The 70733-nt window shown below is 33.9% G+C and overlaps 8 protein-coding genes and 1 pseudogene across 12 annotated transcripts in view; 5 read left to right on the forward strand and 4 right to left on the reverse strand.

Moving 5' to 3' along the window:
- LOC133306296 (uncharacterized) overlaps nt 1–996 on the forward strand; it is a 7486-nt gene extending 6490 nt beyond the window's left edge. For all 3 annotated transcript variants that reach the window (XM_061506597.1, XM_061506596.1, XM_061506598.1), the window contains one exon: nt 368–996. In XM_061506597.1, the coding sequence (XP_061362581.1) occupies nt 368–526 (159 nt within the window). In that variant the 3' untranslated portion in view covers nt 527–996. The remainder of the gene's footprint in view (nt 1–367) is intronic.
- Nucleotides 997–11230: 10234 nt separating this feature from the next.
- Nucleotides 11231–24994, reverse strand: LOC133306291 (pre-mRNA-processing factor 39-2). 3 transcript variants are annotated; one of them, XM_061506589.1, is made up of 14 exons: nt 24942–24994; nt 23627–23727; nt 22365–22594; nt 21630–21797; nt 19668–20040; nt 19401–19544; nt 18447–18599; nt 18231–18347; nt 16772–16852; nt 15641–15790; nt 15151–15189; nt 13594–15057; nt 11605–11655; nt 11231–11437 (listed from the first exon to the last, which is right to left on the reverse strand). In XM_061506589.1, the coding sequence occupies exons 1-14, from the start codon at nt 24970–24972 to the stop codon at nt 11339–11341; spliced, it is 3201 nt and encodes a 1066-aa protein (XP_061362573.1). In that variant the 5' UTR covers nt 24973–24994; the 3' UTR covers nt 11231–11338. The 3 variants fall into 3 exon arrangements, with proteins under 3 accessions (XP_061362573.1, XP_061362572.1, XP_061362574.1); XM_061506588.1 differs by having other exon boundaries at nt 13594–15189; XM_061506590.1 differs by lacking the exons at nt 22365–22594; nt 23627–23727; nt 24942–24994 and having other exon boundaries at nt 13594–15189; nt 19668–20014; nt 21630–21670.
- Nucleotides 24995–28468: 3474 nt separating this feature from the next.
- On the forward strand, nt 28469–32880 carry LOC133306294 (ribosome biogenesis protein NOP53-like). The gene is made up of 12 exons (XM_061506593.1): nt 28469–28882; nt 29654–29826; nt 30016–30064; nt 30159–30184; nt 30288–30368; nt 30467–30577; nt 30712–30803; nt 31310–31429; nt 31506–31628; nt 31856–31922; nt 32024–32103; nt 32693–32880. Exons 1-12 carry the CDS (start codon nt 28714–28716, stop codon nt 32697–32699), a joined length of 1098 nt encoding a protein of 365 aa, XP_061362577.1. The 5' UTR covers nt 28469–28713; the 3' UTR covers nt 32700–32880.
- Nucleotides 32881–37528: 4648 nt separating this feature from the next.
- LOC133306282 (uncharacterized) lies at nt 37529–44223 on the forward strand. Its single transcript, XM_061506579.1, has 10 exons — nt 37529–37756; nt 37841–38004; nt 38115–38249; nt 38785–38895; nt 39370–39654; nt 40147–40346; nt 41001–41295; nt 41692–41802; nt 42318–42509; nt 43635–44223. Exons 1-10 carry the CDS (start codon nt 37594–37596, stop codon nt 43980–43982), a joined length of 2004 nt encoding a protein of 667 aa, XP_061362563.1. The 5' UTR covers nt 37529–37593; the 3' UTR covers nt 43983–44223.
- A 920-nt stretch (nt 44224–45143) lies between these two features.
- On the forward strand, nt 45144–46282 carry LOC133306304 (uncharacterized). Its single transcript, XM_061506609.1, has 3 exons — nt 45144–45359; nt 45452–45663; nt 45762–46282. The coding sequence occupies exons 2-3, from the start codon at nt 45454–45456 to the stop codon at nt 45873–45875; spliced, it is 324 nt and encodes a 107-aa protein (XP_061362593.1). The 5' UTR covers nt 45144–45359; nt 45452–45453; the 3' UTR covers nt 45876–46282.
- A 1317-nt stretch (nt 46283–47599) lies between these two features.
- On the reverse strand, nt 47600–49483 carry LOC133306302 (uncharacterized). The gene is made up of 3 exons (XM_061506606.1): nt 49142–49483; nt 47968–48788; nt 47600–47857 (listed from the first exon to the last, which is right to left on the reverse strand). The coding sequence occupies exons 1-3, from the start codon at nt 49227–49229 to the stop codon at nt 47765–47767; spliced, it is 1002 nt and encodes a 333-aa protein (XP_061362590.1). The 5' UTR covers nt 49230–49483; the 3' UTR covers nt 47600–47764.
- Nucleotides 49484–50848: 1365 nt separating this feature from the next.
- On the forward strand, nt 50849–59022 carry LOC133306286 (SH3 domain-containing protein 3). The gene is made up of 10 exons (XM_061506582.1): nt 50849–51073; nt 51474–51602; nt 52184–52253; nt 52406–52551; nt 53633–53734; nt 56282–56479; nt 56577–56639; nt 56773–56862; nt 57780–57854; nt 58524–59022. Exons 1-10 carry the CDS (start codon nt 51014–51016, stop codon nt 58641–58643), a joined length of 1053 nt encoding a protein of 350 aa, XP_061362566.1. The 5' UTR covers nt 50849–51013; the 3' UTR covers nt 58644–59022.
- An 8088-nt stretch (nt 59023–67110) lies between these two features.
- On the reverse strand, nt 67111–68443 carry LOC133306290 (xyloglucan endotransglucosylase protein 1-like; annotated as a pseudogene).
- Nucleotides 68444–70432: 1989 nt separating this feature from the next.
- The window catches only part of LOC133306312 (transcription factor GTE11-like), a 1996-nt gene continuing 1695 nt past the window's right edge, over nt 70433–70733 (reverse strand). Inside the window, exon 7 of the mRNA XM_061506616.1 lies at nt 70433–70648. Within this exon, the coding sequence (XP_061362600.1) occupies nt 70433–70648 (216 nt within the window). The remainder of the gene's footprint in view (nt 70649–70733) is intronic.

Below are 70733 nucleotides of genomic sequence, written 5' to 3' on the forward strand. Positions count from 1 at the left end.
CAAAGTTACTTTTTTGTGTTTATCTATCCCCCTTCTCTGGGAATTTCGTTTATTTCTCTTTTCTTACTAACACTATATATGTTAGGGGATTCTCTGAAATACATGTATAAAACGAGTTTCATTAGAAGCTTCATAACATTTATTTGGGGAATCCAGCAGTGATTAGTAGATGAGCACTAGCATTGACTTTCACCAAGGCAGAATAGGGAAAAAAAGAAGGAAGAAACATATGAGCTTCTTTGTATTTAGTCAGTAATAACCTGAAGACCACATTTATTTGTGTGTGTGGGGAAGGGTGGGGGAAGATTTTGTTCATTGAAAATATGTTGATATTAATTAATCCTTGCAATTTTATTGTACATTTCAGGTTTTCCGGTTGCAAGTGAATAATGGTATTCCTATAAAGAGTTGGTTTGATGATCCATTGGATTGTGCCCTGATGTCATTGCTTCCCTTTCTAGAGATCCTGGCTGATGCGGATGATGTCCGTCCTATCATTGCGCAGAGATTTGGTAACAAAGAATAAGTTTCTCATTAGACAAAAGATAGCAGATCTTCCTATTTTTTTTTCTAGATTTAAGAAAATTTGGCCTCTAATTAGATTTAAGTCTCCTTTCCATTTGAGTTCTTGAGATGAATTAACCTTTACAATAAATTATTGATTGTCTTGTTGTTGAGTCAACAATTAGTTCCCTTATCCAGTCTCAGTTGACATCTCCAGAGTGCTCTGTTTCTCTTGAAAGGTAGTATCGCAACCATATCTCTTTTTCTTGTCTCCCTTTCTTGCTCTGGTCTTTGTACAGTTGAGGTTGGTATTATTCTGCGGGGTTGCACATAAAATGTTATCATATTATGGAATATAGTTCTTAAAGTTAAATATTTTCATTTATTATGTTCCAGGTAAAGGGCCAATCAATTGTCATGCGTGCTAATTGAAATGAAAACTACTATCTAGTTAATTTTTGCTTGTTCTTTTTTATTTATACTGATTCAGGTTTCCATTATTTTCTTGTTGTATATTCTCCTCTAGGTTTGTGATTCAAGTATTATCTCAAGGATCATTTATGCAATGTGTAGTATATTGAGGCAAATCTTTAATTCACCAAAAACTTTATGAATTGATAACATTTCTTTTAAGAAAGCAAAACAAATTGAACCGAGGCTAGGATAAGTTTATAACTGACATTATAATCATCGTGCTGCCAAACTCAAGGATAAGATTGAATAGAAATGTGTATATTTGTTTTTCAAACAATAATTTACGTGTATAGTCAGACGTGTACCCGAACAATGCTCAGAATACATGACCAATTGACCATAGTTATGATTATGAACATCAAGTATGTGAGAGTAAGTGAATAATATATCATCATTATTACAACATTCTTTCACCTGAAGTTTCAACTACATTTGAAACAATTAACAGGTAGATGAATGTCAAATTAGTCAGATTCTTCATCTAAATTTGCCCGCCGAAATATATCTACATAAATAAATATTTAGTTCTTTATCTTTGTTTTGTTTTTATTATGTGAGATAAAGGTGTTAACATATCCATCTTTTCTAGCTTCTAGCAATAAAACTACTTTCATTTTAGCTGGAAAAACTACATGTAGTCATTAAATTGAACGTCTATACCATTTTATCTTTTCAAATAGATTTCAGGTTGTTAAACATTCATATGCTCCTAGTACTTCACAAAACATATTCAAATCATGATCAATCTGTGTTTGGACTGTGTCAAGTTCTGGCCTGGATTTTCTTTCTTTGCCTTATTTCGATGCGCATAGACATGTAGATGATTAATGTCATGGGCCCGTGTCCTATACATCTCTGTTTTGGAGGACAATAATAATTTCATTTTAGGTTTCAGAGGATAACCCAACTCAATTACTAACTTTTTGAGCCACAATAATTCAAACACTCTATGCCACTCTTCTGAATTTGACTTCAGCACTAGGCAATGACATCACTTTTTTGCTTTTTGCTTCTTCACGCGACAAGATTCTCTCCTACTTGTGAGATGCCTTGATGCAGATATCCTATCAATAACCTTTCCTGTCCTGTTTGCATCCAAATACCCATCATCATAAGCCTTTCCTTGTGGAAAACTGTTAAGACTGGATCAGATTGCCAACAAAAGAAATGAAAACACAGGGGAATTTGGCCCAGAACTTACTGGATTTTTTATATTGATAATGAAAACTGAATACATCTAAGAAAGAAGGAAAATAGTTTGTCTAACAATTACAATAACAAGAAGAAAATGCAGAACAGCTACAGCTATGAATTGCATAAAGGAATAACGCAATGAACAGTCACGAATGCAACACTTTCGAGAGGTGTGCTCTCTCCCAAGTTCATTCCAAATCCAGCCTGCCTTTCTCCTTCCATGCCACACCCTCCTTATAACCATTTACTCGCTTAAGGCAGCCACGTCAGCCCTCACATCATGTGCCTCTCCTTCCCTTCTAACTGAATTCCTTCCATCTAAAATATTCCCTGCCACCTCAGCTGACCCCCCTTGAGCTGATCCTCTGTGACGTCTTCTACTATACACCCTCAGAGGTGTCTTATCAATACTTCCCCCCATGACTTTCACCTTGTCCTCAAGGTGGAAATTGGGAAATTGGGAATTAAGCTGGGCGAAATCCTCCCATGAATTCTCAAAATCAGGCAAGTGTAGCCACTTGATCAAGACCTCCGTTCGACCAAGTGCAGTTTTTTTCCATTGCAGGACAGATTCAGGCTCAACTCTCAGTTCCCAATCATCTGTTAGTATGGAAGGCAAAGGTTGCACAGTAGTAGAGGGGGAGATAGCTTTCTTCAATAAGGATACATGAAACACATTATGAACTCGACAGTCATCCGGAAGAGCTAATTTATAGGCAGTGGCACCAATGCGCTCAACAATCTGGTAAGGCCCATAAAAACGCGGGCTGAGTTTCTCGTTCACTCTTCTAGCTATGCTTTTAAGCCTATAAGGCTGCAGTTTGAGATACACCCAGTCACCCACAACAAATTCCAAATCACGTCGATGTTGGTCAGCCTGAACCTTCATACGATTTTGAGCATTTGACAATTGCTGTTGGAGTTCAATCAAAATAGAGTCTCGGTCCTGCAGCAGCTGTGAAACTTCATCCACAGGGGAAGCCATGAAACTGGATCTAAACAAGGTGGGGGGTTCACATCCATACAGAACTTTGAATGGAGTTGTACCCGTAGAGCTTTTATAGGATGTGTTATACCAAAACTCGGCCCAAGGGAGCCAAGTTGGCCAAGTTTTTGGTTTTGGGCTGCAAAAACATCGCAAATAATTTTCCAAACAACGGTTAACCACCTCTGTTTGACCATTAGATTGAGGGTGATAAGCCGTGCTATATTTTAATTTCGTGCCACTGCATCGAAATAATTCTGACCAGAAAGAGCTGATAAAAACACGATCTCTGTCACTTACAATGGAAGAGGGAAACCCATGCAAGCGAACAATTTCTTTGATAAACAGGAAAGCCACCTCCTTAGCTGTATATGGATGAGCCAAGGGAATAAAATGGGCATATTTGGACAGCCTATCTACCACCACAAAGATTGTGTCCAGCCCATGAGCTTTAGGCAGCCCGCCTACAAAATCCATGGAGATATCCGTCCAAAGCTGAGAGGGGATAGGCAAAGGCTGCAATAAACCCGCTGGAGACAGAGTTTGGGCCTTGCTTTGCTGACATACAGCACAGGCAGCCACATAATTCTTGATATTTTTTCTCATGCCTTCCCAATAGACTACACCAGCAACCCTTTTATAAGTCCGTAAGAACCCTGAATGGCCTCCAATGCAAGAATCATGGAACTCCAACAGAATTTTAGGAACCAGTGCAGATTGTTTAGCCAGCACCATTTTCCCTTTATAAAACAGCCGCCCTCCTTGCAAACAGAATCCTTGATGAGCTTGGGGGTCAAGAAGTAAATCCTGAATAATAATCCCCATTCTTGAGTCCCTGTGCAACTCACTTTCAACTTGGTCATAAGCTGTAACATCAACACAAGACAAGGAAAATAAGTCTAAGTTCCTAGAAAGTGCATCAGCAACAACGTTCTCCTTTCCGGGTTGATATAGGATCTCAAAATCATACCCAAGCAGCTTTGATATCCACTTCTGTTGGTCCTCTCCCAACAACTTCTGCTCAGTTAGGAACTTGAGACTTTTCTGATCAGTTTTAATGATAAAGTGACGGCCCAGCAAGTAAGGCCTCCACTTTTGCACCGCAAAGACAATAGCCATTAATTCTTTTTCGTAAATAGACTTTTCTTGAGCTCTAGGTGAGAACCCTTGGCTAATAAAACTTATGGGTCGATTCCCTTGCATCAAAACAGCACCTATCCCTCGTCCCGAAGCATCTGTCACCACCATAAAAGGCTTGGTAAAATCAGGGAGTGCCAAGACAGGGACGGAACACATAGCTGTCTTCAGTTGTTCAAAAGCTTGTTGTGCCTCTGCTGACCAAACAAAGCTGTCCTTCTTTAACAAGTCTGTCAATGGTTTAGCCACCTTTCCATACCCCTGCACAAATTTCCTATAGTAGCCGGTCAATCCAAGAAATCCTCTAAGTGCCTTCACATTCTTAGGGGGAAGCCACTTGGTCATGGCTTCAATTTTCTTAGGGTCAGCACGTACTCCCTCTTTGGAAATTATGTGACCCAAGTACTCAATGTATTCCTGCCCAAAGCTACATTTTTTTCTGTTTGCAAATAAACAGTGTTGCCTCAACACCCCAAACACCAATTTAAGATGTTCCAAATGATCAGTTTGGTCCTTGCTGAAAATTAGAATATCATCAAAAAAAACAAGAACAAACTTGCGTAAAAATGGTTTGAGGACCTCATTCATAAGAGATTGAAAGGTGGAAGGAGCATTGGTGAGCCCAAACGGCATCACCAAGTACTCGTAATGGCCCTCATGTGTTCTAAAAGCCGTTTTAGGAATGTCCTCCTCACGCATCCTAATCTGATGGTACCCCGATTTCAGATCCAGTTTAGAAAAAATGTTAGAGCCTCCTAACTCATCGAGTAATTCTTCTATGACCGGAATAGGGAATTTATCAGGAATAATCAGCTTATTTAAGGCTCGATAGTCAACACACACTCTCCAACTACCATCTTTTTTCCGAATCAGAATTACTGGGCTGGAGTAAGGGCTTACACTCGGTCTGATCATCCCCGATTGTAACAACTCAGCAACCAAATTTTCAATTAAATTTTTCTGATAATGGGGATACCTGTAGGGTCGAACATTTGGCACCTGACTTCCTGGTTTGAGGATTATAGCATGATCTTGTCTTCGGGCTGGAGGGAGATCATTTGGAACTTGAAAAATGTCCTCATACTCTGCGAGCAACTCATCTAATTCTCTCCAATCTCCAGTGTTCTTCTTCTGCTCCACAGAAGACCACATCGAAGCTATCACATACCCTTGTCCGTCCTCAGCCAACGCCTTAATTGCTGAACGAAAAGAAGCTGTCGTTTTCTTGCAGGTTATAGATGAATCTCCCTTCAACACCACTTCACGGTCACCGTCAAGGAACTTCAAGGTGAGTTTGTTGAAATCAGCACGAATCTCTCCCAAACTTTTCAGCCAGTCGAGACCCAAAATGACTTCGGCCCCACCAAGCTCGAAGATGCGTAGATCCTGACGCGTGGATGTGCCCTGTATTAGAATTTCCACCTGACGGCAGATCCCGTGGCTAGTAACCTTGTAACCGTCCCCCATTTCCACCTTAAAAGTGAGGGTCTCTTCAACAACCAGACACAAACGGTCCGCCACTGCCTTACTCACAAAATTATGAGTCGCTCCGCAGTCCACTAGCATCGTGACACGCTCCCCTCGGATGGAGCCCCATAGCTGCATACTTTGGTTCGAAGAGAGCCCTAGGACGCTGTACATAGAAAGCTGCAACGCTTCCTCTTTCTCCGTCTCGTTCTCCTCTTCTACTTGGATGTTCTCCCCTTCTGGACGGTCGGCTTCTTCGTCGTCGTTCACCAACAAGAGCTGCAGCTGTGCACTTTTGCAACGATGTTCCAGATTCCATTTTTCATTGCACTTGAAACACGCTCCCCTACGCATGCGATCTTGAAGCTCCGTTTGGGAAAGTCTCCGTCCCACAAATTTCTGATTATTACTGGTCGAATCTGCTAGGGTTCGTGCAATGCCAGCAGATTCCCCCAAATTGGCAATTCCAGAGACACGCGTGTTATTCTCAGCCACATTATTAGGGGCAGAAGCGTCATTTCTCGACGTCTGATTGAGCTGGGTTGCGTGATTGGGCCCTTGTTTGTTACTCGTTGAGCTTGGCCCAATTCGATTTGGCTGATTTGTCCTACCTAGTCCAGCCCATCTTACTCCTCCGTTAATTCCAAACCCATCTCCAATCCACGCAGCGTTCCGTTTCTCCATCAGCATCGTCTCTCTCATCATCTCAGCCAAACTTGTGACGTTTCTCTACAACAACTCAATACGGAAGCTGTCACAAATGCCATGGAGCCATATTTCCCTTAACATATGCTCATCAGCATAATGGAGGGGGCCAATGATCCGTTCAAATTCAGCCCTGTAAACTGCCACACTTCCAGTTTGTCTCAGATTCATTAATTCCTGGTAGGGACTTCCACTCACCTCCAATTGAAATCGCTCCATTGCGTCTGCTCTGAAGTCTGCCCACGACGCATTAGGGTTGTCGCGCTCCCACACCTGATACCAATTCAGAGCAGGACCTTCCAATACCACCATCACAGATTCCACCTTGTCTCTGTCTGGGATTCTATTAATTAAGAAGAATCTCTCCACCTTGTTCAGCCAGGAGTACACATCATCTCCTGAGAATCTTGGTAGATCTAGTCTTGGGCTTTGCCATCCCGTTCTACGCATGTCCGCCTCCGTCTCGAATCTATTGTCAGATTCTGTGGATTCAAGGCTCACCCTCCGTGAGCGACCACGACGACGATTTCCCTCATGATTACGGTGCCCTCTGCGATGACGGTCGTCTTGCAATAGCTGCAGTATTTCATTGAGTCTTTGTTCATTTTGCCGGAAGCGTTCCTCCACCAACGCCTCGTTGCTTCTTAGCCTCTCTTCTAAAATCTCAAATCGGTTGTCCATGTTGCGCGTCAGAACCATTCAAAGCACCCCAGATCGGAGTGCTCTGATACCAGTTGTTAAGACTGGATCAGATTGCCAACAAAAGAAATGAAAACACAGGGGAATTTGGCCCAGAACTTACTGGATTTTTTATATTGATAATGAAAACTGAATACATCTAAGAAAGAAGGAAAATAGTTTGTCTAACAATTACAATAACAAGAAGAAAATGCAGAACAGCTACAGCTATGAATTGCATAAAGGAATAACGCAATGAACAGTCACGAATGCAACACTTTCGAGAGGTGTGCTCTCTCCCAAGTTCATTCCAAATCCAGCCTGCCTTTCTCCTTCCATGCCACACCCTCCTTATAACCATTTACTCGCTTAAGGCAGCCACGTCAGCCCTCACATCATGTGCCTCTCCTTCCCTTCTAACTGAATTCCTTCCATCTAAAATATTCCCTGCCACCTCAGCTGACCCCCCTTGAGCTGATCCTCTGTGACGTCTTCTACTATACACCCTCAGAGGTGTCTTATCAAAAACTCTAAACACTTCATTCATATGATGCTTCCATGGAGCATAAGTGAACTGACTCAACACTCATTACATGGGCAATGTAAGGACGTGTGTGGGATAGATAAATCAATCTTCCTACTAAACTTTGATATCTTTCTTTAGTGGTTGCTACTTGTTCTGAATCCTCTCCAAGCTTGTGATTTTGAATGATAGGACTGTCAGCTAGCTTGCATGCTAACATTTGATATCCTTTTGCAACTGCATGTGCTTTTGTTACTTTCTATCATGCCATCCGACCGACACTTTATAGTGAAAACCCACTTACATCCCAATGCTTTTTTCACCTAGTAATTAACGAGATTCCACATGTGATTTCTGTCCAAAGTTTGCACTCCTTTGTAGCTTGCACCCATTTAGGATCCTTTAGAACTTCTTCTACCCCACCCGGAACTCTACTGACCAAGATATTCAGGAAGTTTATACTTGGTGTACATATTAGTCTTATCTCAAGAGATATAGAGTAGTAGAACTCACCTCAGGAGCATGCACAGGAGATTGGTCGGGTACTTAAGATGGAATATTTTGAGACAGTGGAGTCTGTTTATCTTAATTGGAAGTGATCTGTTGAGCATATCCTTTCCGCAGAAGATTCTAATTTTGGAATGGGATCAGGAAGTGGTGCCACATCATTCTCTTCATTTGCATCCCAAACACCAGGAAAGAGTTTTTCCCACCAATTCTTATTTGAATCTTGATTCTCTTCACGAATAGGGGTGGGATGAGAGAAGAACTCAGACCCCATGAACATGATATCCATGATGACATGGGTCTTCTTAGTTATTGGATTGTAGCAGTGGTCCTTCTGGTGTGGGCTATAAACAATGAGTACACATTGCTCAGCTCAAGGGTCTCCGTTGATTTTTGTGGAGATGAACAATGCCACATACCCGAAAACCTTAGGTGGTATGGTCAAGATGGAAGGGAGTTCCACATGTTCAGCCAAGCATTGTATCAGTGTTTTGAGGTTCACCCGAGAAGACATCTAATTCATCAAATGTTACATCTCAGAACCACCTATAAGGAGAGCCCTTGCGATTCAAGAATATGGTGCTTATTATGTTTGTGAGAGTACAACACATACAAGACAGTCTACTGATTGACAAAATATTAAAATTGATTCTATTCAATCCCTAAGATTAAGGGATTTGATATCTCTCCTAAAATACAGGATTTTATATGATGCATGCACATAAGATATAATAAATGGGTTTTGCCTGAGATGAAAACATAATAAATCATGCTTGAGCTCACGCCATCAACTAATACAGTGGAAATTGAACTGAAATGGATGCAGCTATATGTGAACAAATGGAAGGGTGGCGATGATGTGGTTCCTTCTGAAGGGCAGGGAGCAGGCTTGTGGCAAAAGTTATTTGAGCTGACCAACCTCAAGTTTTGCTTTTTTATTTTATTTTATTTTTTAAAGTATTCAAGCCATTAAGTTCTGATTTGAAGTAGATGGATTTTGGCCTGTGTAAAGCTGACTATCAGTTCTTTGATGATTGTCTGCTATTTCTTGAAATCTACATAGCATTCATAATTTTGGATCCATTATCTGCAGGTTCGTGAAGAAAACATAATAGATTATCCCCTTAATGGCAGTCTAATAGGTATGTAAATTTGGATTACACAATTATTGTCCAGGAGTTTTGCAAGTATTTGTAATTGACTGCAGAAGTTTTGGAATACACATTTTTGTCTAGGGAGTTTTGCAATAATATTTTACTGATGCTTCACCTTCATTACCTGAAGCACAGTGATGCAGCAGTTGTAAAATTCCACTTGAAATGTTAAATCATTATTGTTAGTTCATCTCTTTCCTCTCTCTCTCTCTCTCTCTATTTGTCTATCTATCTATCTATTTAGCTTTCTTTTCTTTATTTGTTGCACCGGGCCATTTCTTACTTTGCCTTGAATGATTGACCTTGATTGTGATGAAAAATATTAATGATTCACTGCTTCACTTTGCTCTTGTTGCCTGTACAACACACATTTTGGCTGGGATGAATGCCTAACATTCTAACCAGAACTGTTGGATTTATTGTATAGTGTATACTAATACAAAATGTTGGAAAGTGAATAAAAAATGGAAGTTGAAGTAAATGAACTTTTTTTATACATTTTGTTTATACCTTTAGTTGAATATGATCATGTGATGTGATTGAATGCACTGTTTGAGTTTTCTGGGTCACCATGAAAAGTATTACGAACTCATACAACCGTTTAGTTTAGTCTAGCTTACTGTTTGGTGATTATACTTATTTGAACTGCAACTAGTGATGATTTTGATCGAAATAAATTATCAAGGCATGTTCAGTATACCTAAAGTTCTAATCCCTTGTTATTTTAGATATTCTGCTTGACCATATTTCCAATACAGGCTAAATTAATTAAGAGTCGTTTGGAATCTTCAAATAGGAGTTTGTTATGTGGTTAACCATTCTTTCTTTCTTTCTTTTGATTTATCGTAAACTAAAAATATGATCGCTAAGATTTCCTAAACTGTTTTCTTAATGAACACTAATTTCAATTTTCGATATGATTCATTTTAATATAGCTCAAAATTATAATTTGGTCAGTTTTTTTGTTGCATCAACTAATAATAATTTTTAGGCTTGAGAAGTGTTTGAAACTTAGCAATTAGAAGTAACAGACAGCTTGCTTTCACTCGTGATTTTATATAGCTGGGATCGTTGATACAGATGTTTGTTCCGAAATTCAATTCAACAAAAACATAGAAGTGATGAATTCATGATGCCTATAAACTAATGCAGCTCGAAAGGTCTATTAATGGAAAATAATAAGACTGTTGCTATTAAAAATAGCAGACGAAAGTATGAGGTGAGTCCTTGTACTTGAAAAGACTAAATACTAATTTTAGTTCAAATATACGATTGATTTCCGAATGGTTTTTGAAATTGTTGAGCTTGAAGTTAAATAGATAAGTGATTTACAAATGGTTTTTAAAATTGTAGAGGTCGCAGTTAAACATACAAGTGATTTGCAAAGATTCTTAAAATCGTAGGGCTAAAGTTATTAAAGACATCGATAATGAAAGGGTGAGGCGGTCCAATGGTGAAGGATAATGATTTACACACCTAGTTAGATGTAATAATAGGTATTAGTTAGATGTAATAATAGGTATTATATATATATATATATATATAACGCTCCACAAAATTGAAATTCATATATCCGAATTTAATTAGCTAATTTAGCAAATTTCATTCCTTTAAAAGCTTGGATCGCATTGCATAGTCAACTGCCATTAAAAAGCAAAGGAGATCGGGGAAGTGATGATTGGGAAAAGATGTGTTTAAGAGGCTATTTAGGCAAGAACAAATATCAAAATTTACATTATAACCAAACACCTCAATCATAAAATCAACCCTAACTTCAACGAGACCTGGAAATCTGATTTTCAGGAGTTGCAAGACACCTTAAATTTAAGAGCCTTTTCACCTCAAACATACTCTTCCACTATAAATGCAAATTAATATAAACATTTTTGTTTTTAGTAGGAAATTGCTAAAAATTTCATGTTTAGATCAAGTGAGTGTCTTTGGACCAAGTCCTTGCAGAGTAAATTCCGAATTTTACAAGTTGAAACCGGTCAAAACTACAAGGAAATGTCACTCTTCTTGGGTAGATTTCTCTTGGGGATGAGGCAGAACAGGAGAAGAAACCAAACCAGGTTCACTTGATTGTTGCGATAATATTGTTCCGTGGCCCTACATGGCCAAAATACAAAATCAGAGATAGGTTATGTTTAAAAAAAACCAGAAAAAGCCATTTATGCAGTAAATTAAGACCAGTACGGAATTCACCAACATAAAAACAACTCATTCCCAATGCAAGGTACCAAATTTTTTTATATTAAGAATTTGATTTAACTCACCTGCGATGTCACTATTGCTTGCCCTTGGTCTGCTACGGGATGGCTGCTGCTCTGCCATTGCAAAGAAGAATTATAAGTTCAAAAGGAGTTCAAAGAAAGATGAACCACAGACAATCCCACTGATTAAAAGATGGTCATCGAGAATCTGTCTCACCCACTCAGTTTAAGCTGAAAATCAGCTAGAACGTTTGACAAATGCCATTTACTTTTAAGACAGTATATATACACGAAAATAAATTTGCCTACAAGAAAATGGTCATTTTTCCTTATATACAACCAAATCATATTACAGTACAAGAGCCGCATGATAATTTCCAGCTTCCGTTAACGTGAGCAACGCTAGCAGTTATTTGGTCCATTTAACTTGAGAAAAGCATACATATCTTTTAGCAAATTTACCTATTTATTTCATTGTGTAAAAATTACAAGATTTTAGGTAAGGAAAGAGGAAAAGAGGGCATTGGGACTGAATAATCTGAAATTAATATAGATTTGATGTGATATAAAATATAAAGTATTAACCCCTATTTATAATAATATTAGACTCCTAATTTTAATTAGTTAAGGAAACAAATCATGAAAATATAATATATGGAAACCACTTCTAAGAGATCATCTAAGATACCTTAGAATACTATAACATGAAAAAAAAGATATTATGAAATATTTTCTAGATATTCTATCACTCTTTCTTAAGTTAAAGCTTACTTAGGAAGTTAAAGCTTACTTAGGTTGTTAAAGAGTAATGCCTCAAAAAGAAAATAACAAAAATAAAGTAGGCTTCATAAAATTTGTTTGGAGAGGCAACTCAGGGATGTTAGAGGTGCCAGATAGAACATTGTTGGAGAGATAACTCTACATGATGACTGGAATGATCAGTAGGTTGAAGTGCAAGGTGGAATATTGCATGGCTAAGGAAGAAGGAACTTCGCTAAAACGATCATGAAAAGAAATTTCTTGGCAAGAAACCATAAGTAGCAAGAACTAAAACTTCTCCAAATTCATCAAAAATAACATTTGGAAGCTTTGAACAGTGGAAAAAACTTTGACATAAAATCTGGGACAAAGACAAGCCAGACTGCATCTAGGAAGAAGATAGGGCCAGATTATATCTAGGGCAAAGATGGGAATTTGGGACAAAGATGGATTGGTGTCATGTCAATCATAACCACCGTAAGTCACCATCAAAACAATCATCAACGGGAAAAGATATTGCCACTAGTGTGATTCATCCGTGGAGAATGATCTATTTGTAGGAAAAGAAGGGTATGATAAACATTTTCCGACTTTCTGCACCTCAATGCTATGCTAGAGTTGGAAAAGAGCCAAAGAGTAACCAAAATAATGACAAAACCATATATAATAACCACAAAGTTCAGAGTTGCTGAGGATGGGACTGTAGAAGTGTTGATTAAGTGGCTGCACTGCATCTTCATGTTTTTGAGAGTACTAGGAATCATCAGCAGAAATTAATCAGCAATTTCCTGAGTTCCACGTTGAGGACAAGGTGCGAGTCTTAGGGGGAATACTTTAAGGAAACTGCCTATCCTGTGGATGTACAGTAGGAAGGGCAGTAAGGGGTCACATCCCAATTAATAGGATGTAGGGGATTAGGCAGTTAGGGGATCACAAACCAACGTAGTTAGGATGGTTGTAGGTGTGTGATGTAGGCAGTAACTGCTGTAGTTGATAGCCTCAGTAACTGCTTGGTAACTATCAGCACTCAGCAGTGTTAAATAGGTTATGGAGGATAAGAAGGGATTAAGATAGAAGTTGGGAGAGAACCCAGACCTCTAGAAATGTTCTCGGAAGTCTATCATATTCTTCTTGTATTTATTCACCCATGCCTCTGATATCTTATTGATATCAGCATAATATACAGAGTTACCAGTTTTTATTTCCAATATCAGTCTCTGTATGTCTGGTACCTTACATATTCATATTCTCTTTTCCTACTACAAAAACCCATAATTACAACACTTACAGTACCTGAATTGATGGCTGCATCTGCTGAAGGGAAACAGGATGCTCTTGCTGCTGAGGTTGCAGCTGTTGAAAGTACTGCTGCTGCTGCAGAACCAGTTGTTGCAACTGCATTTGTTGCAGCTGTTGTGGTTGAAGACATTCTAGCTGACTTTGTTCTTGAACTTGTAGTGACTGTTCTTGCTGCAATGATTGTTGTTGCAATTGAATATAATGTTGTTGTAGCTGCAACTGCTGTTGCTGTTGGTAGTAATAGTATTGCCATATCTGATTATATTCTTGGCCATTCTGCATATACCCATATTGCCCATTGCCTTGCATTGCTTGTTGCAATACCTGTGATGTGGTATTGGCTGGTGATTGAGACTGAGATAGAGAGTTTTGTATCTGAATGTTTTGTATAGGCCAACTATTAGCTGCCATAAAATCAGTAGGAGTAGCTGCAACTTGAAACTGATTTTGTCCTTGACTGCATTGCTGAACTTGCAATACAGATTGGGAAGAAAAACCTGGAGTTGCAGGCATTTGTACTCCCACTTCAGCTGGATGGATCTGTTGTGGAGACGGATGCTGCCGTTGGTGCTGTTTTCTCTGTGTATATCCGCGATAACCATATTTGGGACCTCTACGAAATTTACCAGCATTCCTCATTTGATGCCAGTTTCCACCACTATTTCTAGAAAACCGGGGTGGAACAAGTGGTCCTTTTGTTCTATGATCTCGATGGCATGCTGAATATGGACTGTTTATTTCAACGTGAATTTGGGCAGACTCTGAATCTTGAGTGCTTGCAGAGTTGTCTTGATTCGCAGTATGACCACCCACTACTGCTCTACTATTTGACTTGCTGCTTTCTGGAATTGTGCCGCGCTCCTCCTGAGACGTCATTGGTCCTGAATCAGGGCATGGGCATGTTCTTTCATGGGGGTTCAATGACATACTTCTCAGAGAAGGTGGCTCCAATTCTTCAGGCTCAAGCTCACACTTTCCCTCAGAAAAAGCAGCATTTTCATTTTTAGATGCTTGCAAAGCTTGTGAGACTTGACTTCCACTGGCAGTTTGAAGTAATAAATTTTCTGATGAAAATTCAGATTCAGAATGATTTTTTTTTAAATTCTTAACAACTTTGATAGATTCCTCTTTCACTTGCACTAAATCTGAAGATGGCACATTATTTTCAGGATCATTATCTCTTGGCTCCTCAGAAACTGGGAGAGGTAATTCTCTTCCTTTATCTTTTGCGTTGTCATCTGATTCCCTGATTTGAAGCCTGTAAGTACCTGTATCATCTGACTGAGTAATATGATTTTCCATCAACATTAATCCATCATTAGTAGCATCAGACTGGGTATCACAATATTTCATCAATGACCCTTTCTTGTCTTGTTGAGGTAAATGAGCATGCGAGTCAGAGCTAGAATCTCTAGATGCTTGATTAGGCATGGCAACAAAAATCACTTCTCTCTTGTCCTTAATCGAACATAGTGATCTACATTTAGCTGATTGCTGATGTAAATCTATCCTGGCAGAGTCTGGAAATAATTTTAGGTGCCGATTCCATACCTTCCGTACATCATGTATGGTTCCACAATAGTCAACAAACTGTTATCAACATTGAAATGCTAGTATCAAAATTTCTAGGTGGGCTTAGCTCAAGCGGCAAAAATTTACAATAAAAATGTTAGTATAAATAGGATCAATCCCTAGTAAACCAAACAAACAATAAAAAGTTCAAAATACTTTATTTTCTTTCTTTTCAATAAAATGAATACATGTTAATGAGCATTTTCTGAGATGAAAGAAAAAAACTTGTTGGAAAGAGTAAAAGCCATCAGTTTATTTTTACGAAGTCAACAACACTATATTGTGCATAATTAAAGAGTAATTACCTGCACAAGCACAGGGTTATAAATTTAGCTAATATGAACGGGTCCAAATCCAATCTTAAGAAAAATGACTAATAAATAAAAAGAACGGATCAACCTTATATTACTTTAATCCTAAATCATAATGATGGACTCAAGTATAATTGAGTTCATATTAAAAATATAACCTCCAGGTATGAGTTCGATATATCCTCTGCATCTTCTGCACTCAGACTTTGAGATCCATCAGACCTTGGAGATATTGCATCTGCAATAATTGAATCTATCACAGCCATGTGCTTTGGCCCTCCATGCACCATTAAGAGCTTTATCAACTCCTGAAAAAGAACACCAAAACAATTGAAGAAATTTTATCATTATTTAATTTTAAATATGATGATTTTATCCCAAAAAACAAAATTGATGGTTGTTAGAATAAAATCATTCCTAAGCCAACGCCTAACAGCTCAAGCTTGATAGAAATGAAACCATTCTCGAGTGGCCAAAACTTTGATCTTGCCAATTTAAGCAGTAAGCACTAGTTATTGGTGAGCCTAAGCTTTATTCATGTCAGGAACAACTCTCCCAAAAGCTTAAGTTGTTAGATGAAGACACATAAATCGTTTTATATAACATCTCTAACACGCCCACGCCCCCTCATGCAAGATGCAAGAGTCCTTTGGGCTTGACGCGTGAACAATGCACAAGTACACCTACCTCGTACTGAAATTTAACTTTTTATTTGGAAGAATGGGGACGACAAAGATTGAATTCTAAGACCACTTTGTAATAAAGACTCTAATACCATGTTATGAACCAACTCTCCTAAAAGTTTTAAACTATTATGTGAAGACAAGTAAATGGTTTTGAATTACATCTCTAACAGTTCACACCAGCTCAAAAGAGGTTTTGCCTGATGGGGTAAGGTGAATTGGTTTTGATAATGCTGCAATCTGGAGAGAATATGAACTTCCCTTTTCTAGTTCCACATTTTAGTTTAGTGGGTAATTCAAACACCTAAAGCCTTTAACCCATAATTGAGGGAGGGTGTTGGAAGAAGTCCCACAATCCATGTAGGTCAGAAGCAACTAGATAGTTTGACTTATTCTGCCAGTATGAATTGGCCTCTCCGTGTATATCTAACAGCAAGTAATGAAAAGCTTTCTTATCTGGTGTTTCAATAGGTCTTCTATAAAGCAGTTGATAACTCAGCCCAGACGAGTGTATATACATGCATGCTTACTGGGAACAGTTCGAGCTTAGGTCTATCTATTTTCACAAAAGTTATATTAGTAATATATTAGAAAAGACAAACATACCTCCAGAAGCAATTTATTTTGAGGCAAAGTTCTGATCCCATCAACTAAGACATCTCTAGCAGCATCCACGTTGTTTGTACTCTTAACGCCAAGAGAGGAACAAGAGGGGGAAAAAATATTATTAGTTAACTACATCTGACATCAGCATGCAATAAAGAAATGACAGGTTTTTTTTTTTTCTTTCTTGTTTTCCATTTTGAAGAATTCCTCCTAGTATAATTTTGATAAGCTTGCTTCAACCCTTTGTCAGTCACTAATTGTAATGAGTAATGATAGCCTAAAGGTACCCCGACCAATTCTCTAACTCAAACGAAAGTTATTCCCTTTGACTTTCCATCAACAGAGCCAAATGTATTGCTGGTATGAAAAGAAAGAAACAATAAACAAAGGAGGGAAAACAGTGATAGGAAGAAACCTTTCCAGACAATCCAATGGATTATGCTAGTGACAAGAAAAAGAAAATCTCAGAATTTGAAGAATGTATTTCTATTATTGATGATATTACTGATAGTAGATAGGCTGAATTTATACACAGTCAGCCTTGACAAAAAAGGAAAATATTTTAACGTTAGAATCTCAGATTTTGGGGATTTCCTAATTGAATAAAAGGTAGAATTAAATGTGTATAGTTCTATGAATGAAATCTATTACAGAAAATTTCCTAATGTAGATGATATAATGAGATAATTTACAGCATAGTATTTTACAGTTTTCTCACAGCAAAGAAAAAGTATACAACAATAAGGATACTAATAAACTGACATGGTACAGTAACTACATGTGTACTTTCCAACAAGGAAAAAGTTCAAGATCTCTACCTAGGAAGTGCAAGCATGCACTTACATATACTTTTAAGATATAATACAAATATTCTTCAATTGTACAAAATGTAAGCAAGGGTTAAAGGAAGCAGAGACACATACACACAATGAGCCAATGAACTAAGTGTGTTTGAGATAATAAAACAATTTAAATATAATTACAACTCCTGTTTGTGAGAAATTTCTTTGACCCTCAAATTTTGAATTATTTCAATTACATACTCCTAGTTTCTAATTGGTGCATCAAACTGTATACAATTATAAATTGGGAATCGAAGAAATAAAATATTTTATAAGGAAAAAGAATTTTCTCATTAAATTAAGGAACTAAAAGATGTACTATATAGTATATACTTCAAGCTCAACTTTATGAGAAAGTATAATTTATTCCCTCCAATTGAATTCTTTTATGGTACTTGGATTATCATTAGTAGTGATATCCAAAGATCTGAATTTCTTCCAGTAGAATCTAGAAGGAGCCAATCAAAAGAAAAAATGAAAATTATAGAGGAAAATGAATGTTCTCAAAATCTTGACTGAATGATTTTTATCATAATAATTAGAGAATCATCAATCACATCAATAAAAAAAAATTTGTTAAGACCCGAATACTCCAAGCAGATGAGCTTACTACCTACCATATATTTTAGCCGAGAAAAATGAACATATAAAATGGGGAGAGCATGTAACTTTTCCTGTGCTGCAGCCATTTGTAGTGCTTCTTTGTATATACTGAAAGCTGATTCCATATTTCCCTGCAACAAATATAAAAAGCAGCACATGCAGTCACTTTTCTGTATCCGGGCATTGCAGAGTTAATTATTCTTCAATTGTAGTAAAGGCTAATTGCATACCAAACGTTTTTCCATATTAGCTTTTGATATAACATTCTCCACAAAGTCTGAATCTGTCTCTTTCCCACTCTGAATATATGCAGCACGAGCAGCTAAAACATCTCCTATTTGTTCCTTAAACCTGGCATTGAATAAATGGATTGCTGGCACTCTCTGCAATGAACATATGATGGAGCTATAAACATCGCCAAGTCATGCATAAAGCTATGAAGTCAAAGCCTAAAGGAGAAAGGAATTAAACAAGTTTCAGTAGGACATAAAATTTAAACAAGTCAAAGCTTATGCGATCAAGTCAAGAGTTTGATCATTCCGCCCCCCGTTCTTCTCAATAAAATTTAAATTCCACCTCAAGAGAGGATGGGTCTGTGCATTGTCCATGCTTATAGCCCAAAGGTCTCTTGTGTGAAGGGCTTTATTAAAAATATAAAATCATTGATGTGCCTTTACCTAATAGAGATTAATGTGTTAACCGCATATAGATTTAATGAACCACTTGAAAATGGTTAATTTGGAAATTTTGTTGACAAGTTCCTAAATCATAATTCTTCCTCTCTTTCTTTTTGGTTAAAAAAGGGACAACTTTTTAGGGAGATGAATAAAAAACAGTTAGGAAGTGCTACTTTGCATCCCAATCTATCTGCATATCAGAACTGGAGACTCCTTGAAATCAATAACGAGCAGAGCAGCAAATAGAAGCCAATGCCATAACCATTACATTTTACTTCTTCCTTTTCCCTTATAAAGTGATATTATGCATTAGTCTCTGTATCTTGGACACCCTTTTCCATATAACAATGATTTTAATGCTTCATACTTGCATTATTTAAAACCCCTTATCTTTTGCAATTGTTTGTCAGACCACTTTAGAGAAACTCTCAGGTGAAAAATAAGTAAATGCAGAAGCTTACCATTTACATGAAAGTCAATCAACACAATAGATAATTAGAAAGATACCTTCAAATAAATTTCAGTTGCTCGGTCTAGAGAATAGTTTGCTATTTCTCTTCCTCCCTTGGCTTCCATGAAGTCCACATAACGCATCCAGTATTCAGGATAGTTGGCACACACAATCAAGCATCTCTCATAAAGTTTCACAGCCTGTACTCAATGGGGAAATGGAAGATTTTAGCCAACAATGTTAATAAAGGGCAAACCCTGGTTCATCTAAAAATAAATTAAGCAATGGTCAAATTTTATTGAGAGTACTGTGCGGAAAAGTACCCAGTCAAAATCCTTTTGAAGTTCAATGAAATCCAGATAATCGTGCCAATTCTGCAACTGATTTGCATCAAGTGGCCGGACATGAAAGTAATATCTCTGAATATTAGCCTCAAAAGAACTAATCTTTGAATACAACTCACAAGCATTATGATAAAGCTGTTCTCCAATGATCTTGTACTTTTTTAGGGCTATTGAACTGGTCAATCCAACAGATGAGTCCATCATATCTTTGATAATGCAATCAATCTTGTCATCCTCGCAACACATAGTCATAGGCATTTCACCATCAAAACATGGTTCAGATTGCAATTCCTTCGGAGAATTGTCCAGGCTTCCCATGCCCTCTTCTAAAAAGGATAGCAACTTTTTAAAACTGAAGAAATATAGAACTAATATCTGGTAAGTGCATCACTCAAATATATGTATATATAAATAAAAATACACACCAGACACCACACACCCATTCACATGTTAAGCAATCACTCTTTATACGGTTCCACAAGCAGAACAATTATTCACGTCCACAAGTTGTGTCAGAAGTAATATCTAAGAAAATATTTAAAAAAATGAATAAATGACATGAATTACAGACTCCAAAAAAATGGCTGGTCTGCAGTATAAGCTAAAAAGTAGTAAAAATTGCAAAAGCAATAGCGAAGAATGACTAAAATTTGACTGAGGTGAGAGGCAGATTAATTGAGATTTCAGTTATTTAACATCTCTGGAAGCTCCGAAATCAAGAATCAAACAGAAACTGACTTTAAAAATCAGGTTTTCCAAAAGAGTTGCCAAAACCCACAACCCTAACCCCCTAATATTAGTCAAGCCAATCCTTTCACCAGCTATTTGAGCTTGACTTATTAAATGCTGAGATCATTGTAATTAATATCGCACGATACAATTTGATACAGAACAAAAACGATACAAATCAAACGTTTGTTGGACCAGGCCATGGATCGTTCCTTGAATCGCAGAATTGCACTATTTCGTTCCGTATCGCGAATCGTATCAAAGGATATGCGATTCAAAATCCAAAACGATTTTGGAAAGAGAAATGACCAAGAAGCGATGATTCAAATTATGGAGAATCTGGAAAGTCATTTAACGGAAGATTGTGGATTTCGCAAAATTCAAATTCCCAACTAAATCCAAATTAAGAAGATCCCAAATCGATTTCTTATTCTTTCTCGTCTTGACCAAGGAACATTTGTTCTTGATTTTTCTTTCGTCCAAGCCAGAAACACATAAGAACAGAAAATAGAGACACTCATACTCAAAAACTGGTTTTAAGTTTGGTTACTCATCTAATTTTCTATTTGAATTTTTTTGGAATTTGGATTTATATGATATTATATATTTTCAAGTCATTAATCATTATGTTTCTAACTCTTACGATTCACGATATAAAATAGCAGCCAAACAATTCACAGGTGGTTTGTTTACCAATTTAAAAAAAACAGAAATTAGCATATATTTTGATTTACTATAATATTTATAGAAAATAATAAATAATTTAGTATAGCTGTTTTGAGTATATGTATAGTTTTAAGAATCTATAATTCCAATTACTTTAAAATCCGTTTATTGAGTAATTTTTATTTTGTTTTTCTATTTACAATTTTAATCATATATTTGCACTTCATAATTTCAATATATACTTACTAATATTGCCTATAAAACCAGAAAATGTTGTCGTAACTCCCCCAACCTGCTCTCCCTCTCTCTCCCTACCTCACAGGGAAAAAAGAAAAACAGAAATACCGAATATATAAGTTGTCCTCAAATTTGTAAACATAAAACTTACAGGAGAATGCTAAAAAAAGGAGCACAAGGCAATGCATATAAAAATTATTACAAATATGACTGCATAGCCTTGTAAAAAAGCATCGTTTTAACATCAAATTTACATCAGCTTCTAAAAGCCGCTTTAAAGACTCAGAAGTTTCACAATAGAAGACATACCTATCATAATACTGATGCAACTTTTTGGTTGGGAACTTAAGAGTTTGGATATAAATGTCAGCCAGAGAAATCCACTGCTGCTGGGAAAACTCAAAATGAATATACTTGTCCCACAGGGTATGACATAAGAAGTCCTTCCCAACAAAGGAAATGGCTCTCTTGAACAATCTAGCAAAAATATATCAAGAAAATCATCTCGTTGCCTTTCAGAATAATCAATAGGAAAAGCTTTCAGAGAGTACAAATAGGTTAGAGTGTGGAAACAAATATATAATGGAAGTACTCCACCTAAATCATTCATCCAAACAAATATGTGTGTGTGTGTGTGTGTGTGGAAACAAATATATAATGGAAGAACTCCACCTAAATCATTCATCCAAACAAATATATGTGTGTGTGTATAATGGAAGAGTGGAAACAAATATATAATGGAAGAACTCCACCTAAATCATTCATCCAAACAAATATATATATGTGTGTGTGTGTATTTAATGGAAGAACTCCACCTAAATCATTCATCCAAACAAATATATGTGTGTGGATGTGCGCGCGCGCGCTTTTTATATATGTGTGTGTGGAAACAAATATATAATGGAAGAACTCCACCTAAATCATTCATCCAAACAAATATGTGTGTGTGTGTGTGTATATAATGGAAGAACTCCACCTAAATCATTCATCCAGACAAATATGTGTGAGTGAGCATGCGCGCGCGCGCGCTTTAACTATATTTACCTCCGAATATCAGATGGGTCCTCAAAAGCCGACATACCAAAGCTACAATAGTCAACCCACATGCCTACTGAATACGTTGCTGCTAACACAGCTTGCTCAAAGACTTCAACAACCTTTTCCGCTGTACACAAGCATGCCATGTGGGCAGCATACTTCCTCCAATACCCATAACACAAGGGGAATTTGGACAAGAAATTATCATAAACTAGACAAATTTTCTCCACGTCATCCTGCAAAAATAGGCTCAATTAGACTCATTATACCAATAAATCCAATAAGCTTCATTCTGTTAGACTCCTCCTCCCTTTCCCTCTTAATAAACTTCTCCAAACACAATTCCATTCCTGCCTTCTTTTTCTGGTGTGTGTGTGTGTGCATGCACGCATAATTATTACTGTGTTTGCGACCATATCTCATAATTTATTATTACATTCATGACTGGTGAAATAGTTTCAAAAGAGGCCTATGCAGAGTGAGATTTAAATTAAACAAAAACACTTATAGCTTTTCCATATATAAGGTGGTTCTGCCTACTAAGTACGAAATAAAATGTTCAGCACTAAAGAGTTGAATTTTTCATTGTATTCCATAACAGATGATGGCATAATTTAATAAGCATAATCTAACAACTACTTCAACTCTCCTTTCTTTTTTGTTTTTGGACTACATAATCCATCATTTAACTTACTAGTTACTTTAATAATGACAGTAATATCACCAGTATTACATCTGCAACACCTATAAAATTTGAATATGAAGAAACTTCAGCTTCAGTAATGTGGAAAATTCCATTGTTGTATATGAAGAGGTATTGAAAGGTTCTTATAACGAATTTCCTTCATCTAGTTGGTTCCCCTCAGTATTTTGGCTACTTCAGGAGGACTTCCTCTGATTCTGTACTTATCTTTTCAGTTAATAAAGATTTTATCAAACAAAATTAAAAAAGAAAAATTCCGAGAAAGAGAATAAAAACTATCTAACTTCTAACCTACCTTAATGAAATCATCTAACAGACTACTGCAATAGTTCAAAGAAGAGAGAGGAATCATCCAACTATAGACTAACAACAAAGGCAATAGTTTAATTAAAATCCTAGATTTCTCAATTAATTCAATTAAGCTAAATTAAATGAGATTCAAATGAAATTATGATATAGTCATACATTGTAAATCAAGCATAAACTTGTTATGCTGATCTAATAAATAACTGAAAAAATAAAAGAAAGTCAATTACCCACTTTGAATTATTGGAATCAAACTTACAGAATATATTTTCTCAATCTCTGATATCAGTAAAGTCCATTCATCAAAATCCAATGAGCCCTTAGAAATAACTTCTTGAAGTTCAAGATTGTCATAGCTAGCTGCAAAAATAAAATAAAATGGACAGCAAGCAACTCAGTATTCTTGCTATGTTGCAGACATTGGTTGGATGAGGAAATAACCTTTACAAAGAGGAGAGATAATTACTTCGCAATAAGCTTATATCCAATAAATAACTATTGAAAATACATACCTTAATTAATGATTAATCTCCAAAAAATTGAAAAGGAGAAACAAAAATGATACAAGAAGGCGCCCAAAAAATGACACAGAGAGAATGCAGTACAAAAAAAAAAGTCATTTTTACACAATATTTACACTACAGAGACAAACAGGCATAGAGTGGTAGAACAATTTGCCAATCAGCTACGATGAAGTATGAATAACTTTCAGAAAAATGAAGTCAAAATTTTCTGTTTTCTTAAAAGCTTCCGTGTACTGTGTACATATAATTATGCTGCCAATACATGCTGGAGAAAGCCATCATTTCATTTCATTTCATTTCTTCTGTACGCAATGCAAACCACTTAGAGAGCTTAATTTTGTTAAACACTAACCCTAAGGGTTTGTTTGATTTAATAACAATATAACCAAAAGTTAAAGTTCAGCAAATGACAAAATGCTTAAATTTTTTGTATGTTGACTGCAACCTATTAAACATAAACCACTGGACTGAACGGCAAACACAGTCAGTCACGTAGCTTACTGAAATATTCTAATGCACCATATGAAATGTATTTAATTCACAAAATAGTGACAGCTTCTCTAAATCTATCAAGTAATTTGTTCTGAAATCACTGTCAACAAAGCTTTATCAATGAGAAAATACCAAGTTCTTTCTTTCCCTTCTTTCTATGTAAGTTTTCATGGTGCAGAGAAATATATGTTGGAATTCTTAGTACCTTTTAAGTACATTTGAATGTTTTTCAGCTTTTCCTTCAATCAACTTATTAATTATCAGTTCCATTTAATACATTTGTAATGCCACACCATTTAAAGAGTTTGAAAATGATAACAATTACATTTATAGTATTTAGCAGTTGCGTTTCCCAGTACTCAAATTTCATACAGTAGCTATATAAAAAACCTAATTTATAAGTACGGATTCATGGGCGTTCAAAAACTCGATCTCTACAAAGAGGGAAAGGCACGGATATATGATACTGTGGAGACAGAAAGCATAATAATAATGATAATAATAATAATAATAATGAAAAAATAGATTTTTTTAAGAACGAAGAAGAAGCAAATTTACCGGAAAATTGTGTATGGCACAGCGCCGCCATTAGAGGGCGATGAGAGAGAATACCGTCACGGCACCGGTACTGAGTAACGTTCGACTCGTTTGCCTTCTTTTCTTATATTTATTTTTATTTTTATTATTATTATTATTAGAAAAAATTATTTATCATTTTAAACGACATAAAATTATGTCATTTTAAGAGAGAAATAGACAAAAAAAAATATTTTTTTATTTAAGATTTAAATTAAAAAAAATCACTCAGCTTTTCTCCCATAATTTTTATTACTTGTGTCTATCTCTCTTAAAATGATATAACTTATATTATTTAAAATGACAAACACGATACCCTTATTATTATTACTACTACTATATTTTACCATTAATTGTATCATTAATTAAAACTTTATCATATATCAGTAAATATGTTAATTGGTTACTATCACACAATATTAAAGATATAATCGAAACAATTAAGGGGAAAACTTTTCTGAAATAAAAATCTTATCTCCTATTGAAACAAAATGGTAGGAACATTGTTTTTAAAAAATAATAAAAAATAAAAATAAATTTGACACATAGTTCCATGTATCTGTAGAAAAAAGCTCTTATCACATGTGGCTGAACTGAAGACAATCATTGTCCAACAATTAAACATATAAAAGTAAGGTAATAATTTAAAACATTATTAAAACTGAGGAGTTAAATTATATTTTAATCTGAAAATTAGATCATGACCACTTAATAAGGAAAACAATTTCTTTGAATGAAAAATTTATTTTATTTTTCCTTCTTTTCTCTCGAAACTTTTTCATCTAAATAAACACTTAAGACTTGGACATAGACTAAACCCCAAATTAGCTCCCTGAATACTCATAAAATATAAATTTAATTTTGACATCAAGTTAATTCAAACGATACAGTATGTAAATATATCCAATAACCTTGTGTTTTGCCTTGACAATTAACAAGGTCAATCTTTTTCTTATGATTGATATGAATATATTTACCAAAGCTTGTCTTTACTCACAAAGAGCTTTTTATTGTAGTTTTTAGAGTTAAAATCCATTAATGATTTGAAAATTTTGATACGTGACGAAAAGAAGACTCATGTCATACAACAAAAGGATAAATGTTTCAAAAAGATATGAAAATAAGATAATCTCAATTTGTACATTTGTTTTATGTTATTTTTAAGTTGTAATAATGTGTATATTCTTTACCTTCAGGTTTTGCAAAAGTTGGAGTGACATGTATTACAGGAAAAAGTTGGACATTTTATAGATTGGGCTGTATTAAATATTTTATATAGGGGAAGTGATACTAAACTTTTTAATCTTAAATATTTCGTGAATTTAATGATTATAATTTATTGAGTCGTATTTAATAATTAATTTTTAATTTTTAATAAATTATAACTATAAGATTGACAAAAATTAACGGTTATGGTTTTTAGTTTGACACTGGTATCAAAAGATACTATTCTTTTTATATATTATTTTCTAATGCAGTTGGTGAATTAAATATATTATACAGTAAAGCCTTTTTTGGGTCTCTAACAAAAAGCACAGTCCCCACTTTCGTCACTTACAAAAAAATACCCATATTAGGAACTAAATTGAGTCTTCATTGAATTTTTTAGGGACTACGTTTTCAAAGAACTGAAATTGCAGAGGGACAAAAAGTTAACTTTTTTTTTGTAAGGGACGAAAATGAGGACCGTATTTTTTGTAAGGGACCGTTTTTTTTTTGTTTAAGATTCAAAAGGGACTTTACTCTATATTATAATAGGGGTTTATTATTTCTGAGGTGTTAAAGTCATACCTGGTAATTTAAAAAAATACAATTTATTTTGAAATAGTTTTAGTGTCTGTTTATGGTACGGGTAGCAAAATATGACACGACACGAACCCGATATAAATTTTGTGTTTGGGTCAATCTATTTTCATTTTTGTGTTGTGTTTGGGTCGACAAAAACTGACCTAAAAAAATTTGTGTCATGTAATGTTTTGTCGCGTGTCAACCCGCAAACCCGAAATTGATTCGTATTAATTTTTTTAAAGGTTATTCGTGTCGTATCATAAACAGGTTATTCATATCTTATCGTGTCGTGTTGACCCACATAATAAGTAACATAATTTAGGATTTATAGATTATTCGTGTCATGTCAACCCATATAATAAACAATACACTATGAGTTTGCGGGTTATTCGTGTCGTATCGTGTTAACCCGCAAAAAAAAAAGGGTCGTGTTCGGGTCGAAGATTTTAACCCGATTTTAAATTTGTGTGGTATTCGAGTTGAATGTATTTGTGTTGCGTTGAATTTGGATTGGATCGGGTCATGTTGACTGTATTGCCACCCTTACTTAAGAGGTCTTTTTTTCAACCTCTTTTATGCTTATAAATATAAGTTAACCCAAACAAGTTATTACCAAAGCTCTTATAATAAAAAGAGTTTTTTTTATAATAAAAAAAAAAATCAAAAGCCAAAAACTCATAGCAGGAATTTTTTTAAGTTGTATTAGTTTTTTTTTAAAATATGTGCTTTTTTTTAAATAAATAATTTTTATGTAATTTTTAAACTACAATTTTATATAATTATGAAATAGCTTGCAGCTTTATTTTTAAAGTTCTCTGTTTTAGCTTTAGCTTAAAAAAGAAAGGTGACAAATAGACTCTTAATAGATATATTATTTGTTGCTGAATACCAGGCCAATTGTATATTGACCTTATTAATTTAGGTTTATTATTTTTTATGGGATTGAAACCACATAAATCCTATACACTTTTATACGTGTATGAAATAAAATTATTTCATATTATATAAGAAACATTAATTCCATTTTTTAAATATATAAGCCGTACATAATACCCAATTAATTTGAACTATTTTATGAATCAAATTGAATCCAATAAGTTAAAAAATTGAATTTTTATAAGATTTTATAAAGAGATTAATATTTCTCTTGTTATAGTTTTGCAAGAGATTTTATTATTACCTACCATTATAAAAAAAATATCTCTTTCATACACATAAAAGTATATGGAGTTTATATGATACTATGCTAAGAGAAAAGAAAGAAAATATATCCCATATATTTTTTTTTTTTTTTGATAACAATATCCCATATATTTTTATGTGTACAGAAGAGATAAAATTAATATCTACAAACACTAAACCCCTAGTAAGCGGATCAACTTTTTAATTTTAAATGAAAATTGGATTTTTTTGTAAGTTTTAAACCTATACAATCATATTTAAGGTAGATGTTATTCTTATTACTTTTTTTTCTTATTATTTCTTATTATTAAATATTAACCGTTGACTTCCTTCAATATAATAATTATAAATTATTGGAACATATTTATTAATTAATTATTAATTTTTAATAAATTATAACTATTATATTAATAAAAATTAATTGTTAAGATTTAATAACAAGAGAGAGAAAAAAATAAAAAATAAAATATAATCTCACCCGTATCTAAACCCTAATATTATCAACAAAGAAACCCTAAATCACAAATTTAATTGACGATCCAATTATTACTAAAATTTAATTTTCACCTCTGTTATTGTTGATCGCAATCAGTTCCCAAAGTGCTGAGTTAAATTCATCCTAACTCGGTTTGTTCATCTCTTTCTCTCGTTTGGTTTTGTATCTGTGAGCTACATTCGCACTTGTTTTCGTCCTTCATCCCTATCTCTTATTCTCAACTATTCTTTCACTCAAGCTCAGCTGCTGCTGCTGCATCCTCCTCTTCCAGCCATTCGCATCGTTTTAATGGGGAAGAAAGCGAAAGGGTCAAGGAAGGGTAAGAAGGCATGGAGGGCTAACATCAGCACCCAAGACATCGAAGATTTCTTTGAGAAATCAACAAAGGACGCTCTCTCTGGTGGCTCTCTCCATGCTCTTTCCAGCGACTCCCTCTTTTTTGAAGACAAATCCAAAGGTATCTCCTTCCTCTTTTTCTTAAATATTTTTTTTTTCTTTTGGGGTGGATAGTGATATGTAAATTTTGTCATGAATTACCCCTTACTAATTATTTAGATTCTATTTTGGTTTTGCGTTTAAGGGGTAATGGGAACCAACGTAGACTTTGTGTTTCTGATGTTTATGCTTTTTATTTTTTTGGTATGTGAACTAGGAAGAATGTACACTTCAAAAATTCTGACGTGTAGTGTTCGATACTTTTTGACACTCCTCGACACTTAAACTTAGAAACTAAAAAAAAGATTCAAAGGTGCAGTTGTCTTGCATTTTTAGTTTTTTTTTTTTTTTTTTTGGTGTGTACATTTTTAGTTTTAACTATTAGATTCGTTGAATTACTATTACCATTTTATTGAATTTAATATAAATATTTGTGATATCTTATGTTTCTTTGTAAAATTAATGGGTATTATAAGTTTAGTTTTATTTTTTTGTTAAATTATTGAATATTAAATATAATATATGCAACATAAATTTAAAATATTATTTAATATCAAAACATGTCCTAATGTGTCGAAATCTGACATTTTTTAGAATTAACGTGTCGGAGTACCGTGTCATATCCTATGTCTCGTGTCGGTATCGGTGCTGCGATGAGAAATACTGAATTGCTAGAAAAAAAATTTCCCAGAATTTCTGCTAGCATGGGTTGGCATTCTTATTGATTGTTGAATATATTTGTATTTGCCTACTTGGATGATGTGATTGAACATATATAATTTGACGGGGCTAGATCTTGCTGTGAAGAAGAAGATTGAAAAGCACAGGGAAAAAGTGCTCCATTGTGATAGCCTGCTACAGAAAAACCGGTTTGTTATGCCAGTGCCATCTTCTACTCTGAAGAAGTGTTCTAAAAACCGTAAAGTGGTCTCTAAAATGAAAGAGTCCAATCAAGATGATCATAAGGTTAGTAACTTGTCCATTAATGCAGCAAGACTGAAGTAGTAGTAGAGTTGCTCATATTTGAATAACTTGCTCAGCTGCATTCATATTTGAATAACAGAATGGAGAAGTTACTTCTTTTAACTTCTGCATCCCAAACCTTATTAAAAATTTGTTCTCGTAACATTTCTTCTCGCTCATGATCTATATCAGGATGATTCCATGTTAGCTTCTGGCATGTTTGATCTATGGGATGATAAAGGTACCTTGTATGCTTATTGATTAGAAGTATTGGTTTTCTTTTTTGTTATAATTATGGGATGTTAAACATGGGATTCTTTGATATTATCGTGCAGATGAGGACAACAAGAAGGTCAATAAGGTACACTTTATAGCATTATAAATTAGTGGATTTCTTATTTCATTTTATCTTTTCTGCACTTTCAGTGTTTCAGTTGATAATATGTTGGCTGCCTGCTTGATAGGTATCAAAGCCTTCTCTTATTCCAGCAGTGGAGGTTGATCCTCCAGGATGCTCATTCAATCCCTCATTTGAAAGTCATCAGGTAGTTTCTTGAGAATGATTTGTTCTTCTTGTATTTGGAATTTTTGTCTCATCATGAATCTTGATAAAGAATTTTAAAAACTTAATTATTTAAACCAGGATACATTAGCTTCTGCTGTTGCGGTAGAAATGCAAAAAATTTACAAAAATGAATTGGGCCCTGAACCAGTGCCATTAACTGTTCCTGGAGAAGCTATTGCTGAAGAAGATGTGAGTCTCATTCTCTTCATTTATGTAATTACTGAACTACGAAAATTTTGCCACATTTATAAAGCTTTAGATTGGCAAATTTATATGGCTAGAGGCTCTGGCTTGGTTTTTTGAACAACCTACTTTTTTGGCAGAGGTATTTTCTTGATGTGGATGGTGGGAGTGACGATGATGAAAGTCAGCTTGAAAATGAGGGTGAAAATGAGGATGCTGAATCAGAGAAAAGGTAAGCAATCATAAGTTTGATTATCCTGCCTTTGTTTAAATACTGTTTCTTAACTTTATGATATTTTACCCCAATTTATTAGTATTATTTTTAGAATATACAATACACATCAAGTCAATTAATATATTGTCCTATTGTTTTTTTCGTCTCCTGCTTATGCTTTTGTGTTTTACTTTGAATTTAGACATTCTAATGCATGTTGATCACTGCAATAAGTATTTTATCAAATTCTTAATCTTATTGTCCTATTCTCATGGTGATTTTAATTAAACATCTTACATGCATGAAATGTTTTGTGATTTACAGAGAACACATTGCTGATGTTCTTTTAAAAAAAAATGCAAATGTTTAATTTGATATTATTTTTTGCATAGATTCCTTTTGCAGGCTGCATTATATCTACACTCGTACATTTATGATTAATATAAGTTTGTAGCGTATTATTTTCTAAACCCAATAATCTCTGAACATCTGGTGTATTTATATTGTTTGAATAATTGGGACAGGCCTATTAGAATGAAGAGAGTGACTAGAGTTGAGTTGAATAAGAGAGCTAAACGCAAAGATCAACTGAGAAAAGAAGCGGAATCAAAGAAGTTAGAGGAATTTTCCAAAGAAATTGATAGGTAATATGACCACTCTCTTTCTGCCCAATTACAATAAAAGATGATATTCAAGCATCTGTCATTTTTTGGGATACAGCATACCAGAAATTATTCAGGAAATTGAGAAAGAAGATGAGGAAAAGAAGAGAAGACATCTCAGGCGACATGTTGCTAAACAAGAAATGTTAAAGGCACGCCCTCCACGTTTTGGAAAGCACAAGTAAGCAATCTTTGTATATATCTTAATTTGCTTCCCGTAGCATACTTATGGGAGTGGGGTTTGTACTTTAATGTATTAGCAAATTATTATTATGCCATTTCTACTGAAAAATTTACCAGTTGGGTTTTCATGGAGCTTTTGTTACTTGAGCCTAGTAACCTACAAACAAAATTCCACAGTTATGATTCTTGATAAATGAATGTTTATCAATTCCGTTCTCATAACAGGTTTGAGCCTGCTCCTGTTCAAGTTCTATTAAGTGAAGAGATAACTGGATCCATCCGCAAGCTAAAAGTAGGCTTGTTAATCTCTCTTGCTGAAATTTTGATTATTTTGGTGTCTCAATTTTTGTAAACATGCAAGTAAGTTTCCTATTTTTGCTGATACATATTTAGGGTTGTTGCACCCTTATAAAGGATCGATATAAAAGCCTGGAGAAAAGAGGATTGATTGTTCCAACAGCCAAAACACGAAGGTTAGTTTCAAACTTCTGTATAATTATATCAAATAGATTTGTCATAGATTTCGTAATTTTATTTTGGAGAAATGTGGATCATGTATTGCTGCCTACAATAATTTTGTACTGTCTTCTGACTTGTATTACCGCACGTTTCTTTGCTTTAGGATTTGTTTTGGTCTCATTTGGTGTGCCTGTTTCGGAGCCTTTTTTTTTTTAAGCTTAAACAGATTTTTACATAAACTCTTATAATAAAAAGAGCTTTTCTTATAATGAAAAAAAAATTAAAAGCCAAAAGTTCGAGGAGCTTTTTTTAAGTTGTATCAGTTTATTTTTTTTTATTTTTTTATTTTTTTTTGTACAATGTATCATCTTATTTTTAATTTGAGTCTTTAAGCTAAAATTTTTATATAATCATCAAACAATTTTTAGATTTATTTTTAAAGTTTTTTCTTTTAAATTAAATGTAAAACATGCTCTCGGAATATGATTACAGTGGACTGTACATTTTCCAAACGGAATTAACTTTTGCGTTTTCTTCCATTATGTTGTATGTTTAATGGGGCATTATGCATTTAAAGCTCTGATATGGGTATGCATTGTACAGGAAGTAGAGTCCTCTTCGTTGTTGGCTCCCTAACTTAGGTCACTCTAAAAGTCAGGTGAAGGTGTTGATGTGGCAAGAAGACAATTAATGATGAAAGACCAAGATAATATTTCTGAAAGAAGATTTTGTTTTTATCTTAATTATCTCACATCTTCGGTTGCTGTATGAAAAAATGTATCTTATGTTTTTTTATTTTATATATATATATATATATATATATATATATATATGAGAAAAATATTTCTCAAGTTGCTTGGAATATATTTATCTCCGGCTAGCCTAAAATTATGTCATTTTGTTTATTTATTTCCTTATATTTATTGATTCACCTTTGAATGGTTATGATTTCTTTTTTTTTTCTTCTTCTTTTATCACCGTTGATCCCCATCTTTGTACGGTCATGATTTAGTGGCCGAAGATAAAGTTATCTCAAACAGCTTGAGAAATGATAAGCCCTTTTTATATTCATATATATATATATATATATATATATATATATATATATATATATATATATATACTGTTTTATTGGAAAGGAAATGTTTAATTTGTAATAGCTAACTTATTTCTGCTTGGTTACATTAAAATTATTATACATATCATTAAGCAAAAAAGAAAAAAAATGATTTTTTCTCATCTATATGAATTGCTTTTGAGAGCTGTTGAAGTGAGGTAATATTTGTTAAAACAAAGGTAGAAATGATTTTAAAGTATCATTATTACGAACAGTGGAATTGGTTGAATTAGTTTGTTAACTCCTCAAATTAAATAAAGAAATCTGTAGATAATACGAAAATTCAAATTATACTCTTACAATGGAAATAGTCTCAACAAGCTAAAAATGGTATACTAACATAGGGATAAGGGAATGATTTGGACTTAGCAAAAATTATATATTAATTAAATAGTTGATTACTCAGAGATCAAACTAGCTCAACAAAACTTCTACTTTATGACTTAGCAAAAATTAAAAATTAATCAAATAGTTGATTACTCAGATGATAACTTCACAAATAAAAGGGAATGATTTGGCGGTTAAAAAAAGAAAAATCTTGAAAGTGAAATATCCTTTAGGAACATCTCAGCAAATGGAAGCCTTCTTTTCGAAAGATTTCTTAGGGCCCTGCGTAAATGGTGGACACATGTGTGTCATTTCATGGTAGCGGCAATAATTTTATTCTTAACAATAATGTGACGGTAAGTAGATTTTAAATACTTCCTATGTATTAATCTTTATACTTACACTAAAATTTGTCAAGATAGTTAAAACAACTTTAAATGTCTAATTTTTTTATAAAAAAATTTAAAGATATTCTAAAGTTAACGAGGTTCGTATCAAATGTATTTCAGGAAAAAAAAAATAGTTTCACGTAGCTCCTTTCAGATATTTTAATGGCGCGTCACTTATATCCGTCAATCTTTGTTGAAATACAAACCTCACAAAGAAAAGTGATCATTTTGAGGCCGAAATTTGATGTATATTTATTTTCCCCTTTTCTTTTATTTAAATTCAGTAATAATAATTTAAAATAGAGAAATTTTTTACCGAGTTATTATTATTTAATTAATTTTTTTTAAAAAAATGAAAACAAAAAATATGCATTTTTAAATGAAGATACTTGCAATGAACAATGATTGAGATGAAAACGAAATTTTTTGTAATAAATGGACGGTGAATGAAATTTGTGATTTAAAGTTTATTTATTAATATAAAAGGGAAAAGTGTTTGAGGGCTTTGATTGTTTTCTCATGTAATGACTGGTGAATTTCACACGTATTAAATGAAAAATCTTTGCAAGCAAATGAAGGGTCATACCATAAAAAATATTTCTTTTTTTTTTCGATATAATATAAGAAAATATTTCTCATGCAATATAAGAAGTGTTTTTTCGTAGATTTAAACCTTAAAATAGGTTTGGTTATAATGGATTTCCATATCACTGCGACAAAGAATATCCAATTCCAAATCTCATTTAAAATCAAAAAATGGTTCAGTTTATAAAATTCTTTAAAAAGTTCAGTTTTTTTTTTTAATTGATTCGGTTCAATCCTAAAATAATTCAAATCAATTGGATAATATGCACGCCCATATATGTGTGGTATTTCATTTCATTATGTTATTTACTTCAATTAAATAAAGGTAAATGATTTCTCTAGTCAATTGAGATAAATTATCTCCGGTGAACCTAAAACGACGTCGTTTTGGGGCGGAAATCAAGGTATTTTTGTAATTATAATATATTTCAGGATTATATTAATCTTTATCATTATAATTTTTTAATCTTATAATCTCAAAACGATGTCGTTTTGAGCTCACTGGAGATAACTTTATCTCCGATGACTGAAGAAATACTTTTTCCATTAAATAAACATAACAAACTTTTTTTTTTTTTGTACTTCTTCACCTGTTAATCAATTACTCAAATAGTCGAGTTGAGTCAAGACTCGGATTTGAACTCAAACTTTAGACCACTAATTAAGTTAAAATAACACATGACAATTAATCCACATACTTAGTGGTCATAACAAAGTCTTTAGGATAATAAGTTCAATGTCAGGGGATATGAAATGCACGTCTTGATCATGATATCCTCTTAGTTAACCTCGGAACACTATTCTTAAATGTCCCTAGTTAAGTATTATTATGAATTGGGATAATGGTAATACATAAAAATTAGTATGTGTAGACTAATGACTATGTCTCACGGTAAGTTATGATTTACATGTTAGAGTAATAAACTAATGGTGTATTTAATCTCATGTTGTATGAGAGAAGATCTCTCATGTTATAGACTCACATAGTTCCCGGTATGGATTGGATCGATTTTGGAAGCAAAAATCATCTGATCCAATCCCTTCGGTTTGATCAAATAATCATCTATTCAGTTTTGATTTTTTTTCAAATCCGATCCGATCCAATTTTTTCGGTTTGGATTGGATCGGTTTTCGGTTTTTTAAAAATCTTAAAATTTATTTCATGATTATTGTGCAAATAACATCTTTTATATATATTGGCTTTGTAACTTTTTTTTTTGAAATACAAAAGCATTAGTAAACTATAATATAATTTTTTAAATTTTGGCAATGAGATACGAAGCTCTACAATTTTTCTTGGGTTTAGTTGTGGGTTAACGGGTCTTGGGTCTAGAAATTTTTAGGCCATGATGAGGGAAATACCCAAGTAGGTAGAGGAAAATTAATATATTGGATCGGTTTGGATTGAATTGGTTTTCATCAACCCATCCAAAAACCGATCCAATCCAATTAAAATTTGCGGTTTTTAATCGGTTTTCGGTTTTTCGGTTTTTGGTTTATTCGGTTATCGGTTTTTCGGTTCGATCATCGCGGTTTGAATCGGTTTGGATCGGTTGATGAACACCCCTAGACCACATGTGATGGGGCTCGCCATTTAAAAAATAAAGAAAAAAAATATCACGATTTTCGATAGGTTTATTGGAGATAAAACTACTCTCATGTAACATAAGAGTAGTTTTTCCCATAAATTAATAACATATTGGACTAACCCACCAGTACAATGTTGTTTGAATTGCTACGTAAGTGTCAAAAGCAGTTCTCATAGTAACAATAATGCACGTGGACTTTGATTTTAAGACATTATAGTTGGTTTTAACCTAGAAAACCAACATCATCGTGAATTTCTGAAAATTAGAATTACGAAGTTACGGGATATTTTGGTTAACTCGAGTTAGGATCACAGAATTAACTCACGGTGTTTTTGTAATTTTAATTTATTTCAAGGTTATAATAGTCTTTATATTTATAATTTTTTAAGATTTTAATATCAAAACAACATCGTTTTGAGAGTAAATGCAATAACTTATCTGTATTAACTGCAGAAATATTTTTTCCATTAAAAAATATATAAATAAGTGAAAAACATTTCTTCTTTGACATTAAGTGTTTTCTGGTGCCGCTCTAATTTCAATTTTTGCATCGTATATTTTTTTTATAAGGTGGACCTCACCTTTTTTCTTAGCCAAAAATTCTAAACTTTTATTATAAAAAGAGAAGTTGAAAGCCCAAAAAATAAATATGGTAATAATTTTTTTTTATATTATAAAAATAAAATTATTTCTTAAGCACCAATAAAAATGGGAAATATTTTTCTCATGTTGCATGAGACAAATTATCTCATGCAACATACAAAAAAAGTGAGTGGAACCCACTAAGAAGAAGAGAGTAAAAGAAGTGAGTTATACTCATTTTTTTGTGTGTTGCATGAAACAATTTGTCAATTATCTCAATCAACATGATAAAAATATATCCCTATAAATCTATGAACTGCCCCACAACCAAATAAAATATTTTATGAAATTATGAGAGAAAAAAAATATATGAGCAACACAACAGTAGATAAAATCTATGTAGCACCGATACAGACACGTGACACGATACGATACGACACTCCGACACGTTAATTTTAAAAATTGTTAGATTTCGACACGTTAGGACACGTTTTCATATTAAATAATATTTTTAATTTATGTAGTGTATATTATATTTAATATTCAATAATTTAACAAAAAAATGAAACTAAACTTATAATATTCATCAATTTTGCAAAGAAACATAATATATTCCAAATATTTATATTAAACTCAATAAAATAGTAATCGAAATCCAACAAATTTAATAGTTGAAACTAAAAACTCAACATAGCGCAACCTTTGAACCTTTTTTTTTAATTTCTATAATGCGTGTTGAAGTGTCGGAGAGTGTCGGAGTGTCGGAGAGTGTCGCGTCAAGGTTTTTGAAGTGTAATAAAATTATCTTGTAAAAGCGTGAGACTAAAACAAAAAAAAATGTGGTGTTGGTTCGGAGTTTGGAGCGTGATATTTATGTGTGTTCTTATGGTTGGGAAGTGAAGCAAGCAGCAGAAGATGCAGATACAGGCTCTGCCCACGACTCTCCCAACCTCTCAACGGCCATTTCAGGCTCTGATTCCTCTGTCTCTATCTCGTTTCAATTACAATTTCACTGTGAAACGTTGTCTTCTAACTCCAACTAAACGCTTACCTTTGCATTCTCACACCCACCTCACTGGTACTAATACTATGCTTTCATATTCATATTATGTTCACCCCCTTTTTTTTTCTCATTCAATTAACTTATGCTTTGTTGCTACAGTTACAGCTACCGCAACCGCTACCCAAGAGGATGTTGTTGTTGTTGACCCCACCAATAATGAAATAGGATTTGTTGAAATCGGCTACATATCCAGTGTTCATGGTCTTCAAGGCGAGATTCGTGTCAAATCAATCAGTGATTTTCCTCAACTTCGATTTTCCACAGTAAAATTGCTGTTTTCTTTTTTTCTTTTTTTAATTTCTTATTTTCTTTCATATTTGTCTTTTGTGGATATTGAATTGACTAACCTTGAAGGGTTATAATGATTGACTAGCCTGGGAGAAGATGGTTGAGGCATAAGGTTTTGGGTGGAGAAACCATTCAACAAGTTGAGCTGGAGGAAGGTAGAGGTCACCCTGGACAGAAGATTTGGTTACTCAAATTCAGAGGAATTGACACAGTGGAGCAGGTATTTCACTGACCTCCATTTTTTACCTTTCGCATCTCCATTCTCTATACTCTTCAATTCGATAGTTCATGTTCATGTTCATGTTTCATACCCTGCCCTATGTTAATGTTATTAGATTTTGTTCTTCTAAATTTAGCAGCACATTTTAGTCACATCCTTGAAGGGGAGCCTTGGCACAATGTTTTATGTTGTTGCCATATAACATGGAAAATTCATTTATGAATTGCACTTTGATGAGTAAAGTATGCGTCTTTTACTGGTTGGTCAGTTTACATTAATTCAAGAAAGAGGAAGCATCTTAATAAATTTACCTTTTGATTAAATATATTTCGAAGTCAGCTTGATGCAGCAATGCCAAACACACATGTTACACTTTTATCAAAATAATTGCGACCTGCCTTTGCTGCCCCTCAAATGGGATCTAACACTCCTAGTTGTGACTTGAAGCTTCATGTTTCCTGTATTGCCATGGCCTGTTTCATCATATGATATGCATGCTTTTTAGTCATGACTAATTAATCAATACATCATGCAGGCTAAGATGCTTGTTGGTGCTACCTTGCTTGTGACGGAAGAAGACAGGCCAGAATTAGAGGAGGGTGAATTTTACACACGTGATCTAATTGGGATGAGAGTTTTTATGAAGGTTCGTTATAATCAAAAAAATTGTATATACAAAAAATTTAAAAACAACTCACTTTCTCCCCTCCTTCTTATTCATTATTTGAATTTTTGCTTAAGTGTCACCTTTAAATAAAACAAGTTTATCTGTCTTTTCTTCATCAGCTGTTTTTCTATTATATTTTTAATGTATGTTTTGCCATATTAATTAGACTTTGTGCCCTTTCATGGAGCAGGATTAATCTTTTTCTACGTAGCTCTTTTCTAGATACATATCTGACTGTAAGCTGTCCCTTTGTTCCAAGGATTCAGCAGATGAAATGCTAAGTGCTAATATTGTAATAAAAAATGAAAAGAGGGTATTATCAATAACCCAAAGATAATGTTTTATAGATTTGTATGGCTTTAATTTTTCTGCTTTAGTATTTTGTCCCCTTATTGCTAGTTTTAATCCTTAAATGCAATATTTGAAGGTGTTGACCATTCCACTTCCTATCAGGAAAATGGAAAATTTGTGGGAACTGTTATTAATGTTTTCAACAGTGGAGCCAATGACCTACTACAAATTTTGCCTGATTCATCTTTTGATATGCTTGATAAAAGTGGCAAGCCAAGATCAGCAGAAACTGAAACATCTGGTCAGCTTGTTTTGGTACCTTTTGTTGAAGCAATTGTTCCAGATGTTGATATGAAAAGAAAAGAAATGCATATTACACCGCCCAAGGGACTCCTGGAATTAAACTTACGATTTGATGAGAGGTCCAAAAAAGAAAGGCGCCAACTTGTGAGCCATACTCTCTTGATACTTCAACACTAATTTGTTACTTCTAGGAAATTTTATTGTAACTGAATATCTTTGAAGTTTTGTGCTTATTACTGATGCTAACCTTTTTCAGTCTCTACTCTCTACCTTATAAAGGCGAATTGAGGGTGGATGGGGTTTTTGTGATTTAACATTGGTTTTTAACTGTATATGTTTACGTTGATTGTTTTGCTTATACAGTAAAGCACAATTTTATCCTCCCCCTCCCCCCCACTCCCCACCAAAAAAAAAAAAAACACAATCATATATCATTAGACATTATTGCTAACCCAAGTGGAATTAGACTTTCATAATGTGGCATTCTGCTATACCTTCCAATGGTTGTACTTGAATTATTTGGACACTAAATTGCCTTTTATGGACTAGTTTCTCTGTTGTGACATCTATATTTTACCGGGTGATTTTTACCATGGATAATTGATACAAATGCTTTATTATTTATGGATAATTCAGGAATGGAAAGAAAGGAGAAAGTTCCAAAAGCGTCTCATAGCAGCGAAAAAGAAACTCTGTGAAATGGAGCAACAGCATATATTTCATGGATTTCAATATGGAGAGAAAGAACAAAGGAGCTTGCTTAGTGATCAGATTGTTGCTGTAAACTCCAAATTGCTTCAGGAGGCTTTACAAAGTCTTGATCAGCCAGCCAAGAGGCAAGTTAATATAACAACAACAACAACCAAAGCCTTGTCCCACTAAGTGAGGTTGGCAGTTGGCTCCATGAATCAAACGATGCCACTATGTTTTGTCCAAAACCAATTCTTTATCGAGGCCATTTAATTTTAGATTACATCCTTTGTAATGGTTTCATTTAGAGCCTTTTTTGGTCTACACCTACATCTAATTTTTCAGTTATTCTACATCTGATCAACTCTTCTAACTGGAGGCTCTATTGATCTTCTTGTCACATGTCCAAACCATCTTAGGCGTGATTTTTCCAACTTCCCCCCCATAGATGCCACTCAAACTTTCCCTCTAATGTAAACCAGTGTTATTTTAAGTTCTGATACCCTCATCCTCCACCCCCTCGAAAAGAAAAGAGAAATTAATTTTTTAGTGTAAATATGACCTCATGTAAGAGGATGGTTGAAATACTAGGTTTTGGACATCTCACTCATCCCTAAATTAAAATCATAGTAATATTAGCATCTTTTAGTTTAATTATTCACTTTTTCTGAACTATATGTTAACATCATTGACCTTTGTGTCACCAAGCACTTTTTTCTTGACAAAGAAAAAGTTCCTTTTATCCCAGGTTTCATTTGTTGGTTGAAATTTTCATTTGTGTTTTAACTTCTTTAAATCAGATGGAATGAAGCTGAGTTGGTCAGTGCCTTAGAAGCAAAGCTTATAAGTACTATGCAAATATCAGCGAAATCATTCTTAAATGGAAGTGAAGACAAGTTGGTCAGAGATATCAATATGCAAGAGAAGGGACTTAAGCTCATGTCTGAGGGGAAAATGGCTATTGTCTTGTTCTTGAATGAAAACGAGAACCAGGGTTGCATTTGTGACTCTGACAATGTGGAAAACGAAGCAACTGGCACTTTGGCACTTGACATGCTTCAAAAGTTACTCCATGATCATGAAAATTTTGTAAAGGTTGTAAATTTGTGGTTTATTTACTTTTGGTAAAGATCCTTCTGATAAAGATTCATTGTTGTGAAAATCTAATTGTTCCATCAGATGGATCTTATACTAATTTAATTTCAACAGAACAATAATCTCTTCAAAAAAATATTCAAAGAGATCAGCAAAACTATCATCTTAATGTTCTGTTCTACTTGTTCATTTCATTTCCATTGTTTTGAGGAGAATGTATCATGTACTATCTTATGATTAATAACAAATATTTGTTATTAATCATACTATATAAAAAAAAGATGATATAAGTAAAGCTGATTTGTGAGGTATTATCTGACTAAAAGCCTTTTGAAGTGATCATACTAAGATATACTAAATTACTTTTCATCATCTAAGAATTTACCCTTTTTGCAGGTCAAAGATCGCGTGTTGATGCCTTTAATCCTGGTTTCCTCAGCCCAACAAATTCAATCTTTAAGAAAGTTGTTTACAAACAACAATCACTTTGCATTTGACTCTGACAAGGTTCAGATCATGACAAAGATCTCCTTTTGTATTTTGTATTTATTGTTCCCCAATTTACATATTCTCAAGGTTCAGATTTTTTGGTTAAAAGAAAAGGTTCATATGATATAACTTGAGTTTCCGCAATACCTTTCATCTTAAAATTCTTCTTTACCTTTACTTCTTGATCGAACAATGTTTTGTCTCGTCTCATTGTCAAGATTAGATTATGAGTGTAAAGCATTGTTTTCTTGGAATATTGTTTGGTCATTTCTTGGAAACTGAAAATTTCAATTTTACGGTAACCTTTAACTTCTTATATTATTGTCCCTTAAAGATATGATTATGTGTACCATAAACAATACTATGTTACACTGGAGAAGCAAAGTGGTGGTCCATCTGCAAACATCAACGGTCAATTTGTACATAAATTAATACTTGCCTTTAATATTTTAAAATGGAATTCTAGTGCCAAGTTCTTCTTGTGCTTATATAACTGCCTTCTTGTGTGATTCCATATTTTAACCCTCTTGCAGGTATGGTTTTTGGAGGAAGAGAAGCTGCCAGTTGTTAGCAGTTTAGTGGAGGGACAGAGCAAGTATAAGATTTTAATGAAGTCACCTTGGGAAATACTCCAATCTCCTATTGGATCTGGGGGATTTATTAGCTTGTTTTCAAGAGATAGCATTGCAGATAATCTTATGAACATGGGTGTTGAGTACGTTGAGGTTAGACTATTTTTTCCTTTTCACTTTACATACATTGAGATGTTTAGATTATTTTTTTCTTTTCACTATGCATACATTGAGATTGATACCGATTATATTATTTACTTGTTAAGTTGTAACACATAACTGTATAAGCAAGGCAGGGCAATGAATTTTTTGTTTGGTTTTCTAGTTGCTGAACTGATGCATCTACTTCTACTGATTAACTCATTGTTGAAGTGTCGGGGGGCTTCTTGCCTAAAGCCAAATTGCTGAATGAAGTTTAGAGTTTAGATTCTCATTGATAGGAGGCCTTATTGATTCTCTGATTTTTCCTCCGTCTTTGTTCTGATAGCGGTGTAGCCTTTGGTGTACATTTATGATGGTTAAGGTCAAATTTTCTTTTATGCAAAAAAACTATCTCATGTTGTAGGAGATAAAAATTATCTCGTACGAACACATGAAAGTATGTGGGGCTCATGTTTTCTCTTTCTCTCTCTTTTTCTCACATGACTCCATATGGATCTCACACACTTTTATGTGTGTGTGAAATAATTTTATCTTCTACAAAATGAAAAACATTAAACACAAAAATTATTCAGGACCCAGTGTTTTAATAATTGTAATATAAGCAAATGTCTGCAGGTGCAGAGTGATTGTAATAGCACATTGTAAATCAGTCTACGATGATCTAAAGCAAGTTTGTTATACGATATATGAATCTTCTCCAGAAAAAAAGATGGATAAATTTATATCTTAACTTTCTCAGGTGGTGAGGTTGTGATTTTGTTCAAAGGTGTTCCATTTGTCTTTATTTGCTAGCTCTCTGTGCCAGCCTAATCATGCTTCCGTTGAGATTTTCAAAATAGGAACAATTGAGGCTCTACAGATTGTATCGTTGTTTGTTTGGTGGTAGGCCTAGATGCTATTAGGTGGAATGAATCTGGAATACTGTGCTGATATACTGAATTCAATTAAAACATTTAGCAATTTGTTCTGTATTCTCGGTGATTCATTAGATTATGTATTTATTTTTCATTGGATTTGCACACGCACTTGTACTTTCTGAAACGCTTATGACATGACATTTCTTTCAAATAATGGTATATCCTTTCCCTGATTCGTTTGAGTTGTACATTCTTGCAGTTATGCTGCCCAAGTGAAAGAATTGCTGGTGGAAACTCATTGCTACTTGGGTTGGTTCATTCCCAGGAAGCCAAAATTGGAATACAAATTTCACCTACAATAGCTGATTCAGATAAAAATTTTGACATTATATTTTCGATGGACTTTGTGAAGAAGTTAACGAAGCAGACCAACAAACTCCAATTTGATGCAATCCCAAAGGCAAATTCCTTTGTTGAGAAGGTTGACAAAGACTGGGTTACTGTCACCTCATCCATCCCCAACTCTTATGAGCTCTCTTGTAGTATATATAGTTCCTTAAACACATGTTCGTTGGATAAAGTTTGTGTAGTGGAGGTTAGAGAATAATACAATAAATAATATTTAGTGATGAGATGAGATAGTGATTCAGAATTACTCATGTAGAAGAGGGAATGAAAGAACAAAAGCCCAAAAAAGAAAAAGAAAAAAAGATAGACATATATGTTGGTATATGATATTCCTCTAAATTTGGAATTGAAGATGTGGATATACCGGTCAACCACATTGTATGAATGAGAATTACTAATAGTGCTAGATACGATTTTCTGTATTTGACGCTGTATTTTCCCTAACAAATATATTTTAAATTTGGGAAATTGCTTTATGATGGCCAATGATCCAATTTTTTTTAATAATAATAAAAAAACTATTTCTCAATAAAAGGATACGAGAGAAAATATAGAATAATCGGATAACCTCAGCCCTTTATTTCTGAATATTTTTATGGGAAATGCAATTATTATGTTGCATGAAAGATAAAACTCCATTTTACTAGTACTGATCCATTAAAAGACATGTTACACTTTTTTTTCTCTCCTTAAAATAGTGGGTTCCACGTATCTGCAAGAACCTCAAAATCAATCCTATAATATGACGGACATAAACCCCTACTTTATTTGAATAATTATTTTCCCTTATCCATTTCAAAATTGATTTATTGAATTAAAATTAAGAAGTAAACCCCATTATATATAGTATTTGATTACAGTATTTCATTTACTTTATTGGATTAAATTTGAATACATGTGTAGAATAATTTGAATACATGTGTATAATTCACATTATCAGAATTTCCCAATCTAAAACGTTTTGTTTAACATTATTTTTATAAACCATTGGCATCTGACTAATCCAAATTCCTATCAAATTTTTTAATAGATCTGCTTATCTCGAAATCTGAACGAGTAATTTTGTTCACATATTTAAGAGAAAAATGTGTATAATTTTAAAGGACGAAAAGTTGTGTCATTTTAAGTGAGAGAAATAAATAAATAAAGGAAGAGAGAAAATGGACAAAAACCATATAAAGGTGTGGGTCCCATATCTTTGTGAGAGTAAAATGATATAAGTTGTGTCATTTAAAAAAGATAAACATTTTTTTTCCATATTTAAACATAAACTAATATATTTACATGATCTATTTTATCATATAATTAATTTTAAACCGTTTACCAAAATAAAAATAAAAATAAAACCTAATATTTTCTTCTTCACCATTAGTGGAGCATGGAACTTGAACGCATCGCATCCACCGAAAAGTCTCAACCTACTCACTCAAGCAGGACGATCCAGATAACCCAAAACCCTAACTCGACACTTTCTTTTGTGACGCAAACGTAAACGTGAACGCTTTCATTTCAGCCTCAGCCTCAGCCTCAGCCTCGAAGGATTCTGGAGCTGCTCTCATCAAATCAGAACAGAGAGGTTTTTGTTTCTGTGTTTCCTATTTTCCTAATTTTTTTTTGTTTTCTGGTAACAAGGTTCCTAAAATTTAATTTAATTTCAATGTAATAAAGAAATGAGATCAGAAGGGGCGAAGATGTATCGGGATCTTGTGAAGGCGGTGAAGAAACATATTGGTAAAGAAGATAGCAAGACACATTTCTTACAATTTGTATCCTCCGAGTTCCGTAAGAACCGTAATGTCTCCGATCCGGTGGCTCTCCAACACAGAATAAAGCTTGCACGTGATTATACTTACCTGCTTAACGGTGTACACCATCACAAGGTATTATGATGATGTGATGTGTAAATAATTATACTTTGCAACACATTTAATCTGTATATGGCTTTTTTGACCATTCATCATTGTTGACAATTTTGCAGGATTTGCTTTTCTCATACAATATCGCTGTGGATAGGTCAGATGAAGTTAAAAGGACTCTTGGAAAATCTGCTGCTAGTGTTGGTCTTCAGCTTCCTGAAGTTTATCAGTCATAATTATTGCCAGTGTCTTTTTTTTCATGTGTGGATCATGCCTTTGTTATACTGCAGAGAAGGGGGCAACTGAATTGAAACCTTCGTTAGTTTTCATACATTTTTGGTAATTACCTGCAAAATAGATTTTGATTGGTCGATAGTTTCTTCTGAATGAAAAGGGTTTCGTAGCTAGCTGTTTGTCCAGAATGAAAATTTATGAAGAAATAGAGGAATAAGGCCCTTTCTAACAAGAACTATTATCATTGTGTTATGTGTAATAAATTTTGTGACTTAGTTTCATCAGGGTAAGGTTTTGTCTTTCCATGTTTCTTCATAGAAACTAATTCCTTTTTCTTCTTGCCCAGTTATCTTCTTTGGGGCACAATGTGGTTTTCAGGATTACTATGAGTTTCTTTTACAGATTTTACAATGGTTGGAAGTCAAGTTCTTGGCTTGGGTTGGTCACTCATGGGATTATATGGAAAGTTTGGCCAACTCCCTTTATTTAGTAAATGCTTATTATACACATACATTTTGACTTAAAACATCTTATTCTTGATGCCATAAATTCTCATTTTGAATTACTTTTACGTGGTTAATAATGATGATCTTATGAAGATAAATTTGAAAATATTAGGCTTGGGTCTCAAGTTAATTTAATAACATTATATTTTTTGTAGTGAAGAAGTGTTTATAAATATATAATGCGAAATAGTATATTTAAAACAGTTATTTTTTTATTTTTTTTAATATTAAGCTTGATAAAGCTCAATTCAAGTTTGAAGACCTGATGTCTGGGTTTGATTTCAGCTTGATTCCATTGTAATGATTATTTCAAACTATAGTATGAACGAACTCAAAAATTATTGATAAACTTTGTAAGACCCGATCTTTTTTTGTTGGCCATGGCGGAAAGCATTTGTGTGCTAGTATTTATTTTCTTTTATTTTTCTTTTTATTACCTCTTTGATTCATTCATTTTTTTAATGTATTTCCAATCACCAAATCCGAGTGAAGATGTGATCCCGGGAAGAGATCCCAGCCCATTCTTCGTTATACCTGAAATCCGATACGCGTTATTAAGATGGGCAAAGACCCCAGCCTATTTTTCGTTATACCCGAAATTTGATGCAACGCATCATTAAGAAGAGAATACTCTATCGAAAAATCTCAAGGGTTCATAATATAGATAGTTTTATTTTAGGACCAATTCGTTACGCGTGACACCCATACATACATACATAAGTGGAGTTTCTCTATTTCCAATGAAGACTACAGAGTTACAAACGTCAATGGAGAATTAGCAGATAGTGGTGTGATTTTGAATGATTGGTTTTGTATGACGTAGGAATAAGTCATGTACAAAAGTGATCAAGGAGAACATTATTTGTACCTTTCTATTTAAATTTTTTCTTTCTTAGGAATGAGCTGTAAGCATTGATCGCGGCAAACTTCATAAATTGCACTAAGGGTGAGAAGAGCTAGCTGCATCATCTTGATAAGCATTTAAGAGTCTTTAAAGAACATGAGGCATAGATGCATAACAGATTCTTTCTAAAAGGCTCTTTGATCTTTACTCAGGTATAAAGCTGTGAAGTTTTCTAGAATGCAATCCATGCGCAAAATTATTAGGAAATCTTCAGTCGTTTATCCGTGGGATGGAATTAAACCTCACTACCAACGCAGGACTGTCTAAAGAGCTAAAAAGCATGAAAAAAATAATATATCTTTGTGAACTATTTGAACCATGAACCTGACAAGACAAACCAAATAACAAACAAGAACAATTCCAGCAAGCACACAGGAGGGGAGCATATGTGTTTCAGCAAGTACAACCTTTTAAGTTGGAAGGGAATTCTAGCAAATATGATTTTACAAGATAAAATAACTTCAATGTTGGAACCTGAAAATTATCTATTAGAACCTGACAGAACTTCAAACAATCCACAGCAACTCAACCATGAGGTCTTTTGCACAATATGTGGAGCTGATGCTGCATGATGCTGCATATCAATTCAGAAAAGAAAAATAGATTTAAAATGATTTTTTAACAAAAAAATTCACAAACCATAATTGTGTGAGTGAAACTTGTGTACATGAGAAAATGCAAAACCTGATTTTCAGAGCATTCTGGAGTATCAGAATCTTTAATGTTTTCTCCTCCATTAGTAAATTTAGTGAAAGGAGGACTAGCAGACAATGAAGCTAACACTTTACTATCATATTCCTTACGCTTAGGTTCCTCCAAACTTGATGTTGTAGCATTCTCATCGGTTAAGGGATATACATTATCCTCATTTATCTTCATAGTGTGATTGGTCACTTCTACAGGAGGGATTGCTGACTTCTCTAGTAATACACTTCCAGTATCATTGTTTTCTACCTCAGACACAGAAGCCACGGCCTTAACTGAATTAACAGAAGATTCAGCAGCTGAATCATCAGTCTCCACAACTGGTGCATTTTTAGTAATCAAAGTCATTTCGGAAGGTGAAGAATCAATGGATTTAACCAACTCATGACATGCAATTGCCTCTTCAAATGAATTGTAATTCTCATCCTTCGAGTTTTTCTCAGTAAGGGATTCACCATTTGAAGTACCATTCCCATAACATGATTCCTTGGCAGTCTCAATGTGCTCCAATCCTACATTTTTTCTCTCAGAACTCTCCTCGGATTTCAAATCTCTCTCTATCATAACAACACTATCCTCCTTTTCTCCAAACACATTGTCAATCTTAACATCACTAGGAACTTCTTCCATGGACTTGGCATCAGAAGCATATGGTTGAGCAGCTGATGGGTCTCTCTCTTCCAATTCTTTACTCCCATCATTGAATGGATGACGATGATCATCATGGTCATCATATGCAGGTGAACTAGCCTCACCACCATCACTTCCTTTCTCATCTTGAGACTTCAGGTCATCATTTCCTAACATTTGTTATATAATCAATCAAACTATTCTCAAGCAAACCAACCAAAATGACATATACCCAAGTACACAACTACCCCAAATACAATCAACCAAAGCTGCATATTCCCCAAAAAAATCCCAATCAAATTCTTGCAAATGAAGAATAATGAATATATACCCATCTACCCAAATTGACCAAAAAGACCCCCCCACAAAAAAAAACAAAAACAAACAGATATAATCTATAATCTAATTGAAAAGGACCCATCTATGATTAATTGCCAGTTAATTGCACATGCATTGATAAAGCTCTGAACCAAATATATATATATATATATATATAATATATATAGCATATAGGGTCAGGTACCTTGAGGGTTATTGGTTGATGGGTTGATGTTACTTTCCTTTTCCTTCTTTTTCTTGACAGCTTTTCTCTTCTTAGCACCTGAAGGCATGATTGGATTTGGAGTTAGATAGAGAGTGAAATAGGAGCCACAGATGGCGGGGTGTTACCACTCTGTCCCCTCAGTGCCTCAATCACTCGATCTCTCTTTAACTTTTGGAGTGGGGACAATAAAGGTACAAACTTGGAACATAGACAGCGACTCAAATTTACAGAGAGATTTTCACAGTGAAAATAACAGCTAATGGGTCATTGAAACAGAGAGTGCATCTCCTTCACCAGCTCATAGATATGCTTCCTTTGTGTTCTGAGTATATTCAGTGACAGTGAGACAGCTAAGAGACCTATTTTGCAAGTGAAAAGGATGAGATTGTGTCGTATTTTCGGAAAAGTGTTTGTGATTTTAATTGAAGTAAAATTGTGTCATTTAGAGTTAAAGTGCAAGAGAATAATATAAATTCTTCAAAAAGTACTCACTTAATACCTGTTTTTTTTTTTTTTATTGAAGTGATTTTTTATATTAGAGTTTAAGTGACGAGTTCGATTCTCCACCTTTCACTCGTAAAATTAAATGAGTATAAGGTAAACTAAAAATTGAACCTATATAATAATCCACGCTTCAGGTCCAAAAAACTCTTGTCTGAGAGGATATATTAGAAAATAATATAAAGCCTTAAAAAGGCCCTCACCTCACTAGCTACCTTAAAATTTTGGATTGAAGTGATTCTTTATTGAAAGAAAGAGATAACTTATGAGAGAGATGACAAAAAAAAAAGTGAATTTTACCTTTTCTATAGAGTAAAATAATATAAATTATGTCATTTAAAAAGACAAATACTTTTACTTATTTTTAAACTTTAAAGCTTCAAAGTGAACTAAGAAAAAGTTTCAAACATATTATAGAATTGAAATATAAATATGGAAAAGAGTATTATTTTGTTAAATATTTTCATTGTAAGCTACTCAAATTTCTAATTAGTCCATTAATGGCTTGTAATATCATTCAATTACGTGTAATATGAATACGAATATATAATTTGTAATAATAAATTAAAATTACATTTTTCTTTTTCTTTTTTATTAATTAATTTGTTTATTTTGACCGGATTTAACTAATTAAATTTCTATATAGTTGAACAGCTATTGCAAGCGTAATATAATTTTAAGGAAAAAAATCTTTTAAATTGAGTAAATAATGATGTAAAATGTAAAAGATCATTTTCTTAATTTTAAAAAGCTTTTTCATGTTATATAATTTATTATCAAAAGATTTTGTTCCGTGTAAATACAAACTTTATATATTTAAATTCATCTTAAAAATGTGATTTATACTATACTGTAAAAAGTAATATTTAATTTTTTATTGAAAAATATATTACCTCATTAATTTGTATTTACATTAATCCACATTTCTCAAAATATTTTTTGACGTCAGAACTTATGAAGACCCAACTCAATTTGTTCTGTTCTTAAATGTGAGACGAAAACCAGTTTTTGCTTTTGGTTATTACTATAATATTAAAATTTGTAGCAGAAGTTTTCAAGTAGATCGGTGTTAAATAATTAAATCTTTAAATCATGGAACAACAACCCTCTCTTTACACTCGGATAAATTATTATTATTATTTTGGTCAAAAATATTGAGGACCAGATTATACATTTCATCTTTATTTTGACTTTCGGAATTTTGAGGTTTTGATATGGAAAAGAGTGGAATAGCATAAGTTGACAACCTTTGATTGAGGTTCTCCCTTCTTTCTCATATAACATTGGATCCGATTTGGTACTTTGTTTGTTGGCTTGTGACTGTGAGAATAGAAAGCAGAAGCGCATGCCATGGACGCTTTGAGGAAACAAGCCACCAAGCTAAGAGAGCAAGTTGCCAAACAACAACAGGTTTGGTTTCCCTTGCTGACCCATTTTTCAAGTTTCGCTTTTTCTGTTTTGTAACCTCAAGTGCCATGATTTTCTTCTCAAATTCGCATCTGGGTAGGCGAATTTTTCAGAAATTGATGATGGGTTTTGACATTTTAATTCTCGTTTTCATTGTTCTGAAATGCATTTGAAAATGAGTTTGTTTTGATTGATGCTGTCCGAGTGGAATTTGGGTTCAGCAAGATGCTCATTTTCTTTAGTAAGGTCTTATCTTTAAATAAATTGTTATTTTTTAGGGTTGAGTTTGGCGACATTCTTGTGGATCATGTGCTGCTACTTAATGTTTTCTTTCCTCCCTCTTAAATACTAGTTTTCCTACTAGTTTAGATATTTACAGCTACAATTTGATACTATTTTGCAGTTTCAAGCTGTAATAAAGCAGTTCAGCAGTAGTGGTTATGAGAGCTCAGATGTTGTGGTCATTGATGAGGTTGAAATGCAGAGACATCAACAACTGGAAAAGCTGTACAGGGCCACCCGTGCAGGGAAGGTAGACATTTTCTGTTCATGTTTAGATTAATCACTATGTTTGAGCAACAAAGAATTTCCCACTTCATATACTCAAAATAGTATGTTATATGTATATTTGGGAAGTCTATTCTTGCATGGTGAATAACATTATTGTGGCTGTCAGATTTATGGACTAACATTTCTTTTTACATAGTCTTAATAACAGCTTCTAAATCCATCTTTAGTCAAGCTAGGCTCTGGCAGTGTATATACGGGTTTTAAAAAGGTGGGGAGAGGGGGTATTTATCCCCAATGATTTCCTCATTGCTTCCCTCTTTACCCCTAAGCATTAGTATCCTGCATCTGACTTTGTTTCTCCTGGAATACACCTTAGTTATGAGAGGTCTATCAAGGAGCATAACCTTAAGTAAGGTAGTGAGAGAGGGAGGGACCATATAATTTGAAGGGGGAAGTTCTTAACAGGACTCTGTAACCTTTCTGAACCATACTTGTATTGGGAGTTATTATAAACAATTTTGTAAAAGAAATTTTATCTTCAATGAGTTGCCTTTTTCTGTTGGTTCTGTTTATTGATGTGCTTGAAACTGTCTTCTGATCCAGGATTTCCAAAAAGAAATTGTTAAAGCAGCAGAAATATTTACAGCCATAGGTTTTAAGCATATTGAAGCAGGTGAAAATTACTTTTTGTTTCTTTTTTACTGCAAATTCAGTACTCTGACAGGTCATGATAGCATGTGTTTTGGAATTAGAACTACCTCCAGTTTTGTTTATTGACTTACAATTTGTGAGTAAATCCTCATCAACAAAACCCATGGTAGACAGGTACAAAACTTTCTGAGGATTGCTGTAGATATGGAGCAGAGAACAACACTGACAACATATTGGCTAAGGCTGCATCAGTATATGGCGATGCTTGCAAACATGTAGAAAAGGAGCACGAAGAATTAAATCGGCTTTTATCTTCCCAGGTTGACTTTTCATATGTTGTCCCGGTGTATAAGTTTTAATGCAAGTTCAACACAAGAATCTATTAGTTTAATCTCCTAGCCTCTTTTTAATTTATACGAGTATGCCTAGCTGTGCACTAGTGTTACATATCACCGCCTTTTCCCCGGTATTTCAGTTGTTTTACTCTAGTCTCAAAAGTTGAACTTGTAATTTCATAAAATACTATTTCCAAATACAGAATTACTTGGTTTTAGAGTTGTCAGTTGATATTCACCACATAATACTACAAATTATGCGGCATTTTTCATAAGTGATCACTGCCAGACTGTTTATGGTTTTGGAAGACAAAGCAAATGAAGTCCCTCAATGACCACATTTTGTGTGACAATTATCAAGTGATTGGTTTGCTTACTAAGTACTTGTTTACAAAGATGATAAGGAATTGATGCTTGAAAGATGAAGCTGTGAAAGAATCTTTTCAATAAGCTACAGAGGAATGTAAAATTTCCATGTTCTATTTTAACTATCCTTTTTAGCTTATAGTGTTTCACTGTTTCCTTACCTTCTCATGTGGCTTCATTTAGATATCTAATTCATAAATAGCCATGTTCTGTTGCTGTTTGCATATGACATACATGAGGATTACCATTTCAGTATTACATTGCATTACCTTTTCAGTGTGAAATTTAGATCAATAAGATACTAATGTTTAAAATACTCCTGGATCTCTAGATTAGCTTGGAATATTAAATAGAACATGCTACACAGCAGCTAGTTTTGAAGATAGAATTGCCAATTTGGTTTTACAAAAACATTTTATTTTAGAGTAAATTATACTGATATCTCTTAAGGTTTTGAAATATTACATTGACCTCCTACTTTCAAAACCTATACATAGCCCCCCTATTTTTATTTTTATCAAACATGTATGCTACTCCTGACACACTTCAGCACAGGGGAAAATCCAATATAAGGAACATTTATATGTTTTGATACTATGGAGGAAGTCTATCTAACATTTGAAATCCCCAACGAAGTCAATATTATTCACTTTATTTTTGAAAAGGAGAGAAACACAAATCCAATGGTTTCAATTTCCAGGTTTTGGATCCTTTGAGACAAATGATCAATGGTGTACCTTTGGAGGATGCTCGCCATCTTGCTCAACGGTATAGTCGGATGAGACAAGAAGCAGAGACACATGTAAGCCCAAGTTTGGATTGGATTATCAATATCTACAGTTATCACAATTGGAACTCCCTATTTTTAGTTATTGTATAGGTCAAATACTAGTGTAAATGTGTAATTAGGGGTGTAAATGAATCAGACGGCCTATCAGGCCTTACATTCTGGCATACCTTAGGCCTGACCTGGACTGTTCTATTTTCTAAATAAAGTAGATTTAGGCTTTTAGAAAAGTTTATTTAAAAATTAGGCTCACTTTAAAAAATCTTGCCTAAAAGCCTTCAGGTTAGCTTTTTAATTTTTTTAATAATATGATATATTTATGATATATATTGTTCACTTAAAGACATATTCTGAGATATGATTTGTAACACTAATTTTCAAAGGAATAGGATTGATGTTATTTTAACAAATAAAAAATATTTATTTAAAATTTAAAATATAATATTAAATTAAATTAGTAAAGAAAGTGCAAATTATATGTATATATACATATATGAAATTTTAATGTGATCTTTATGAACATTTTCATGTGATCTTTATGAACATTATTTCATATGTTGTTAATGAAAATATTATTTTATGTGATCTTTGTGAATAAGAAATTGTATCTTTTATATTTTAGTTTGGTTTGGGCCATAGTAGTCAATAGCGGCGCTATTGAGCCGCAAGCCGCACCAGTTGCGCTTCGCGGAGCTTCGCCGCACCAGATCGCAATAGCGGTCGCCGCAACAGTTCCTTTTTATGGTTTTAACCCTAACCCACTCTCCCTTTTTGCCTCTCTGTTGTGTGTCTCTCTTCTGCCTCTCATGCTCTCTTTATCGCGCTCATTTCTTCCCTTCTTTACTTCTCTCTTATAGTATTGAAGTTCAATGTGGAAGCCATGAACGAAGAAGCAAAGCTTTGAGTGAGAGTGAGAGAAAGAGTGAGGAGAGAGAGAGCATATAATGAAGAAAAGGAGAAAAAGTGAGAAAAATAGTAATAGAGAGAGAGAACAGATGAAGGAGAAAAAGAGAAATTGTGAGAGAGAACGGATGAAAGAGAAAAAGAGAGAAAGTGAGAAAGAAAGAGATTCTGATCTATCTTCATTCAAAGAAAAGAAAAGTACATTTGTCAGAAAAGTGATTCACAAGTCACGGAAACCAAGTAACCTGGTTATAGTAACAGAGGGTAAAACTATTTCTGTATCCAAAAAAAAAAAAAAAGTGCATCATTAAAAGGTAACTAAGGTAAAACAGTAAAGTATTATTTGTATTTTTTTAGGTGTTATTATTTTTTTAATAATTTATTATGTTACATATACATACATATATATATATATAATTTGTTTTTTTTAATATATATATTTTTTCCGTTATTTTCGCAACCGCAACCCGCATTAACGCTATAGCAGTTTTGAGGGTTGGCCGCATTAGGCCGCAATCCGCATTTGATAACTATGGTTTGGGCCTATAAACTATAGTTTGCAACTTGATAGGTCTTACCGGCCGTCTTTTTAGTTTTTTATAATAAGTTATGCCAGACTTATAAATCAAGCCTGTAATAGACTAATAGGCCAGTATAGGCTCTAAATGTATTACATAGGGCCATAGGCTTAGGCTATCAAAGCCAAAGCCTCGCCTAACCTGGCTCATTTACATCCCGATGTGTAATACAACTAGTTCTAGCTGAGTCCAATGATACTCCTAAAACAATAGTAATTATAATCTATGTTGCACCGATACCAACACAGGATACGACACAACACGACACTCCGACACTTTAATTCTAAAAGATGTTAAATTTCGACACGTTAGGACACATTTTGATATTATATAATATTTTTAATTTCGTATGTTATTTTTAGTATTCAATAATTTAACAAAAAAATAAAGCTAAACTTATAATACCCATCAATTTTGCAAAGAAACATAAGATATCCCAAATGTTTATATTAAACTCAATAAAATCGTAATCGAAATCTAACGAATCTAATAGTTGGAACTCAAAATGCAATGCAACGTAACCTTTGAACCTTTTTTGAGTCTTTGCAACGAGTATTGGAGTGTCGGGAAGTTTCGAAATGTCGGTGAGTGTCGGGAAGTGTCAGACACGATACGTCAGGATTTTTGAAGTGTCGGTGCTTCATAGATTATAATATCCTAATACTATGCTTTTTAGATCATGGTTATGCTTTAACATTTTGCATAGCAGAAAACAGTGGACTAAGTGATGGTTGATGATTTTGCATACCATGTCAAAATGACAAGGAAAAGATGGAAATTGGGGGACTCGGAATAATGTGATGTGATTTAAGCTGTTGATTATTTGAAATAGAAAATATTAACCTATCACCCCTTTTTACTAATATTCTAGGTCAGCTACTAATGTAATACAAGTATACAACTAGAATGAGTTCAGTGTCACTCCTAACCTAATAAGAGTCCCAGAATATTAAGAATCATTATATTCTAATACCATGGTTTTTAGGTCATGGTTCTGCTATAACATTCGCTTTCGTGTTTGGTGTTCTTGCTTATTTCTTCTTAATCTTATATCTTGTATTGGTTTTAAAAATTCAATCAGGGGGTGGAGATTTCTAGAAGACAAGCACGGGTTAGGGAATCTCCAACTGCTGAACAGGTTGCCAAACTGCATGCTGCAGAAACAAAGATGCAGGAGCTGAGAGCAAACATGGCAGTTCTGGGTAAAGAAGCTGCAGCTGCATTGGCTGCTGTTGATGCACAACAGCAGAGACTGACTTTTCAAAGGCTTGTTGCAATGGTATGTATGATACATATGATTTTTTTAATCTCAACTTATGCTAAACCTGTAAGTATTTCAGATTTTTTTTTAAAAGATTGTGCTTACAATTTTTTAGGTTGAAGGAGAAAAGACTTTTCATCAAAGAGTTGCAGCAATTCTTGGTGAAATCGAAGCTGAAGTGAGAACCAACTGTCCTGAAGTTTTGAGTTTTTTATAATTAGTTAATATATTTTTCTTCTTGTTTGTTTCTATGAATTATGTTCATTCTCTTAATATCAATAAATTTTCATCTCATTGGAACTTTTCCTCAGATGGTCTCAGACAGACAGAAGAAAGAATCTGCCCCTCCAGTGGTTATGTCTGAGAATGGCTCAGAGAAAACAATGTATTTCTTGGCTGAAGTATGTATCACATTCCTAATCTTTCCCTTGGTTACTATTATTTTCTGAATTAGAAAAAAAAAAATTACAAATTTCTTTTCTTAATTTCATTCCTTTGTATTTTTCATTGCTTAATTTGCATACATACATACTGATTAATTTCTCCAGTCATAAAACTCTATCATCTCACCATGAGGAATTTTACTAACTTATGATTACATTAATTAAACAGAAACTAGATTGTTTAATATTGATAACAATTTTATAACAAGTCATATCATAAACCAAGAGTAAAACTAAACCCCCATTTTGGTTGTCTGAAGATTTTTGGAACATCAATTTGGTCCTTGAATGAGAGTTTTTTGACATCAAAATTGTTCAAAAGTTGTTGCTTTTTGGGACCTAATTGATGTCATTTGATGACCAAAAATTATCATTTAGACTACTTTGATGTCTCTAATCTTTCGAGGACCATATTGATTATTCGTAATCTTTTGATGATTAAATTGATTTTTTCAAAAATCTTTCCAAGGGTTTACTCTAAAACAAAGTAGCATCCTTTCAACAAATCATGGCTTCCATGTGATTCCTGTCTTGTTGTTTACCTATTAGATATTTTGATAGTTGTTAGTTAGGATTTATGCACAAGAGTTCTTAAGGCTAGTTCCTCATCTTGGTGTGAGTAATATCTAGAAAGCTGATTCTATTAACCTAACTAGATCAAGTAAGGGTGGGAAGGTAATATTAATCATGTGGTTTTCATGATTGCAGCCAATCTCCCTATCAGTAGGCTGTCTGAATTGCTTAGACAAGGAATCAAACTGATTCATGATATTATAATGTGGAATCATATGGTCTGACCATGTGAATTAGGTCTTATGAACAAAAAGCTGTGTAATTTATTTCTTCATCAACTGATCTTGGAACATCTCTTGCAGGCAATGCATCCCTTTAGTGCTGAATCAGAAAAGGAACTGAGCTTTTCAAAGGGTGACTATGTTGTCGTGCGAAAGGTGTGTTTTCATCTTATTCTCTCAGGAACCATTTACATTTAGCTAAAATACTTTCCTTTTATGTTGACTACTTTTACATCAATGATATTGCCTGCAAATCTGGGTTCAATACTGCTGAAATAATTATATTAAATCGGGAAAATTGTTCCCTTAGCATGTATGTCTTTTGAAGATTTGTTTCGAAAGAAATGTAATGATATAGAAGAGAAGTTCAATTTAGTTGCCGTGGTTTATGGTTCTCTTGAGGGAAATAAGGGAAGAAAGAGTCGTTAAGATCCTTTTATAGAGTTGATAATTATTTGCTGGTTATTGAGCCACAAGTTTTCCATTGGAGAGATCAATTCTCTTGTATTCTCAAAGTTGTCATGTATTTCCAATGATGGTCCTCCCTGCATTAAAATGAGTATTTGGGATCTTTTTCCTGTCTTGAATTTCCGTGTTTTATAAAACTAGATGCCTCGTGCAAGTGTGGTGTAAGAGAAAATTTTGAGTAATTAAATGGTATCCATTGTGTAGTGATATTTCCAGTATGAAGTATGAACAATGCATTCTATCCTGTATACTGTCATCATTTGTTGGTTCTACCACTATCATTATGAAGTTTACTTGATTAATTAGATTTAATCTTCTGGGTCTCCATGTTTACCAAAGTTCAAAATGTTTATCCAGGTGAGCCCATCAGGGTGGTCAGAAGGAGAATGCAATGGCAAAGCAGGATGGTTTCCTTCTGGATATGTGGAGAAACGACAAAGAATCCCCTCTAGCAACTTGGCTGGTGAAGTTTACTAGGTGCTACTCATCTTGTACTATTCATTCCCATGTTTGGTTTTACACTGCTTTGTTTAAAGAGGATGAGCAAAAGGGGTGGAGAGGATGGTGAAATTGATGGAAATGTTACCTCCTTTTTTAACAAAATGAAAAGAAGAAAAAGGTGTTAAACTGTGGGGTAATTTAAATGTTGTCTATCCTCTCTTAGGGGTGACACTTGACACTTTTGTGTCACAGACACGATTTTACTTTTATCCTTTGTTATTAATTGTAGTACATGTGTCTTTGATGATGCTTATTTCATGTTTGTTCATCCCAAGGTAGCCCTATATGTCGATTGGAGAGGGATGTCTTATTTTTGAGGAACAGAAGGTCGTGTGATATGCAAGGGAGGAGTAATGGTGTGGGCCTTCTATTAATTTTTATGCACTCTTAAAATAAACTTTTTTTTTTCATCATCACTTAATCATCTATCGTCAAATTATTAAAGGAGAAATTTACCGGTGACCTTTACTACGCATATTCATAACTTTATAAATTTGTGTTAATAAAAGAGGTGTCAAATGACAAATGCATCAGCTAACAAAGTTGTTTCAAACTATACAAACTAGTCCAGGAAGTAAATTATTACGGAAGTGTTTGTCAATTTAAAAACCCAATATATATATAGGAACAGTAAAGTTGATTTTTAAATATAAGGCGATTGATTATCACTTATATTTTGAAAAACTAGTTTTCTTTTTACATTGAAAAACTAGTTTTTATACAAAACGAATTTAAAATAAAAATAGATTGTAAAAGAGCAACTCTACGTTCCTTTTTTTTAATTCTATTTCACTCTCTTGTTCCTTTTTATTCTTAACATTCCCTTTTCTTTTGCTAGATTGAAAAGAAATAGTTAAATAAGACAAAATGACATGAATCACACTTTTTTTAAGAAAAACAAATAATGAATATGTCAATTCATTGTGACCAAGATTTTGAATATTTAAATCAGTTTTGAATTATCTTTAAAAATCAAACTAAGCTTAATTTTAAATTAGTTTGTTTTTATATAGACTTCTGTAATATAACTAGTTTCATCGTATAACATTTTAAATTATTTTAACAAATTAAAATAAAATGAGTTCCGCATAAATTGGAGCACCCCATTTGAAGTTAGTATATTTTTATCACATTAACATAAAAGTAAGTGAATTTCACTTATGATATTAAACCCTAGTTTTATTATAAAAAAAATACATAAAAATATACTATGGTGAGTAGGGGTGAAAGTGGGCTGGACTGGGCAAAGTTTTGCCCCGAAAAATCCAAGCCTATACCAAAAAATTTCAATTTGGCATGGCTCAAGCCTAATACGAGTCTAACTGTTAGCCTGGCTTGACCCATTTGTAAAAAAACAAATGGTCTGGCCTAACCCATTAGCCTGTTAATTTTTAACTTCCAACCAGAACCATGAATCAACTTTACAAAATACTCAAATTCTGTTGCTAAACCAAAAATCACAATTCAACGTCCAAACCGAATCATGAATCACAACAAAACTCATACAATCTGCATTTAAGTCACTTTCAAAAGCAAAATGCTTAAATTAAATAACATATATTTCATCAGATCTAACAAATAAATTCATACTATGTAAATTAAAATAATTACATGAATCCAACAAACACATCATGATACTTGTAGTAAGTATAACCCCTCCAAAAAATCTTTTAATATATTCATGGGGTTTGCATTTATCATTTAATATGACACAACAAAGTTTTCTACACACACAACATTTTGTGGGGCCCACACTTTTTGAAACAAAAAAAAAATTACGGCACGCAAAACGAATCTCTATAACATTACACAATCACTTTTCCTACAACATAACTCTTATAAAACCCTATATTCATATACACAATCTAACATGCTGAGATGTTGGTTCCTCCTACATAAGAAATAAAGTCAAATTTCTATTAAAATAATCGAATATAATTAAGCTATAAATAATTGCAATTGTTTAAATTTATATCTTTTGTTTTTTCTTCAAGGTATACTTATTTTATTTAAAATAAATAGTACAATAGGCTTATAGATCAGGCCTTGTGAAAATGGGCCTACGACCTTTTTATTAAACAAGCTTTTTCAAAGTCCAAGTCCGACCTATTTTAGAAAATATATTATGTCAGATTTAACCTGACGTAAGCCGAACCGAAAGCCTCTGTAGACCGGCGCGATCCAATTTCACTCCTAATGGTGAGGCCCATCAAAATTTACTTATCTAAATAATTTCCGTTTATTGATTAATTCTTACCAACCACGTGATGGAATCTGATTTTCCTTTTTAGTCCACTCAAACATACCAAACAATGCATGAATTGACTCAAAGCAGCCAATTTTAACGCCTAGATTCTGTTCGATTCATGCGTTTGGTTTTAAGAATATAGGAAGTTTAAGCCACGAGTTCTATGCTGTGAATATTGCAGTATTATTAAAAAATATTAAATAATATTTATTCTTTTAAAAAACATAGAGTTGTATTATTTTAAGTGAGAGAAATATATAAATTAATATTTTTTTATGTAAAATTTAAATTAAAAAAAATGATTCACTTTCTCTCTCATAATTTTCATTGTTTGTGTTTTCTCTAACTTAAATGACATAATTCTATATCCTTTAAAATGACAAACACCAAACTTATATATATATATATATATATATATATATATATATATATATATATATATATATAGTTTGGTATTTGTTCTTTTAAATGATATAAAATTATGTCATTTTAAAAGAGAGATAGACACAGAAAAATAGAAATCATAGGAGAGAGAAAGTGAGTAATTTTTTTAATTTAAAATTTAAATAACTTTTTTTTTCTGTGTGTCTCTCTCTCTCAAAAGGACAGAGTGTTATGTCATTTAAAATGACAAACACTTTTCGCTATATATATATATATATATATATATATATATATATATAGGAAAAAACATCTATCCTTTTAAAGATATAAACTTATATAATTTTAGATCCTAACCTTTGATTTCCATCCATCAACGGTTATAATCTATTGCGTCAAACTTAATGGGCCAAATTTATTATTAATTAATTAATAATTTTGATCCAATAGATTATAACCGTTGATGGACGGAAATCAACGGTTAGAATCTAAAATGATATAAACTTATATCCTTTAAAAAGATAGATGTTATTCTCATATATATATATATATATATATATATATATATATATATATATATATATGGGCTTTTTGACCCATTCAGATTTTTATCCCTTTAATTTTTCAATCTGGTATTTGATGTACGGTATTTACCAATGGGGATCGTTGAGTGACGCGAGGGGGACCCAGCGTCACTAAGTGCCGTGACTCTCCCCCGCGTCACTCACACATTTTTTTTCAATTGAGTGATGCCCCCTCCCTGGGGCACTCATAGGATTGTATCAAGTGGCACAATCTCGTCAGTCCTGTTACAATAAAATTTCGAAAGGTCATAACTTTTGACTCGAGTATCTAAATGAGATGATTTTTTCTATTTCACATAACTTTTTGAGATCTACGCAATGACACATATTTTATCTCAAACCGCTTTCACATCCTATGTCTTGCGCTTGACCTATCACCAGCTCTCCTTGGGAAAGAAAAGAGCTTGCAATGCGGGCTACTCTATTAGATCCTATTCGTTCGGCTGGGCTGGAAATGGCTGCCTCACTGCGTGGACTCCTACCATCGAAGCAAACTAGCCTGGCCCAACATGTAAACTTTCTCCATGAAATGGGCTTACCCTATGATTGCCGGCTGACAAAAAGAGGTAAAGATTGAAACATTCCTTATTTGGTTTGGCTTGCCTATCTCTTTGCCTTTCGATTTCTATCTTTCTCTCAGAATCAGAAAGCCTGCTTCGCTTCCCAAGAGATTTAGGGAAAAGGGCCTTGTCGGCCACCGCTTGCTGACGACGGAACGCATCGTCAATGAAAGGGTCCTCGCGTTGGACTTAGTTGGAAAGGTAGGTGTTCGGCATGTCCCTTGGTTGCGCACTTTTTTAGTAGGGCGGGTAGCTTTGGAGATCCCATTCCTCACGTTTACCGTTGTCCCCAGACTTCACCCTTTCAACACTTGTATACTTTTTCATTTCAATAGTCAGGCGTGTCCCTGTCTCCAACAAGTGTGTGATCCACTGTAGGAATCAAACCCTGCCTCAAGCAGTTTCTTGGAAAATCTTTGGGGGCCAGAGGATAAGCCAAAAAATCTTCGGTTGGGGGATTAGTCTCGTCCTTTCTCCGGTTGCGAAGCTTAGTGCACCCACTGTTACAATGAGGGGCTAGCCCAAACGGGTCGTACCCCGAGGGCATGGTGCCCGGAGAAGGTTGAATGGGGATACCTCCTGGCAATGTACCAAAAAAAAAAAAAAAGTTATGTGAAATGTGAAATAAAAAAAAAATCATCAGATTTGGATACCCGAGTCAAAAGTATGGCCTTTCGAAGGTTTACGATAACGGGACTAATGAAATTGTGCCATTTGGCACAATCATATAAGTGCCCTAGGGAAGGGGGACGTCACTCAATTGAAAAAAAAAAAAAATGTGTGTGTGACCTGGGGAGATGGTCGAGGCACTCCTTGATGCTGGGTCCCATTCGAGTCACTAAATGTCCTTCATTGGTAAATAATTAAAATCAAATACTAAATTGGTACATTAAAACCTCAAAAAATTTCAATGGGTCAAATAGCCTATATATATGAGATAGGATAGTGTTACTCACTTTATTTCATCTTAAATCGATTATGTTGATTCAATAGTTATATTTTTATAATTTAATTATGGTAATTCTCACTTTATTATTTCGTAAATAATGTCGATTACCATCACAACGCCGCCACAAGACACAAGGACAACCAAACACACAACACAAAGTAACCAAACAAAACAAAGGGTGGGGCTTTTCATTTTCAAACCAAACACATTACCTCGGAATACGGGAAAAAAGAGAACCTGTCTCTCTCTCTCTCTCTCTCTCACTGTAATATAAGTCACAGGTTCTAACTTCCATCACTCTCTACACCAATTTGTTAATCTGGGGTTTTACGAAATACTCACTCTTGCCATGGCATTTTCCATACCTACCTCCTCAACATTTTGTTTCTGCTTAAAAGGTACCCTTTTTTTTTAACCTCCTCCTTCTGACTCATGTTCTATTTTAATAGGGTTTTTCGTTTGTTGGTTACAATAGTACTCTCTTTTTTTGTTTCCCTTTTCATTTTAATATAAAGCCTCTTCTTTGATTCTGAACTTGTTCTCTCTCTCTCTCTCTCTCTCTCTGTGTGTGTGTGTGTGTGTGTGTGTGTGCACGCTATCATCACCTTTCAGTGTGACCCCGTTGGGTTTATTACCAACATTTCTGATGTGGGTTTCAAATCCATTTTCAATATGCATTTGTTCTGCTATGCGTATCTCTTATGTAGAGGAATTACTTCAATTTTTGTGATGTGAGAAATTCACATATATGGATCTTAGCAAAGTGATTGATAGGTTTTCTTTATCTTTGCTACATAATGGATAGAAGGTGGTGAAAGAAATTTTGATTATATAAGGTTGTTATATTACATAAGCTTTATCCTTGCATGAATCCTAATTTTTTCCATTTGATATCTCCTACTATTGAATTATATATGACAAGATATTATGTGAATTTGGGGAAATTTCGGTAGGGAGATTACAATTGTGACAGTCTATCTGTGCCACGCAGCAGTCTCTATTTCTGGCTGTGACAGTTGTGATTGTAGCTTGTGGCACTGCCACACTGAAACACCATACTCCGGTGGTTAGGACGTAGGAGTGAGTGAACTATGATTTGCCCCTTCCCTTGCCCCGCTCAGCTTCTATTGTCGCTGTTCTGGCTGCCATTGATAACTCTGCTCCACCTTGCTTTCCCAAAAGACATCTGATTATAAGTTCTGACCAATATGTAGAGATTCATTTAATGCCTAAAGTAGTGAACATTCGTAATCTTAGGTGGAATGCAGAAAATAAATGCACAGATAACAAACTGGTTGTTGAATAGAAATTACTTGCTTTGAATATGCTATACACTGCTTACTTTGTTTCTCTCAACTCAAGAATATGTAAACCAATAGTTTCTCAACATATGGGTGAATTCTTGCGTCAGATTTTGGTGGATGTTTAGACGGGAAATGTTTCTTTCTTAACGGCTTTCCCTTGCCTTTTGCGTAATTTACGCATTAAAAGCTTTCTTTTCAAGATTCTCATTTGTCTTGGATTCTTGGGATTTTCTCATTCACAGTCTTAATTGGTAGAAAAACTAGGAAGCGAGAAAATCTTCTGATTTCACTTTATTCTTTTCATCTTTCTGCCAATCAAGAGATCAGAATTTTGATCTCAGATTCATTTCCAGTGTTTTCTTATGAATACTTCTTTAATTTCTTACTCATTCCTCTAATAATCATCATAGATTTGTCTTGATAAACCGATTTGGAAACCCAGAGCTTCCTTTGCGGGCAAGTCTTTTGTCTAGATGGCAGTACTCTATAGGATTATTACAAATGACTTGGTGATAGTCAGTAGGCCTCACATTCCCCTTAATGCTGTGCAAAGTAGCCACCTTCTAAAGTGTTACGGTGGCATAGCGGATTACAGGCTGGTTACTGCTGCAAAGAAAGAAGCTCTAATGAAAGGATAAGGCTCCTCCATTCTTGGACTGAAACAAATGTTAGAGATTTGAAATCTGCCATGCAAAAGTGAGAAGAAGCTCCTTTGCTGTTGGCCTATGGCACTATTAACTGCTTTCAGAAACAATAGGGTGCTTGCTTTTGCATTGTGAAGCAGTTCCAATAGCATGGAACATTTTGTTTAGGGTCCTTGGTTAGCTTTGGATGTGCCCTCCTACACTAGAACAGTTTCCTACTAGTGAGTTTAGGGGACTAAGCAAAAAGGAGGCCAAATTCTTGTGGCAATGTGCAATTTATGCTGTCCTTTGGGCATTTGATTGAAGCGTAATGCTCACAATGGGTGGTGTGTCTCATTTTCCCTCAACAAATTTAGGATGGGTTGTGTTTATGGCCTATCTCTGGTGTTCTGCAAATGGTTGGGCAGCCTTGCTGCATTTTTTATTCTTTTTGTTTTCCTTCCAAATGTGCTTTGATCTCTTTGCAATTTGCTTTGAAGGATTTCTTATCCTCATTTTTTCTGCCCTTTCCTTTATATTAATTTTTTCTTCTATTACAAAAAAAAAACTTTGAAGCCAACAATCTGGCCTTGATTTTCTTTTCCCTGACATTACTGTTTTGATGTGCTCACCATTTCATCTCTGAAAATTTGTGCTGACAACTTCTCATGAATTTTAGGTTTGGAAAAATTAATGGTGCCTGCTGCAAGGATTCGATCCTCTTGCGTAACACATGAAAGATTTGTTGTCACTTGAAGGCATTGGAGTTATGGATAAAGATACCTAAAGTTTGGAATAGGGAATGAAGCCAATTGGTCCTAGTCGTTTAATTTATATGGTATTATATTGAATTTTGTGTACATTATTTGATGTAATCAGGATCGATCATTTGTTATACATCAATTTGCTATAAATAGTGACCCCTTGAACTTTCCTACCTTACGTGCTGCTTGCTTTTACTAATTATTTTTTTCCCAATTCTTTCCAGAATTACAAAGGTAGCACTGTGGTAGATTCGCTAAATACTAGCACCTATTCCCTCTTTTACTTAATTTTGCACTATTTTTGCAGCTATTTTGCTTATTTTGCAATTTTTCAGTATTCTCAGATATGTGTTTCCTCACAACATTATGCAAACGGCCCATAAGTTGTTTCCACTACGCCTCAAAAGCCAATTCTGACCTCTCCAACATCTTCAAAGAATTCTTTTTTCTGCATGAACATCCCACAATGCAGACCAAAGCTTTCTTGAGCGAGCACAAGGAGTGTTATCCACATTAAAAAAAAAAAAAAAAAAAAGGAGTGTTATCCACTAAACCAAAATAACTTCCATACCCCTTTGAATTCATTGGAGCTAACTCACATACCCCTTTGATCATATCTATCATGATCAGTATGTGTCATTTCCACCACCTTGTATCCAATCAACCAACCTCTTATGCTTCACTCGTAGTTGAAAATGCCGAAATGGGTGGAGGGTTCAAATTGCAACTTTGTGTTAAACATAAGGTTGGAACTTGCTGGAAAAAAATAAGACTGGAACTGATTTATAAATCAAATTCTATGCTCTGAACACCTTAAAAATGATTAGAGGTCACTTTGTTTTATTGATTTTACTTTTCTTACCCGCAATTGGAATAGGTAAAACGAGCAAATAAATAAAGATTGAACTCTCAGTTCAATCAAGTTAAAATCACTAAAACTCAACCAAATCTGGGTTGATTTTTAGATACACACAAATAAACAAAATTTAAAATTAAATCAATTTTAATTTTAAAGAACCCCAATCAAAACTTAAGAGAATCTAGAAAGCCTGCATTCACGAGGTCGTCCATGGGAAAATCGCTTGTAATCTTTGCAGTAGTCATAAATCATGTAATACTTTTGGACCCATCTAAGACTTCTTCTGCCATTAGCATCAAGATCTTGAGCTTGCCAAGTATAATCATCAGTCAAGGCAAAAGAATTTGAAGGACATGAGAATGAGCCTTTGGACCACACACAAGCTTTGGCATCAAAGTTCCTATAGTAAGCTCTGAAAGGAGCAAAATACCAATTTGTTTTCACAAGCCCTCCTCTTGTTGCCCACTGATCAGCACACCATATACTTGAGTATAACCTCATGGGCTGGCTGCTAGCAAATGGAACTCCACTGGCTTCAGAGTTGTTGAACACTCTAATAGGGATGTTATCTACCAATAAACTAGCCAAAACATTGAAACACAGAACATCAATGATACATTAAATATGGAACATAGATGGTTTCATGAAAATTTTCTTTTTTACTAAACATAATTTCATAAAGAAAAATGATATCCATAATAAAAATTGAGAGAAATTGATAATGTAAGATTAATGGACAAGGAAAGCTATGTGTTTCTTACATGATGCGATGAGGGTTCCATACAATAGTATAGGTGTGGAAATTTTTTGTTGGGTCGAACCAAAGGTAGAATTGTTGTTCTCTATTCCCTATGCCTTGAGTGTAGACATTGGTGTGGACTATGTAGGGCTCTCCGCTAAGGTTTCCCAAGAACTCAAAATCTATCTCATCATGATTTGGCCCTTCAGAAGATAACTGCATCATAATTCATAACACATAAACTCAGTCAAAAGCACTGAAAAAAGTTAATATAATGAGAGAATATTGTCTAGTGTATGCAGTTATGCATTAAGCAGATCAACAATTAATACATTATCACTTTAAAATATAAAATATGTAATGTTTGATTGGTTTAGTGCACAAAAGTGTGTATAAAGAATTTCTCATATAGTGTATACAAACGCCACCAAATGTAAAAAACAAGTTTAACATGAGAACAAAAACAAGGGGCTTTCTCACATAATATGTAGTGACTATGCCAGCTGAGTTACCAGAGACAAGCTTAAGCTGCATGTCTATTCTACCAAATAGATATTCTGATTTGGATCGGAAGCCAGAGCCAGAGGATTGGTCAAGAGAAAGGACCAGAACGTTGCTAGCTAGTATCTTTGCACGTTGCTCACCCTAAGTGATGTCAATATCTTTATAGAAATTACCCTCAGCAATGACTAGTCCAAAGAGACATATGAAGAGAGAGGCCAGCATCAGAGCTGAAAATCTCATATAGGTTTCATGAATTGCCATATTCACTTTAAAATCTTCAAGTTTTGTTAGTAATGGAGTTTATATAAGTGAGAGAGACCATAATCTTTTAGTGTACTAAGTTGCTTCATGCACTGATGAAGCTCACAAGGAATTAATTAGCTGGCAATTAGATAATTTGAGCTAATAATTAAATGGGTTCCCAGGAAGGTCACATATGGTGGTGTGATTTAGGGATGTTATAGAGAGTTATCTTATTGTTGCAAATTTGAACTATATTATTGGAAAATAAAATATGTCAAATAAGATGTCATTTCATAAATATCGATAAATTATGTGAAATAAAAAAAAAATCATGGTACCGGAGTAAAAAGTTATGGCCTTTCGAAGTTTTACGATAATGATTCTCACCCTTTTGAATAAGACTAATCTCCTTCGTAATGTAAAGCGTGAAAGTTTTTGTTACTTGCCCCAAATTATTTTTCCTTAAGAATCGAACCATAGACCTTTCATCTCCAACACTTTGCTCTTGTATAAAGAGTTATCTTTGTTATGCCATTGCTTATTAGGTTCAACACCTTTGAGTATTTGTTACAATTGATTAGTGACTCCCCGTTAGTTATGCATAACGTGCCTGATTGAGTGTACTTGTATCGTGACTATATGAGGTTACACAAAACTGAGCAAAGAATGTCCTAAAACTTTGCATGACTTTGGGATATTATTTTTTATCATATTAAATGGAACGAAGGGTGATATTGCACGATACATGCTTAACTAGCATTGTTATGGGCAGTCTTTACTTCAAGAGAAAATTTAGATTTTAGAAAAGAGAGGAAACTATATATGGATTGAGAATTTGGCAAAGTAACGCGAAATACAAGGTTGCACGTGAGAGGACTTGCATGTGATTTAATCCAGATCGATGCAAGTCAAACAATATTCTGGGTTTCCAAATCAGCATCTTCTTGGTTACATAAAATGCTAAAGCTATTGCTATAATAAAAGGGAAATTAGTGAAGGTAATCAATTTTTTTTTTCATTTTGGCGTAAGTCTGATTTCGTTACATCTTATACTGTTTTATTAAAATTTGTATTTAATGAAATGCATTTCTCTAGTATTTATGTTGGTTGTGTCATAGGGGGAATTAATTGGTAACGAAGAAGATGGAGCAACAGAGATCCATTTGCTGAAGTCGTGTATGAATGAATTCAAATTTCTCTGGCAGACCCGGGATTTTTTATAACGGGGGATAAAAATAAAATTATAAAATTATAAATATTATTAAGACTAATAGGAAATACTAACTACCCCTGATACTTCTTCAATGCATATACTTTTCATAATGGTACAAATATGAAATTGAAATTGAAAACATAGAAAGCACAAATGAGTTTAAGTTTATCAGCAAGACAACGACACCAAAATATATGTATATATTTTTTTTAGGTAAATGATCGCCTATAATTATATTAACAAAATTTACAGTCTTAGAAAAAAAGAAACAAATGCTTACCTCAGTTCGTGGATTTTTAAAATTTTAAGGTTTCATTCAGAAGGGTTTCACCCCGCTTACATTACACTTTCATTTTTCATAGATGCAATCACACCAAGAGTGAAAAACACAACAGTGCTCTCTCTGGCTTTTCTCTTTCAAGAGTTTTATTTCACCCAAATATTACATTTAATAATCATTACATAGAATACATATAATCTTCTATTACAAATATATCTTATTAATCAATTCGTAACACTATAAACATCACAAGATAACACAAGGAATAATGAACAGAAATATTTTCATTGACCATAATTGATTCCGCCGAAAAAAGGTATAAACAAGCATAGCAGAAAGAACAATGTCAAATACTCAAATCTCTCAAAACCGTTCCAACCAAAAAAAGTGTAAACAACTATGAACAGTATCAAATCTCTTAATAACAAATTTCCCCTTCTTCCAAATTGTTGAGATATATAGTCCCACATTGGTTGTATGTGCAACTAATATGACCAATGTGGGACTATATTGCTCAACACAAATCCTCCACATCTTCATCTGAGGTAATATAGTCATCCTTGAAAAATAAACCAAGCCGCTCGAGTGGGTTTTGAGCACGAGATTTATCCATTGCAACTCTAGAGCAATGTTTAATGCTGAAGTCTCCATAACACAGCTTACCCCCACACAACATTTCAAGCTCCTCCCAAATCGTCAAGTCATTCTGTATCTCAGCAGTTCTTTCAATCTACCAAAGAAGACACATAGAGTGAAACTTCATGTTGTCATTTTGAAAAACCATTATAAAAAAATATATTATACAAGAGCAAAAC

The sequence above is a fragment of the Gastrolobium bilobum genome, unplaced genomic scaffold, assembly GCF_033153095.1.
Source record: "Gastrolobium bilobum isolate Gb01-03AN ecotype WA unplaced genomic scaffold, APGP_CSIRO_Gbil_v1 utg168, whole genome shotgun sequence".
NCBI lineage: Eukaryota > Viridiplantae > Streptophyta > Magnoliopsida > Fabales > Fabaceae > Gastrolobium > Gastrolobium bilobum.

Bases quoted from the DNA above. Each gene is read 5' to 3' on its own strand.
- LOC133306291 (XM_061506588.1), bottom strand. From the start codon at position 24,972: ATGGCGGCGCTGTGCCATACACAATTTTCCG. The intron at 15,190-15,640 runs GTTATATTTTTA...TGTTGATAACAG, and splicing joins TATCGAACTCATACCTGGAG to TTTGTTGACTATTGTGGAAC. The intron at 11,438-11,604 runs GTGAGTTAAATC...TTGGCCATGTAG, and splicing joins AAGCAATAGTGACATCGCAG to GGCCACGGAACAATATTATC.
- LOC133306294 (XM_061506593.1), top strand. From the start codon at position 28,714: ATGGGGAAGAAAGCGAAAGGGTCAAGGAAGGGTAAGAAGGCATGGAGG. The intron at 29,827-30,015 runs GTTAGTAACTTG...GATCTATATCAG, and splicing joins CCAATCAAGATGATCATAAG to GATGATTCCATGTTAGCTTC. The intron at 30,065-30,158 runs GTACCTTGTATG...ATTATCGTGCAG, and splicing joins TGATCTATGGGATGATAAAG to ATGAGGACAACAAGAAGGTC.
- LOC133306282 (XM_061506579.1), top strand. From the start codon at position 37,594: ATGCAGATACAGGCTCTGCCCACGACTCTCCCAACCTCTCAACGGCCA. The intron at 37,757-37,840 runs GTACTAATACTA...TTGTTGCTACAG, and splicing joins TTCTCACACCCACCTCACTG to TTACAGCTACCGCAACCGCT. The intron at 41,296-41,691 runs GTTGTAAATTTG...CCCTTTTTGCAG, and splicing joins ATCATGAAAATTTTGTAAAG to GTCAAAGATCGCGTGTTGAT.
- LOC133306304 (XM_061506609.1), top strand. From the start codon at position 45,454: ATGAGATCAGAAGGGGCGAAGATGTATCGGGATCTTGTGAAGGCGGTG. The intron at 45,664-45,761 runs GTATTATGATGA...ACAATTTTGCAG, and splicing joins ACGGTGTACACCATCACAAG to GATTTGCTTTTCTCATACAA.
- LOC133306302 (XM_061506606.1), bottom strand. From the start codon at position 49,229: ATGCCTTCAGGTGCTAAGAAGAGAAAAGCTGTCAAGAAAAAGAAGGAA. The intron at 48,789-49,141 runs GTACCTGACCCT...AACAAATGTTAG, and splicing joins ATCAACCAATAACCCTCAAG to GAAATGATGACCTGAAGTCT. The intron at 47,858-47,967 runs GTTTTGCATTTT...ATTGATATGCAG, and splicing joins CAGAATGCTCTGAAAATCAG to CATCATGCAGCATCAGCTCC.
- LOC133306286 (XM_061506582.1), top strand. From the start codon at position 51,014: ATGGACGCTTTGAGGAAACAAGCCACCAAGCTAAGAGAGCAAGTTGCC. The intron at 51,603-52,183 runs GTAGACATTTTC...CTTCTGATCCAG, and splicing joins GGGCCACCCGTGCAGGGAAG to GATTTCCAAAAAGAAATTGT. The intron at 56,640-56,772 runs GTGAGAACCAAC...ACTTTTCCTCAG, and splicing joins TTGGTGAAATCGAAGCTGAA to ATGGTCTCAGACAGACAGAA.